The sequence below is a fragment of the Trachypithecus francoisi genome, unplaced genomic scaffold (assembly GCF_009764315.1).
Source record: "Trachypithecus francoisi isolate TF-2019V2 unplaced genomic scaffold, Tfra_2.0 Contig01579, whole genome shotgun sequence".
NCBI classification, from domain to species: domain Eukaryota; kingdom Metazoa; phylum Chordata; class Mammalia; order Primates; family Cercopithecidae; genus Trachypithecus; species Trachypithecus francoisi.
The window spans coordinates 20929016-21000067 of record NW_022681442.1 but is presented as its reverse complement, the minus strand read 5'-3'; the positions used below and the strand labels follow the sequence as shown (position 1 = coordinate 21000067).

At 46.9% G+C, this 71052-nt stretch overlaps 1 protein-coding gene and 2 pseudogenes across 1 annotated transcript; 2 read left to right on the top strand and 1 right to left on the bottom strand.

Moving 5' to 3' along the window:
* Window positions 1-1402: 1402 nt before the first annotated feature.
* On the top strand, window positions 1403-2074 carry LOC117064608 (annotated as a pseudogene).
* Window positions 2075-27938: 25864 nt separating this feature from the next.
* On the bottom strand, window positions 27939-38714 carry LOC117064597 (annotated as a pseudogene).
* Window positions 38715-55589: 16875 nt separating this feature from the next.
* Window positions 55590-69653, top strand: DUSP5 (dual specificity phosphatase 5). The gene is made up of 4 exons (XM_033183113.1): window positions 55590-56238; window positions 60839-60987; window positions 65057-65276; window positions 68120-69653. Exons 1-4 carry the CDS (start codon window positions 55590-55592, stop codon window positions 68524-68526), a joined length of 1425 nt encoding a protein of 474 aa, XP_033039004.1. The 3' UTR covers window positions 68527-69653.
* The last annotated feature ends 1399 nt before the right edge of the window (window positions 69654-71052 follow it).

Genomic DNA, 71052 nt, shown 5'->3' with positions numbered 1-71052 from the left:
AAAAAAAAAAAAAAAAAAAAAAAAAAAAGAAAAATCAGACTTAATCTGCACTATAGACCAAATGAATCTAAGAGATATTTACAGAACATTTTATCCAAGAGCTGCAGAATATACCTTCTTTTCCTCAGCACATGGATCATTCTCAAGGATAGACCATATGTTAGGTCACAAAATAAGTCTTAAAACATTCAAAAAAGTTAAAATAATATCAAGCATCTACTCTGACCACAGTGGAATAAAACCAGAAATGAATAAAAAAAGGAACTTTGGAAACTACACAAATACATGGAAATTAAACAATCTGCTGCTGAATGACCAGCGAGTCAATGAAGAAATTAAGAAGGAAATTGGGCCGGGTATAGTGGCTCACACCTGTAATTCTAGCACTCTGGGAGGCCTACGTGGGCCAATCCCTTGAGCTCAGGAGTTCAAGACCAGCCTGGGCAACATGACAAAACCCTGTCACTACAAAAAATACAAAACTTAGCTGGGTGTGATGGCACGTGCCTGTATTTCCTCCTGTATTCCCAGGAGGCTGAGGTGGGATGTCAAGGTTGCAGTGAGTTGAGATCACACCACCACATTCCAGCCTGGGTGGTAGAGCCAGACCCTATCTCAAAAAAAAAAAAAAAAGAAGAAGAAGAAGAAGAAAGAAGGAAGGAAGGAAGGGAGGAAGGAAGGAAGGAAGGAAGGAAGGAAGGAAGGAAGGAAGGAAAAAAGAAGGAAATGAAAAAACTTCTTGAAGCTAATGATAATGGAAAAACAACATGCCAAAACCTCTGGGATACAGCAAAAGCAGTACCAAGAAGGAAGTTTATAACTAAAAGTGCCTACATCAAAAAAGAGAAAAAAACTTCAAATGAACAATCTAACAATGCAGCTTAAAAAACTAGAAAAGCAAGAGCAAACCAAACCCAAAATTTGTAGAAGAAAAGAAATAACAAAGATCAGAACGCAAATGAATAAAATGGAAACAAAAAAGATACAAAAGATCAATGAAACAAAAAGTTGGTTTTTCAAAAAGTTAAACAGGCCGGGTGCGGTGGCTCAAGCCTGTAATCCCAGCACTTTGGGAGGCCGAGGCGGGCGGATCACGAGGTCAGGAGATCGAGACCATCCTGGCTAACACGGTGAAACCCCGTCTCTACTAAAAATACAAAAAAAACTAGCCGGGCGCGGTGGCGGGCGCCTGTAGTCCCAGCTACTCGGAGGCTGAGGCGGGAGAATGGCGGGAACCCGGGAGGCGGAGCTTGCAGTGAGCCGAGATCCGGCCACTGCACTCCAGCCTAGGCGACACAGCGAGACTCCGTCTCAAAAAAAAAAAAAAAAGTTAAACAAAATTGAGACTGGTGAACAACACAGTCAAGATGGATAAAGGTGACCCCAAGAAACCGAAGAGCAGATGTCTGCTTATGCCTTTTTGTGTAGACGTGCAGAGAAGAACATAAACCGAAGAGCAGATGTCTGCTTATGCCTTTTTGTGTAGACGTGCAGAGAAGAACATAAAAAGAAAAACCTAGAGGTCCCTGTCAATTTTGCAGAATTTTCCAAGAAGTACTCTGAAGGGTGGAAGACAATGTATAGGAAAGAGAAGTCTAAATTTGATGAAATGGCAAAGGTGGATAAAGTTCACTATGATCGGGAAAAGAAGTATTATGGACCAGCTAAGGGAGGCAAGAAGAAAAAGGATCCTAATGCCCCCAAAATGCCACCATCTGGATTCTTCCTTTTCTGTTCAGAATTCTGCTCCAAGATCATATCCACAAACCCTGGCATCTCTATTGGAGACGTGGCAAAAAAAAGGCTGAGTGAGATGTAGAGTAGCTTAAATGACAGTGAAAAGCAGCCTTACATCACTCAGGAGGCAAAGCTGAAGGAGAAGCATGAGAAGGATGTTGCTGACTCTAAGTCGAAAAGAAAGTTTGATGGCGCAAAGTGTCCTGCTAAAGTTGCCCGGAAAAATGTGGAAGAGGAAGGTTAAGAAGACAAGGAGGGAGAAGAGGAAGAGAAGGAGGAGGATGAATTAAAAACAAACCAACAAACAAAAAATACCTGTTTATCTGTCTCCTTGTGAATACCTTAGAGTAGGGGAGGGCCGTGATTGACACATTTCTTATTTGAGAAGTGTCTGTTACCCTCATTAGGTTTAATTACAAAATTTGATCACGATCATATTGTAGTCTCTCAAAGTGCTCTAGAAATTGTCAGTGGTTTACATGAAGTGGCCATGGGTGTCCAGATCACCCTGAAACTGTATCAAAGTTGTACATATTTCCAAACATTTTTAAAATGAAAAGGCATGCTTGTGTTCTCCTCACTCTGTGCACTTTGCAGTTGGTGTGACAAGGCATTTAAAGATGTTTCTGGCATTTTTTTTTTAATTTGTAAGGGGATCTTAACTATATGGTAATTGGCTGGAAAACCTAAGTTATCAACCGTATATATCTATAGTTGGTAAAAAGAACAAAACAACCAGGACAAACTCTTGATGCTCTTTGCTTGGCGTTGAGGCTGTGGGGAAGATGCCTTTTGGAGGGGCCATAGCTCAGGGCGTGCACTGAGGCTGGACCTATTGACTCTGCAGTGGGCATCCATTTAGTTTCAGGTTGTATGGTTTCTATATATTGTGACATAGCATTTTGCTCTCCTCTTAGCTGTGGAAAAAGTGGGGTTCAGCTGGCATGAGAAGCTGTTTGTTTGTTTGTTTTTCCCGAGACAGAGTCTTGCTCTGTCACCCAGCCTGGAATACAGTGGCGCTATCTCTCGGCTCACTGCAACCTCCGCCTCCCAGGTTCAAGTGATTCTCCTGCCTCAGCTTCCAGAGTAGCTGGGACTGCTTTTTAAATAAACTGTAGAACTCTTCATTGTCAGCAAAGTGAAGAGCCACTGCATCAATGAAAGTTCAAGAGCTTTCTGTACTTAAACACGATTTGAAACTTTTTTTGTATGTTTAGAATGCTAAAGTGTTTTTGTAGTTAAATAAACAGTGTTACATTTAAAAAAAAGAAAGAAAGAAAGAGAGAAAAGTTAAACAAAACTGACAAATCTTTTTTTTTTTTTTTTTTGAGACGGAGTCTCGCTCTGTCGCCCAGGCTGGAGTGCAGTGGCCGGATCTCAGCTCACTGCAAGCTCCGCCTCCCGAGTTTATGCCATTCTCCTGCCTCAGCCTCCCAAGTAGCTGGGATTACAGGCGCCCGCCACCTCGCCCGGCTAGTTTTTTGTATTTTTTAGTAGAGACGGGGTTTCACCGTGTTAGCCAGGATGGTCTCGATCTCCTGACCTCGTGATCCGCCCGTCTCGGCCTCCCAAAGTGCTGGGATTACAGGCTTGAGCCACCGCGCCCGGCCAAAACTGACAAATCTTTAACCAGACTAAGAAAAAAAGAGAGAAGATACAAATAAATAAAATCAGAAATGAAAAAGGAGACATTACAACTGATACTTCAGAAATTCAAAGGATCATTAGTGGCTACAATAAGCAAGTATATGCCAATAAATTGGAAAATCTAGAATAAATGGACAAACTCCTAGATACACACAATCTACCAAGATTAAATTGGGAAGAAATTCAAAATCTGAACAGACCAATAACAAGTAACGAAATCAAAGCCATAATAAAAAGTCTCCCATTAACCCATTTATGCCGGAGGTTGCAAATTTTGTGTGTGTGAAAAATCAGACCTTGACGATGACCTTGAGCAGCAGGATATAAATAACTGCCACAAACATAGTGTTCCAATAATGGAACACTAGGCATAAATTGGTTGTTGAAGAAAAGCCTGGGACTTGACAGTTTCACTACTCAATTCTACCAAACACTTAAAGAACTAATACTAATCCTACTCAAAGTATTCATAAAAATAGAGGAGGAGGGAATACCTCCAAACTCATTCTACAAGGCCAGTATTACCCTGATACCAAAACCAGACACAGACACATCAAAAAAGGAAAAGTATAGGCCAATATCTGATGAATATTGATGCAAAACCCTCAGCAAAATACTAGTAAACCTAATTCAACAATACATTAGAAAAAAGTCATTCCTCATGACCAAGTGAGATTATCTCTGGGATGCAAGGATGGTTCAACATATGCAAATCAATCAATGTGATACATCATATCAACAAAATGAAGGATAAAAACCATATGATCAGCCTGCTGTGGTGGCTCATGCCTGTAATCCCTGCACTTTAGGAGGCTGAGGCAGGCAGATCACAAGGTCAGGAGATCGAGACCATCCTAGCTAATATGGTGAAACCCCGTCTCTACTAAAAATACAAAAAAATTAGCTGGGCATGCTGGTGGGCACCTGTAGTCCCAGCTACTCTGGAGGCTGAGTCAGGAGAATGGCATGAACCCGAGAGGTGGAGGTTGTAGTGAGCTGAGATTGCGCCACTGCACTCCAGCCTGGGCAACAGAGCAAGACTCTGTCTCAAAATAAACAAACAAACAAAACCATATGATCATCTCAATTGATGCTGAAAAAGCATTTGATAAAATTCAACATCTCTTCAGGATAAAAGCCCTCAGAAAACTGGGATAGAAGGAACATACCTCAACATAATAACAGCCGTATATGACAGACTCACAGCTAGTCTCATACTGAATGGGGAAAAACTGAAAGTCTTTCCTCTAAGATCTGGAACATGGTGGAGTACTATTCAGCTATTAAATAAGAATAAGATCCAGTCATATGCAACAACATGAATGGAACTGGAGATCATTATGTTAAGTGAAATAAGCTAGGCATAGAAGACAGACATCACATGTTCTCAGTTACTTGTGGAATCTAAAAATCAAACCGTGATGGCATTAGGTGGGGCAAGAAAAAAAAATTTAAATTTAAATCAAAATGATTGAACTCATGGACCCAGAGAGTAGAAAGGTAGTTACTGGAGATTGGGAAGGATAGTGGGAGACTGAGGGAAGTTGGAGATGGTTAATGCTACAAAATGTGAATAAGACCTACAACCTGATAGCACAAGAGGGTGACTATAGTCAATAATAAGTTAATTGTACATTTTAAAATAACTTAAAGAATGTAGCTGGATTGTTTGTAACTCAAAGAGTAAATGCTTGAGGGGATAGACACCCCCATGCCCCATGGTGTGTTTATTTCACATTACATGCCTGTATCAAAAGATCTCATGTACCCCATAAATGTAAACAGCTATTGTGTACCCACAAAAAAGATTTACATTTTTTTAAAAAGAAAACATTTTAAAAAGAACTATTGTAATCCTCTGCTAACAGATGGGGGTCGAACGCGGTGGCTCAGGCCTATAATCCCAGCACTTCGGGAGGCCGAGGCGGGTGGATCACCTGAAGTCAAAAGTTCGAGACCAGCCTGACCAACATGGTCAAACCCCATCTCTACTAAAAATATATAAAATTAGCCAGGCGTGGTGGCAGATGTCTGTAATCTTGGCTACTCGGGAGGCTGAGGCAGGAGAATTGCTTAAACCCAGGATGTGGAGGTTACAGTGAGCCGAGATTGCATCACTGCACTCTAGCCTGAGAAACAAAAGCTAAACTTCATCTCAAAACAAAAACAAACAAAAAAGGGGAAACTGAGTCCAGGCAAAGTGGTTCATGCCTGTAATCCCAGCACTTTGGGAAGCCTAGGCAGGAGGATCACTTGAAGCCAGGAATTTGAGGCCACCCTGGGCAACATAGTGAGACAGCCCTTCAAAAAACAAAAAAAAAATTAACAAGGCTAGTAGCCCTAGCTACTCAGAAGGCTAGGGTAGGAGGATCACTTGAGCCCAGGAGGTTGAGGCTGCAGTAAGCTACGATCATGCCAGTGCACTCCAGCCTGAATGACCGAGCAAGACTCCGTCCATAAAAACAAACAAAAACAGATGGGGAAATGAAGACACAGAGAGGTTAATTATCTTGCCACAGACACACAGCTAGTGAATGAGTGTGGCAGCAGTGATAATTTTCTTTCTATTCCATATGCTTTCCTTCATACCTACCCTCTTCCTGGGAGGCTGGGCTATGACTAGTTCTAGCCAATGAAATATGAACAGAAGTAATGTCTGTCACTTCCAAATTGAGGCAGTGAAAAGTCTCCAGGCACAATTCTCCAGTCTTTTCTTTCCCCTGGCATGGAACCTGTGGAGATGTGCAGGCAGTGCAGTTGCAAGATAATGGTGCCTCCAATCACCTAGATCCCTAAGTGACCGTGTGGAGCAGAGCCCCCACTGTCTTGCATGGGGCATGTGGCATGGGGGAGAAATAAATGGTTACTGTGTTAATCACAATTTTTAGGTTGTCTATCACCACAAGTCTACTAGCTTATCCTGACTAACACATTAGTGGAATTAAGGCTCAAACCCCGCTCTGTCTTAACTGTGGATTCTAAGGTTCAACCTTTAGAGCTTCTGGATATGTATCTCACCTAGTAATGGTCACAAATATCATCAGGACAAATCGGGCCTCTTCTCTCCTTCCCCAGTACCCTCAAGCATGGAAGGGATATATCTCATGGAGCCCTTGGGTATCTTTAAGCCTTTATTAGCATTCCTACTCTCTGTCCATTTGGTTCTGGTGAAGCCCATGACCCAGCATGGCCAATCAGAGAACTGAATCCTTCTAACCTCAGCAACCGGTCCCAAGACTGTAGTTGGTGCAGACAGGGCAAATCCCGGGACTTGTGTAGGATTTACCAGGAAAAGAAGGGCGGTCTCTTCTGCTTATCCTTAAGAAGGTATGAACTGATGGCCATTCTGCCACCCTGTGGGAACTAAACATGAAACCAATATAAGGTGAGCTAAAAGACCAAGAGTAGATAGAACCATTTGAACCACTGGATTTAGCTGTGTCTGAACCTAGCTCTACTCAGAAAAATCTGTTATTGATCAAGGCAGTCTGAATAGGACTTTTCTGTCACTTGCAACCAAAAGAATTCAGAGTGGTCTCCCACTGTACCTTCTGTCTGCTGTGTTCCAGATGGAGGCAGAAGAGAGACAGCTTGGCACCTGGGTAACCAGGAGCAGGGAGCACCATGCATAGTCACAGAGAAGTATGGAAGAGATGGTGGGCTTGGACACAGCAGGGCTGAGGTGCTGGCAGGGTGCCCACGTGGAGCTGCTCAGCAGGCTGGCAGGAAGTGTGTGTGCAAGTCTGGAGGCTGCAGGAGCCTCTGACCCAGACACAGGAGGTGGCAGCTGAGTGTGTGGGAGGACATGATATCATGAAGGGGTGACCAGAAAGAGGACAGAGAATGGAGGTCAGAATCTTGGTGAGCAGGAATCTTGCCACAATGGGAGAGTTAGGAGTGAAGGGCATGCAAGGGGCGGAAGGTGTGTGTGGCCTGGGGAAAGCTCCTGAGCCACTCTCCCTCAGTTTCCTTCTCTGTGAAATGGGTTCACAGTGTATACCTGTGCTGTGTTGTGGTGAAGATGGAGAACACATATCAAGCTCTTATCTGAGTTCCCAGAGCTCAACAAACATAAACTGGTATTAGCTAATGGGAGAAGAAAGAGAGAATGCCCGGGGTGGGTGTGGAAGAGAGGAGTTCTTGGAGTTGCTTCCTTCCTAAAATTCTCCAGCCACTGCACTCATGGTGTGCTGTGCTGAAACTGCTGGTTGCCACCTTGCTCTCTCCACACCCTGGCAGCTCCTTGAATAGGAGCTGGGACTCATTCCCTTTGTATCCAAGAGCCTGGCACAGTGCCTGGCACAGAGCATGCACTGCATAAGTGCCTGTCGATCATTAGAGGAAGGAAAGGACTCCCCCAGTGCAGACATCTGCGGAGGTGGAGGAAGAGAGGCCTGAGAAAGGGTTATTGGATTTGTTCATCAGAAGTCCTTGGGGACTGTTGGCAGTTGGGCATTGAGGGGTTAGCAGGGATTCAGAGCCGCTCCAGGTGTCCCTGTCCCCTCCACAAGTCACTCCCCACCACCACCTGCCCCCCAGCAAGTGAAAGAAATTGGGGGACAGAGAGGATCGGGCTGATTCCTCAATGAGTTTTCTAATGGACAGGCTCCCTCTCTTTCTCTCTCTCAGGCCCAGACTCGCCAACTCTGCCACCCCCTGAATTTGGTAGGGGCTCTTATCTCAGAAGCTGCTGGAAGAATTTGGCATTTTGACCCTCTTTCATCACTCCTAGGGCAGTTTGGCAGACAAAGATGGTGCACACAGCAGCTGAGCTCATTCACAGAAGCACCACACATACAAGGCTCCTCCAAAGTGAGTCCCCCTCCCCCAGGGACCTGCATCTTTATGACACCTGCACAGGCCTAAGGCACATGCTGCAGGGTGGATCTGACATGAGTTGGGGGTGGAGGGCCGGACTAGAACTCTGCCTCTCCTGGATCCTGGCCTTGCACAACTTCACTTGCCCTGAGGCCCGACATTGCATCCTTGGGGTTTAAGTCACCTGCACTGGGAGTCCTCAGTTGAGATGAAAATTCCCCCTGGGTGGAACACAGTTACTGTAGGGAAAAAAAGAGCTAAGTCCCTTTGAACCCACAGAACTGGGATTTGCTGGAGGGCGAGATGTAGAAAGGGAAGGGAGTGGAAAAGTACTGCAGAAACCCTTCCTTCCTTCACACTTTGGAGTTCCACCTTTCTTTTCTTCCGTAAACATTTACTGGGTGCCAATTCCACACCAGTTGCTGAGCCAGGTGCCAGGGGCACCTAGTCTGTTCAATCCAGTCCCTTGAGGTGAGAGTGATGTAAGACTGTGTATTCATGCCTGAGAACTACAGAGGTTGGAAAGGAGTCACGGGGAAGCTGAGGGACTGGAGGGTCCTCCCCCGGCCTTCCTAGCCTCCAGCCCCAGCCTTGCTAGCCCAGCCTCCACCTCAATGGTGAGGAGAAGGGCCGGGCGTGATGGCTCACACCTGTAATCCCAGCACTTTGGGAGGCTGAGGCAGGCAGATTTCTTGAGTCCAGGAGTTCAAGACGAGTCTGGGCCACATGGTAAAACCCTATCTCTAAAAAAGAAAAAAGAAATTGTCTCTACCAAAATTACAAAAAATTAGCCAGACATGGTTGCACACACCTATAGTTCCAGCTATGCAGGAGACTGAGGTGGGAGAATCACCTGAGCCCAGGAAGTTGAGGCTGCAGTGAGCTGTATCACACCACTGCACTCCAGCCTAGGCAACAGAGTGAGACCCTGTCTCTAAGAAAAAAAAAAAATGGTAAGGGGTGAGGAGAGGCTGAGGGGGCACAGCCGATCAGAGCTCAGAGTCCCAGGAAAGTCAACAACTGGTGGGAGGGACTTGGAACGACCTGCTCACACCTCTTAACCCTCCAGTCCCTGAGAAGTGGGAGGTGATGAGGGGTCCCCCGGGTACCTTCTCATTGAGACAATCGCAGTCTTCCAGTGCAAAGCATCTCATCAGCCTCACTCCTAAGAGAAGGATTTTCCCTCTTCCCTATCCCCAGGTGGTTCCCACAGATGCTCCTCTGCTCACCTCCACACACGAGAGGAATGAATCGTGTTCCCAGCTGGAACCCCTCTCCAGAGTCCAGGTGAACCTCGGAAGGCACAGTTAATGCCCTTTACCTAGATCAGCGGTTCTCAAAGTAAGGTGGGAGGATCCATCATATCAGATACTTGGACCCTCATTAGAAAAGCAAATCTTAGAAAAGTAAAGGGGTGGTCCAACATGCCATTCCAACCAGCCCCCAGATGATTCTGATGCCATCCGTCTGGGAACCACTGGTCGGGAGAACAATTCAGCTAGAATTTTCTGGGTGCCTGGATGTGGAGTGGGGAGAGGGGAAAAGGAGCATCCCAGTAGCCTGGCAGGTGGCAGCAGGTGGGCTTCTCCGGAAGAAGGAGCTGGTCTGCTTCAGGGCCAGAGGTCTGCCCCTCCCTCAGGCTGGGGATTCTTGTGGTGAGCAGGTGCACTGGGGAGAGATAGACCGTGGTTTTCAGGAACTTCTTGAAGGGATCTGAAACTCCCAGAACATCAAGAGCCTTCTTTGAAAATATTTTAATTTAACACACAATTATCATTTGAATCCACTTTCACTGGAAACATTCAAGCCACACCAAAGCAGAGGTAGCAACAAAGAAAAGTCCTTCCTTGATGCCCTCAATGCTAGATCCTGTCTAGAAGCAGCCACTGATACCTGATGTTTACCCTTCAGGACCTTTAGGGACATTTATTTGTACACACAGAAGGACAGAGTCTGGGTGCTTTTACATAAAGAGGATAATGGAAAGAGGTTATGTTGGGCAACTCCCTCCTCCCTCCCTTTAATAACACGTCTTAGAACCTCTGCTTTAAATGCCTGGAGATCCAGCATCAGGCTCTCTCTGGGCCTCTTTTCAACAATATCTGGAGGGCGGTGGCTATAGGGGCAAGAAAAAAAACATTTTAACACCACAGCAGAGCACCCCACCCTTTTCCTGAATACCTCCACCATCCGCTGTCCATGCCTACCCTATGACTACACACACACACTGACGCTGGTCTGGTTTAAGGAAACCCTTCCCAGTCCTCGCCCAGCGTGGCAACCCCTGACCTCACAGGCAGCACAGCGCTGAGGCACTGGGGCCTCCTTTTGCTCCAGACAGAAATTCCTTGGCCCGGAGAAGGCCCTCTCTGGAGTCCCAGGACAAACGGTCATTGGAAAGGCTGTGTCACCACTGAGAGTTGTGCGTGTTTGCATGTACATTTACCCCGGGCGGGAGTTCAGAGCTTTCCTTTTGATTCCCAACGGCCTCTGGTACTCTATACAGGATGAAAACCAAGCTGTATGTTGATTGCCTCTTAATGGGTTTTCTAATTTACAGTCGAATGCTTGGGAGTCAGCCAGCTCTTGGGAAAATGGCGGCTCACCCTCCCTGAAAGTTCAGGCCTGGGTACAGGGTGTCCTCTCTCTAAATGGCAGAGCAAGAGGGAGGAAAAGCTGAAGATGAGAGAAAGAGTGAGGCAGATGGGCAACCCAAGTGTCCTGGGTGGAACAGTATCCCCCCAACATTCATGTCCTTCCCCAAACCTCAGAATGTGACCTTATATGGAAATAGGGCAATGCAGATGTGATTAATTTGAGGTTATACTGAGTGGGGTGGGCCTTTAATCCAGTATGACTGGAGTCCTTATAAGAAGAGAGGAGAGACTGGGCGCGGAGGCTCATGCCTGTAATCCCAGCACTTTGCGGGGCAGAGGCAGGCGGATCACGAGGTCAGGAGATGGAGACCATCCTGGCTAACATGGTGAAATCTGGTCTCTACTAAAACTATAAAAAATTAGGCCAGGCGCAGTGGCTCACACCTGTAATCCCACACTTTGGGAGGCTGAGGCAGGCAGATCACGAGGTCAGGAGATCGAGACCATCCTGGCTAATATGGTGAAACCCCATCTCTACTAAAAATACACACACAAAAAATTAGCCAGGCATGGTGGTGGGCACCTGTAGTCCCAGCTACCAGGGAGGCTGAGGCAGGAGAATGGTGTGAATCCGGGAAGCGGAGCTTGCAGTGAGCTGAGTTCATACCACTGCACTCCAGTCTGGGCAACAGAGCAAGACTCCATCTCAAAAAAAAATTAGCTGGGCATGGTGGCGTGTGCCTGTAGTCCCAACTACTTGGGAGGCCGAGTCAGGAGAAGCATTTGAACCTGGGAGGCAGAGGTTGCAGTGAGCTGAGATTTCGCCACTGCACTCCAGCCTGGGCAATGAAGCGAAACTCCATCTTAAAAAAAAAAAAAAAAAGAGAGAGAGAGAGAGAGAGAGGAGAACGGATGCAGACACCGAGGGGAGAACGCCATATGAAGATGGAGGCAGACACAGGAGTGATACCTCTACAAGCAGGGAACGTACAGGGTTGCCGGCAACCACCAGAAGCCAGGAGTGCGGCCTGGAGCAGACCCTCCATCAGGACCTCCGGCGGGAGCCCTGCTGACACCTTGAGTTCAATGCTGGCCCCAGAACTGTGAGAGAAGACACCTCTGTTTTAAGCCACTCACTTGGTTAGTGGCACTTTGTCACAGGAGCTCCAGGAAATGCATATACCAAGGTAGGGGGAGCAAAAAAGCAGAGCTCACTCATGACTTCTGGGGAGACCCTGAAGCCCCCACAGAGTCCCCAGCATTCAGCTCCTGAAAGGGCCAGGCCCCTTCGGGTCAAAGAGTCTGCCCTGTGCTCACTCAGTTGTGCAGGCAGCTCCCAGCCCTGAGAGAGAGTTCCCTAATAAACAGGCAAACCAAACCCATGTTCCCTCCAGGCCCTCGAGTCACCTGCCACTTGGCAATGAGAGGACGTCAGCCCAGTTCCTGGCTGGCGGCTCTGACAGGCGCCCATCTGCTCCGGAAGTGTCCGGCCTGGATAAACAGAGCCAGGCTCTGCCTCCCACGACCGACCCAGCCAGGTCAAGCGGAAGCCCAGGGCCTCAGGCCTCAGGTCTCCCAGGGGTCACTTTCCACCCTGACCTGATCACAGCTGGCTACCCCAGCAGGAACAGGCATCCCTGGAAAATGGCAGTGAAGACACGGGAAAGGAAGAGTTGGGGACCTACCTCCCAGGCCACTTCCCTGGATATCTGCTGGGCCCAGGGTCACTGCCCCTCCCATCTGCCCCCCTCCTCACTCACGCCCACATAAAGCCATCTGCCACCCTCGCCCCCTGGCAGGCACCACAGCCTCATGACTCAGCACCCAGCCCAGAGCTGCTCCGTGGGTGGCCACTCCGGAACCTTGCAGAGAGGGAGGTGCTAGGAAGGGGGTTTGAGCGGGGGTGGGTGGAGGCAGAATACACGTGCAGACCCCAGGTGGCTGCTCACAGAGCACCAAACCCTGACAGCACTGCCTTCATCCGGTTTTGCAGGCAACCACCTCTCCAGCAGAGGTGTTGCCTAAAATATCATGGCCTAATTGTAATGCACCTGATCAGTTCCGCTTTCCCCTCCAGGCTTCCCCACTCGTTCTCGAGGTACTGATCCCAGGCCATGCTGGGACCCTTTCTCCAGTTCCATCCTTGCTTCTTTTTGTGCCTTACCCACCTTCTTGCAGCCCCTGGAACATATCCCTGGAACGGCTAATTCACCCCCACACACCCTTGAGTAGATAAAGGCCCACAAATGTATTAGAGACTTCATGTCATCCTTTGAGCAAGGGGCTTGACCCCAAGTGCCCACCCCAAAACACTTGTGGTAATGGTGACACCGTAGGTGCCATTCTGGGGAAGGGAGAGAGTGAGGGTGGAGGATGTCATCCCCACAGTGGCAGGGCAAGAGACAGGTCCCCGCCCCAGGAATCTTGGGCAGGTGGCTCCAGGTTCCGTTCTGAGTCAGGCATTCTTTATACCTGTTGCTTTCGCTCAAGGTGGCTTGGTCCCTGGAAGATCAGGATTTGAGGCCAAGCCCCAACCCTGAGGGTGAGGATAGGGCCCGAGCAGGAGCTGTGTTTCCTCTGCTGTTGCTGAGACCCATCCACAGGGTCACTGCCCCTCTATAGCCTCTCAGGCCAGAAGGGGGATGTAGCCACTTGGCCTCATAGCTGAAGACAGGTCCTCAGGATTTGGCCCTGGTTCTGTCCCTTCCCAGGTAGCCCCCTGTGGGGTCAGATTCTCCTGGAGAGCCAGGCAAGGGTGCCCCTACTTCTTCCCAGCCCTGTTCCCTCCTAACCAAGTCTGCGGTCTCCTTTCATTTCTTAATGGTTGTTTTAACTGCTGGGAACCTCAAGGAAACAGGCATTGCCTAACAAAAATAAAGAATCCTGGGAAATTTCAAGAAACTTCAAAATTGTAGCAGGAAGAGCCCAACCGCATTTGAATCCCAGTTCTGCAGCTATGTGTGAACCTGAGCAAGACACCCTCTCCGTGGCTGGGTTTCCTCAATTCTATGAAGGGGATAACAAGGGTACCTGCCCCAAAGGACTGTTATGATGCTGAAATGAGGCAGAGAATTGTGAAAAGGCACAATTTGAGACAGTCTGTTTCCTTGGTAGAAATGGACACAGTTCAGTAATAGCAATAATTAATAATAATCACAGCGACTGTTCCTTTACATGTTCTGTGTTGACCTGAGCGTCAAGCATTGTGTGGAGGGTTTCAGCTGCACTAACCTTCCTAAGATCTGTGTGCTTTTTCCAGTCTTTCTTCCCACACTCTTTTTCAGGAGACAGTTCAACTCTCCCAGAGTCACCCCTTTCCCGCATTTACACTCCCCCTTTCCCCCAGGCATTGGGCTATTTTCCAGGCCACCCCCTGCCCCCCACCCCAGGGAGAGTCTCCCAGGAATTCGCCCTGCTTCCCAGAACAGGAAGGTGGGCAGAAAACAGCCTAGCTGGAAAATCAGAGTACATGTTTCCGTACAACTTCTTCAGAATGATAGACTTCTAGAACAAACAAAAAGCTCCATTCAGGAGCCGCTCTCTATTTTGCCCTGGTACTCTCAGCCTGCCCCCACTGCACAGCTGCAGAAAATGTGATTTTCCTGAGGCCACACAGAGAGTAAGCAGCAAAAATTCCAGCAACATGTGGCATTTGCAATGCATGTACTGCATCCATTCACTTAGTAAACACCTGTGGTGCTGACGTCGTGCTCCATGGTGATCAATACCAAAAAGGCCCATGTGCTCAGTGCATTGACATTCAACGAAGAGGGCTCAGAGCCCAAACAAATCAACAAGGCAATTGCCAAGACTAACAAATGCCATGAAGAAAATGCATTCTGGTGGTGTGGGACGGCGGGATAGGTGGATTCAGGGGAGGGAGACTTCTCTTTACCTAGAGTAGTCAGAGAGGCCTCTCTGAAAGGTGACACTGAGCCGAGAACTGAACGATGAGACACAGCTCAGGAAGGTCTTGGGGAACAGGCGTCATACTAGGGGAACAGCGAATGCAAGGGTCCTGGTGTAGGAATGTGTTCGCTCTCTTTCAGGAACAGGACAAGCAGTATAGTTGGAGCAGAGCACATGAGGAGAGGTAGGAGAGGCAAGGAAGACAGATTCATAGCCACTGTAATGGGCTTGGATTGGATCCTAACAGTGACAGGCTGGGAGGGTTTTAAGTAGGGCAATGACCATTATGCCTTATGGCCTAGAAAGATCACTCTGGTGGCTGTGAATGGCTCAAAAAGGGCAAGAAGTTCCAAGGAAGCTGTGGTGGCCTGGACCACAGTGCCAGCTGTGAGGTGCAGGGAGGTGAGAGGCAAAGACCTTCATCCTAATGCACCTGAAGTGCTTAGCACTGAGCCTGGCATCCACTGAATTATGAGTGATGGCCCCTCCAGAGATGGGGGCCTGAGGAGGAGGTGCTGGGGCTAGATGTGGCCACAGGTGGCAGTGACAGGGGCTGGGGAGACTGCCTTTCCTGGGCTTAAGACTACAGGCAGTCTCCAGAGGTAGCAAGTGGCAGCCGACTCTGTGGAGCCCACATCCTACTTTGGTTCTCTGAAGCCTGTGTCATCTTCCCATTCTTCAAAGGTCATTCTCAGAGCTACTATCTGTGACATAGAAGCATTCTAGAAATAAAAACCTGCCAGTAATTAGAATGGAAGTAGCTTACATGTTTTTTATATTCCAAAATTGTGTTTATATTATACAAACGCATAAAAATTTCAAGTGGAAGAGCATACAGTGAAAAATAATTCTCCCTCCACTTCTGTCCTCCCTCCCTGGAAAAAAATTCTCTGTTTTCTACTCATTCTTTTTCCAGAAAAATTCTCAGCACACACACACACACACACACACACACACAATTACATCCTATTTTTAAACATAAAGATAAGATCACATACATACTGTTTTGTACCCTTTTTCACACACACACAAAAATATTTCTTGAAGATCATTTCTTATCAGTCCATGGATCACAATCTCAATCTTTTTAGTGGGTACATAGTATACCATAGAATAGCTGTGTTACAGAGGAAAGTGGAGATTTAGATGGTTTCGGGATTTAACTACTATAAGGAATGTCACAAAAAAAACTCCCCATATGTAGTCTTTGGTATTTTCATTGCACAAATTCCATTTGAACCATGGTTCAAAAGACAAATTACAGTTTTTGTTTTCACAAATACTGACAAATTGCCCTTGGGAACAGTTGGATTAATTCACCCTGACTCCCACTGCCAGCTGACTCTGAGGGCATGCCCTTCACAATGTCAACATAGGCAAGGCCCAAATGTTTCATGACACCTTACAATATAATTTTTTTTTGAGACAGAGTCTTGCTCTGTCACCCAGGCTGAAGTACAGTGGCTTGATCTTAGCTCACTGCAATCTCCCACTCCTGGGTTCAAGTGATACTCCTGCCTTAGCCTCCCGAGTAGCTGGAACTATAGGCACACGTCCCCATGCCTTGTTAATTTTTTTATTTTTATTTTTATTTTTGGTAGAGACGGGATTTCACCATGTTGCCCAGGTTGGTCTCAAACTCCTGAGCTCAAGCAGTCCTCCCACCTTAGCCTCCCAAGGGATTGCAGGCATTAGACACTACACCTGGCCTGTAACTGTACTTTTTAAGGGTAAGCACACCTGTATAGCTGTTGTGGGTGTTATCACCCCCATTTTGTAGACCAGGAAGCACATGACACCCACCCCAGGGCACAAAGCAAGTGGGGTGGAAAGCAGGGTCCAGGTGGGGGAGTGGCTGCCTCCACAGATACTAGGACTCTGGCAGTCAAGACACAGTACACAGGTCAGAAGCCAAGAGACAGAGCAATGATCAGGTCCGTAAAGCCACTCCACCAGGACCAGGGACACAGAACTGTCTATTCTGTACCCCTGCCTGTGCCAGCCTGAGGCCTGGATGTGGGTGTCAAGTAGCCATACTAGGGCAATGGGAAGTAGGCCACTTGCTGGAGGAGTAGGGAGTTTAGGAGTAGAGATAAGAAGCTTCCTTTCTTCCCACCATGAACAGGTTGGCGGCTGCAAAACAGGAAAATGCAGGCTCCATTAAAAGGAGAGAGAGAAAAAGAGAGGCCCCTGTCAATAAACCACAGTAGCCAAATGAACCTAAGTTTAGCATCACTCTCTAACCCTGTATGAGAGCCTCTTGACTGCTGATTCTTCTAATGGGCTCCACTTCCGTGAACTCAAAGGTAATGGAATGAGTTTCAGCAAAAACTATGTTCTAAATAAAGCAATACAATCAGAGCTGCTGACCTTCGACAGAAAACTCTTCTTACAGGCTTTGGACTTGAAAAGAAGTAAAGAATGTGCTCTTTGTGAGGGTGCATTTGTGTGTGTGTGTGTGTGTGTAGACTAAATTTCAGGCATGGATGAAAACAGTGGAAAAAAAAATTCTATCATGTTACTAGGACTTGCTTGTTTGAAAAAAACAAAACAAAACAAAAAAAAGAAAAATGTTAGTGTAAAGAGGGCAGGGAAACATGGCTGTTTGAAACCAACATCAGGGCCCATATGGGTGTAGGACTTATTATTCATCGATAGGATTTCCGTGGGTTTTCAAGGCTGACCTCCAAGGCTCATGCAACCTCCCCTTTCTGGGTTCAAGTGATCCTCCTACCTCAGCCTCCCGAGTAGCTGGAACTACAGGCACAAGTCCCCATGCCTGGTTCTTTCTTTTTCTTTTTTTTTTTCTTCTTCTTCCTCCTTCTCCTTCTCCTTCTCCTTCTTCTTCTTCTTCTTCTTCCTCCTCTTCTTCTTCTTCTTCTTCCCCTTCCCCTCCCCCTCCCCCTCCTCCCTCCTCCCTCCTCCCTCCTTCCTTTCTTTCTTCTTCTTCTTCCTCTCCCTCTCCCTCTCCCTCCCTCTCCCTCTCCCTCTCCCTCTCCCTCTCCTTCTTCTTCTTCTTCTTTGTTTTTGGTAGAGACGGGGTTTCGCCATATTGCCAGAGATGGTCTCAAAATCCTGATTTCCTGACTTTGGTAATCAAGAAAGTCTCCTACAGAATGCTCCAGCAGAGCTAGGCATGACACCCCTAAAACAGGCACATACTAGAAACTTGTGTCCAGACAGGGCTTGCTGAGCACTGTGGGTCACAACCAAGGGGCCATGAAGGCCCCCAGGGGTCCCAGATGATTGGATCAAAGAAGCCCAGAGCCTATGGCCATCACTGCCAGTCTGAGATGCTGGAGTTTCAGTCATTCATCTTTCTGAGTGAAGATGGTCTGTGCTCTCCAACTTTCTGATTGTCTTACATGCCACCTACACACTCCATCCATTCCACTGTCTCAGGCAGTCAATAAATAAATTATCTTTCAGCCCATTACAAATCAGGGGCACTAGTGGTGGTGAGAGATTGGTGATGGGGACTTTTACAGGGATGGTGGGGAGTATAAGTGGCTTTGGAAAACAACTGGGCATTATCTTGTAACACTGAAGTTGCACACACCAATGACCCAGCAATTACTTCCACTCCTAAAATGATGCCCTGGAAACTCTTGCACATGTATGAAAAGACTTCACAAGGATCTTCAAAGAAGCATTGTTCATAATCGTAAAATTATGAAAATTCCAGATGTCCTCTGACTGGAGAAGGAATGAATTGAGATCTCTTCCCACAATGTAATATTATGCAGTAGTGAGAAATGAATGCACTAGAGTTACAATGAATCGGATGGATGACGGCGGGGCGTGGTGGCTCATGCCTGTAATCCCAACACTTTGGGAGGCCAAGGCGGGCAGATCACTTGAGGTTAGGAATTCAAGACCAGCCTGACCAACATGGTGAAACCTCGTCTCTACTAAAAATACAAAAATTAGCCAGGCATGGCGGCGGGCACCTGTAATCCTAGCTACTCAGGAGGTTGAGGCAAGAGAATCGCTTGAATCCAGGAGGTGGAGGTTGCAGTGAGCCGAGATCGCACCACTGCACTCCAGCCTGGGTGACAGGGCAAGACTCTGTTTCAAAAAAGCAAACAAACAAACAACAACAGCAGCAACAACAACAACAAACAAATAACACCAAAAAACCCCAGAAACTTAGAAGTGCTGGATCTTTGGGTTTTTTTATAATTAAAAAAAAATTTTTTTAAAGATGAATGAATCTTGAAACAAATGATGTATAAAAAAATGAGTTTCAGAAGACTACAATACACTATAAAATAAAAATACACTTTATTTTTCTAAAGCTTAAAAATAAGCAAAGATAAACCTTTTCTAAATAAATCATATAAATACCTTAAAACTTTTTTACAGCAAGAGATTTTGAGCATCAAATTTAGGACAGTTGTTACCCCAGAGGGGCAAACAGATACGGCATGAGGAGGTACCCACAGGTAGGGTCAATGGTTTCAGTCACATTCTAGTTGTGCCACATAGTAGGTTACAAGTTTTTGTTTCATTATGTTTTATTAATTACAAGTATTCTTTTATTAAAAAAAAAATCTTTTTTTTTTTTTTTTTTTTTGAGACGGAGTCTCACTCCTTCACCCAGGCTGGAGTACAGTGGCGCGGTCTCAGCTCACTGCAAGCTCTGCCTCCCGGGTTCATGCCATTCTCTTGCCTCAGTCTCCCTAGTAGCTGGGACTACAGGAGCCCGCCACCACGTCTGGCTAATTTTTTATATTTTTAGTAGAGACAGGGTTTCACCATGTTAGCTAGGATGGTCTCAATCTCCTGACCTCGTGATCCACCTGCCTCGACCTCCCAAAGTGCTGGGATTACAGGCGTGAGGCACCTGACCAAAAAACAACATTATAAAAGAAAGAAATACTGCATTACTCCTGCTATGAAGGAGAATGCTATCTATTTGAGAAGCCAGATGCACAAACCAACAAAAAGCATTTTGCCTGTCAAAATACAAGACAAGATCTCTATGAATGTCGATACATGTTTGGACTCTGGTTTTTTTAGACATTTGCAACATTTAATGTGAAATTATAATTGTTTCATATTGTTTCCTGAAGATATTGATACAGTATAGGTCAAATGAAACACCAAAAGTAGAATAGAAGAGGCAGTATATGTATATCCTTTAGTATAGCCTATATCTTTAGAAGTTTTTTTAATTTTTTTTTTTGAGACGGAGTCTCTGTCACCCAGGCTGGAGTGTGGTGGTGTGATCTCAGCTCACTGCAAGCTCTGCCTCCCGGGTTCACGCCATTCTGCCTCAGCCTCCCGAGTAGCTGGGACTACAGGCGCCCACCACCATGCCCTGCTAATTTTTTGTATTTTTACTAGAGACAAGGTTTCACCATGTTAGCCAGGATGGTCTCGATCTCCGGACCTCGTGATCCGCCCACCTCGGCCTCCCAAAGTGCTGGGATTACAGGCGTGAGCCACCGCACCCAGTCTTTTCTTTTTCTTTTCCCTTCTCTTCTCTTCTCTTCTCTTCTCTTCTCTTCTCTTCTCCTTTCTTTCTTTCTTTCTTTCTTTTCTTTCTTTCTTTCTTTCTTCTTTCTTTTTCTTTCTTCCTTTTCTTTCTTTCTTTCCCTCCCTCCCTCCCTCCTTCCTTCCTTCCTTCCTTCCTTCTTTCCTTCTTTTTAATATACTTGAAGTTCTAGGGTACATGTGCACAGTGTGCAGCTTTGATACATAGGTATACATGTGCCATGTTGGTTTGCTGCACCCATTAACTCATCATTTACATTTGGTATTTCTCCTAATGCTATCCCTCCCCCAGACTCCCACCCCCTGACAGGCCCTGGTGTGTGATCTTCCCTGGCCTGTGTCCAAGTGATCTCATCGTTCTATTCCCACCTATGAGTGAGAACATGCAGTGTTTGGTTTTCTGTCCTTGTGATAGTTTGCTCAGAATGATGGTTTCCAGCTTTATCCATGTCCCTGCAAAGGACATGAATTCATCCTTTTTTATGGCTGCATAGTATTCCATGGTGTATATGTGCCACATTTTCTTAATCCAGTCTATCATTGACGGACATTTGAGTTGGTTCCAAGTCTTTGCTATTGTGAATAGTAAATATACGTGTGCATGTGACTTTATGGTAGCATGATTTATAATCCTTTGGGTATATACCCAGTAATGGGATGGCTGGGTCAAATGGTAATTCTAGTTCTAGATCCTTGAGGAATCGCCACACTGTCTTCCATAATGGTTGAACTAATTTACACTCCCACACACAGTGTAAAAGCATTCCTATTTCTCCACATCCTCTCCAGCATCTGTTGTTTCCTGACTTTTTAATGATTGCCATTCTAACTGGTGTGAGATGGTATCTCATTGGTGGTTTTGATTTACATTTCTCTGATGACCAGTGATGATGAGCATTTTTTTATGTGTCTGTTGGCTGCATATATGTCTTCTTTTGAGAAGCGTCTGTTCATATCCTTTGCCTACTTTTTGATGGGGTTGTTTTTTTCTTGTAAATTTGTTTGAGTTCTTTGTGGATTCTGGATATTAGCTCCTTGTCAGATGGGTAGATTGCAAAAATTTTCTCCCATTCTGTAGGTTGCCTGTTCACTCTGATGGTAGTTTCTTTTGCTGTGCAGAAGCTCTTTAGTTTCATTAGATCCCATTTGTCTATGTTGGCCTTTGTTGCCATTGCTTTTGGTGTTTTAGTCATGAAGTCCTTGCCCATGCCTATGGCCCGAATGGCATTGCTTAGGGATTTTTTAGGGTTTTTATGGTTTTAGGTCTAACATTTATTTATTTATTTTTATTTTATTTTTTATTTTTTTTTGAGATGGAGTCTCACCCTGTCACTCAGGCTGGAGTGCAGTGGCGCAGTGGCGTAATCTCAGCTCACCGCAACCTCCACCTCCCAGATTCAAGCAATTCCCCTGCCTCAGCCTCCCAAGTAGCTGGGATTACAGGCGCCTGCCACCATGCCAGGCTAATTTTTTTTTTTTTTAATGGAGTCTCGCTCTATCGCCCAGGCTGGAGTGGCACGATCTCGGCTCACTGGCTCACTGCAAGCTCCACCTCCCAGGTTCACGCCATTCTCCTGCCTCAGCCTCCTGAGTGGCCGGGACTACAGGCACCTGCCACCACGTCTGGCTAATTTTTTGTATTTTTAGTAGAGACGGGGTTTCACTGTGTTAGCCAGGAAAGTCTCCATCTCCTGACCTCATGATCCACCTGCAGCCTACCAAAGTGCTGGGATTACAGCCGTGAGCTATGGTGCCTGGTCAGGTCTAACATTTAAGTCTTTAATCCATCTTGAATTAATTTTTGTATAAGGTGTAAGGAAGGGATCCAGTTTCAGCTTTCTACATATGGCTAGCCAGTTTTTCCAGCACCATTTATTAAAAAGGAATCCTTTCCCCATTTCTTGTTTTTGTCAGGTTTGTCAAAGATCAGATGGTTGTAGATGCGTGGTGTTATTTCTGAGGCCTCTGTTCTGTTTCATTGGTCTATATCTCTGTTTTGGTACCAGTACCATGCTGTTTTGGTTACTGTAGCCTTGTAGTATAGTTTGAAGTCAGGAAGTGCGATGCCTCCCGCTTTGTTCTTTTGGCTTAGGATTGTCTTGGCAATGCGGGCTCTTTTCTGGTTCCATATGAACTTTAAAGTAGTTTTTTCCAATTCTGTGAAGAAAGTCATTGGTAGCTTGATGGGGATGGCATTGAATCTATAAATTACTTTGGGCAGTATGGCCATTTTCACAATATTGATTCTTCCTGTCCATGAGCATGAAATATTCTCCCATTTTTCTTCCTATCCATGAGCATGAAATATTCTTCCATTTGTGTCCTCTTTTATTTTGTTGAGCAGCGGTTTGTAGTTCTCCTTGAAGAGGTCCTTCACATCCCTTGTAAGTTGGAGTCCTAGGTATTTTATTCTTTTTGTAGCAATTGTGAATGGGAGTTCACTCATGATTTGGCTCTCTGTTTGTCTGTTAATGATGTATAGGAATGCTTGTGATTTTTGAACATTGATTTTGTATGCTGAGACTTTGATGAAGTTGCTTATCAGCTTAGGGAGATTTTGGGCTGAGACGATGGGGTTTTCTAAATATACAATCATATCATCTGCAAACAGGGACAATTTGACTTCTTCATTTCCTAATTGAATACGCTTTATTTCTTTATCTTGCCTGATTGCCCTGACCAGAACTTCCAACACTATGTTAAATAGGAGTGGTGGGAGAGGGCATCCTTGTCTTGTGCTGGTTTTCAAAGGGAATGCTTCCAGGTTTTGCCCATTCAGTATGATATTGGCTGTGGGTTTGTCATAAATAGCTTTTATTATTTTGAGATACGTTCCATCAGTACCTAGTTTATTGAGAGTTTTTAGCATGAAGGGCTGTTGAATTTTGTCAAAGGCCTTTTCTGCATCTATTGAGATAATCATGCGGTTTTCGTCGTTGGTTCTGTTTATGTGATGGATTATGTTTATTGATTTGCGTATGTTGAACCAGCCTTGCATCCCAGGGATGAACCGACTTGATCATGGTGGATAAGCTTTTTGATGTGCTGTTGGATTTGGTTTGCCAGTATTTTATTGAGGATTTTTGCATCAATGTTCTTCAGGGATATTGGTCTAAAATTCTCTTTTTATGTTGCGTCTCTGCCAGGCTTTGGTATCAGGATGCTGCTGGCCTCATAAAACGAGTTAGGGAGGATTCCTTTTTTTCTATTGATTGGAATCGCTTCAGAAGGAATAGTATCAGCTCCTCTTTGTACTTCTGGTAGAACTCGGCTGTGAATCCATCTGGCCCTGGACTTTTTTTGGTTGGCAGGCTGTTAATTATTACCTCAATTTCAGAGTCTGTTATTGGTCTATTCAGAGATTCAACTTCTTCCTGGTTTAGTCTTGGGAGGGTGTATGTGTCCAGAAATGTATCCATTTCTTCTAGATTTTCTAGTTTATTTGCTTAGAGGTGTTTATAGTGTTCTCTGATGGTAATTTGTATTTCTGTGGGATTGTTGGTGATATTCCCTTTATCATTTTTTATTGCGTCTATTTGATTCTTCTCTCTTTTCTTCTTTATTAGTCTTGCTAGCGGTCTATTTTGTTGATCTTTTCAAAAAACCAGCTCCTGGATTCACTGATTTTTTTGAAGGGTGTTTGTGTCTCTATCTCTTTCAGTTCTGCTCTGATCTTAGTTATTTCTTGCCTTCTGCTAACTTTTGAATGTGTTTGCTTTTGCTTCTCTAGTTCTTTTAATTGTGATGTTAGGGTGTGCATTTTAGATCTTTCTTGCTTTCTCTTGTGGGCATTTAGTGCTATAAATTTCCCTCTACACACTGCTTTTAATGTGTCCCAGAGATTCTGTACTTTGTGTCTTCGTTCTCACTGGTTTCTTTTTTTTTTTTTTTTTTGAGACGGAGTCTTGCTCTGCCACCCAGGCTGGAGTGCAGTGGCCGGCTCTCAGCTCACTGCAAGCTCCGCCTCCCGGGTTCACGCCATTCTCCTGCCTCAGCCTCCCGAGTAGCTGGGACTACAGGCGCCCGCCTCGTCACCCGGCTAGTTTTTTGTATTTTTTTAGTAGAGACGGGGTTTCACCGTATTAGCCAGGATAGTCTCGATCTCCTGACCTCATGATCCGCCCGTCTCGGCCTCCCAAAGTGCTGGGATTACAGGCTTGAGCCACCGCGCCCGGCCCTCACTGGTTTCAAAGAATATCTTTATTTCTGCCTTCATTTCGTTATTTATCCAGTAGTCATTCAGGAGCAAGTTGTTCAGTTTCCATGTAGTTGTGTGGTTTTGAGTGAGTTTTTAAATCCTGAGTTCTAATTTGATTGCACTGTGGTCTGAGAGACAGTTTGTTGTGATTTCTGTTCTTTTACATTTGCTGAGGAGTGTTTTACTTCCAATTATGTGGTCAATTTTAGAATAAGTGTGATGTGGTGCTGAGAAGAATGTATATTCTGTTGACTTGGGGTGGAGAGTTCTGTAGATGTCTATTAGGTCTGCTTGTTGCAGAGCTGAGTTTAGGTCCTGGATATCCTTGTTAACCTTCTGTCTCGTTGATCTGTCTAATATTGATAGTGGGATGTTGAAGTCTCCCATTATTACTGTGTGGGAGTCTAAGTCTCTTTGCAGGTCTCTAAGGACTTGCTTTATGAATCTGGGTGCTCCTGTATTGGGTGCATATATATTTAGGATAGTTAGCTCTTCTTGTTGAATTGATCCCTTTACCATTATGTAATGGCCTTCTTTGTCTCTTTTGATCTTTGTTGGTTTAAAGTCTGTTTTATTGGAGACCAGGATTGCAATCCCTGCTTTTTTTTGCTTTCCATTTGCTTGGTAGATCTTCCTCTATCCCTTTATTTTGAGCCTATGTGCGTCTTTGTATGTGAGATGGGTTTACTGAATACAGCACACTGATGGGTCTTGACTGTATCCAATTTTCCAGTCTGTGTCTTTTAATTGGGGCATTTAGCCCATTTACATTTAAGGTTAATATTATGTGTGAATTTGATCCTGTCATTATGATGTTTGCTGGTTATTTTGCCCATTAATTGATGCAGTTTCTTCATAGCATCGATTGTCTTTACCATTTGGGATGTTTTTGCAGTGGTTGGTACTAGTTGTTTCTTTCCATATTTAGTGTTTCCTTCAGGAGCTCTTGTAAGGCAGGCCTGGTGGTGACCAGCAAGCAAATCTCTCAGCATTTGCTTGTCTGTAAAGGATTTCATTTCTCCTTCACTTATGAAGCTTAGTTTAGCTGGCTATGAAATTCTGGGTTGAATATTATTTTCTTTAAGAATGTTGACTGTTGGCCCCCACTCTCTTCTGGTTTGTAGTTTCTGCCGAGAGATCTGCTGTTAGTCTGATGGGTTTCCCTTTGTGGGTTTGACCTTTGTGGGTTTCCCTTTGTGGGTTTGACCTTTGTGGGCTTCCCTTTGTGGGTTTGACCTTTCTCTCTGGCTGCCCTTAACACTTTTTCCTTCATTTCAACCTTGGTGAATCTGACAATTAAGTGTCTTTGGGTTGCTCTTCTCGAGGAGTATCTTTATGGTGTTCTCTGTATTTCCTGAATTTGAATGTTGGCCTGCCTTGCTAGGTTGGGGAAGTTCTCCTGGATAGTATCCTGAAAAGTGTTTTCCAACTTGATTCCAGTCTCCCCATCACTTTCAGGTACACCAATCAAACGTAGATTTGGTCTTTTCACATAGTCCCGTATTTCTTGGAGACTTTGTTTGTTTCTTTTATTCTTTTTCTCTAACCTTGTCTTCTCACTTTATTTCATTAATTTGATCTTCAATCACTGATACCCTTTCTTCCACTTGATTGAATCAGCTATTGAAGCTTTTGTATGTATCACGAAATTCTCATGCCATGGTTTTCAGCTCCATCAGGTCATTTAAGGTCTTCTGTATACTGTTTATTCTACTTAGCCATTTGTCTAATCTTTTTTCAAGGTTTTTAGCTTCCTTGTTATGGGTTTGAACATCCTCCTTTAGCTCAGGGAAGTTTGTTATTACCAACCTTCTGAAGCCTACTTCTGTCAACTCGTTAAAGTCATTCTCTATCCAGCTTTGCTCCGTTGCTGGGGGAGGAGCTGCAATCCTTTGGAGGAGAAGAGACACTCTGATTTTTAGAATTTTCAGCTTTTCTGCTCTAGTTTCTCACCATCTTTGTGGTTTTATCTACCTCTGGTCTTTGATATTAGTGACCTACAGATGGGGTTTTGGTGTAGATGACCTTTTTGTTGATGTTGATGCTATTCCTTTCTGTTTATTAGTTTTCCTTCTAACGGTCAGGTCCCTCAGCTGCAGGTCTGTTGCAGTTTGCTGGAGGTCCGCTTCAGACACTGGATCACCAGCAGAGGCTGCAGAACAGCAAATATTGCTGCCTGATCCTTCCTCTGGAAGCTTTGTCCCAGAGGGGCAGCCACACATATGAGGTGTCTGTCAGCCCCTACTGGGAAGTGTCTCCCAGTTAGGCTACACGGGGGTCAGAGACCCACTTGCGGAGACAGTCTGTCCATTCTCAGATCTCAAATGCCGTGCTGGGAGAACCACTGCTCTCTTCAGAGCTGTCAGACAGGGACATTTAAGTCTGCAGAAGTTGTCTACTGCCTTTTGTTTGGCTATATCCTGCCCACAGAGGTGGAGTCTAGAGGCAGTAGGCCTTGTTGAGCTGTGGTGGGCTCTGCCCAGTTTGAGCTTCCCAGCTGCTTTGTTTACCTACGCAAGTCTCAGCAATGGCTGTTGCCCTTCCTGCAGCCAGGCTTCCCCCTCGCAGATCGATCTCAGACTTCTGTGCTGGCAGTGAGCAAGGCTCCGCAGGTGTGTGACCTGCTGAGCCAGGCACAGGAGAGAATCACCTTGTCTGCCAGCTGCTAAGACCTTGGGAAAAGTGCAGTATTTGGGCAGGAGTGCCCCATTTTTCCAGGTACAGTCTGTCACGGCTTTCCTTGGCTGGGAAAGGGAAATCCCCTGACTCCTTGTGCTTCCTGGGTGAGGCAACGCCCTGCCCTGCTTCAGCTCACCCTCTGTGGGCTGCACCCACTGTCCAACCAGTCCCAAAGAGATTAACCAGGTACCTCAGTTGGAAATGCAGAAGTCACCCATCTTCTGCGTTGATCATGCTGGGAGCTGCAGACTGGAGCTGTTCCTATTCGGCTATCTTGGAGCACCTCATTTTTTTTTTTTTAGAGACAGAGTCTCACTCTGTCACTCAGGCTGGAGTGCAGTGGCACAATCTCAGCTCACTGCAACCTCCGCCTCCCAGGTTCAAGCAATTCTCGTGCCAGTGTCTCCCAAGTAGCTGGGATTACAGTGCACCACCATGCCTGACTAATTTTTGTATTTTTAGTAGATATGGGGTTTCTTTATGTTGGCCAGGCTGATCTTGAACTCCTGGCCCCAAGTAATCCACCTGCCTCGGCCGCCCAAAATGCTGGGATTACAGGCATGAGCCACCGTGCCCAGACTAGAAAGATTTTTTTTTTTAATATTAACTGTAATTTAAAGACTAAAGTTTGCAGTTTGCTCCAGTGTACCTCAAAGTCAAACTGGCAAGAACAGACTTATACAAACCTAATACACATACCTAACTTGGAAGGCTTATATTCTTATGCCATATTTTATCATCTGACTACTTAAAAAAGGGACTGAATTAGATCCATCTCAGCATGCTTCTCCAATACATCAGTAGTGACATAATGCAAACATCAGAATGTTTAATAAAGTAACAAGCCAAATCAATTTCGTTCAATAAATTAACCCATTTATTATAGGCCAGTGATGTCTCAAAGAGTAGAGGAGCCTTTACTGGTCTTGCAATTCCTTCAGTCTTCTGATGGCAGACTTTACTCCGGCTTTGGAAGTGGTATTGTAGGTCCAGGCACTGCTAGGTACTGTCTTCATGCAGGAACCACAGTGCCAGATCTTCACAACTCAATTCTTCATCTTGTTTTTGCCAGAGAAAGAGCAAGTGTACTTGGTGTGCTGGCTGATTTCAATTTTCTTCACCATTTTCTGGAGGGAGGCCCCATAGTGGGTCCCATATTTACTGATGATTCCAACTTTCTTGGTGCGTTTAGCCAGGTTGCTGTGAACTAGGTCCAAGCCCAGGAAGACATGTTTGGACTCTTAATTGCAAGTGATCGAAACCAAATTCAAGCTAGTTCGAGTAAAAGTAGCCAGTAAGTAAATAATAAGTAAGTAAATAAATAAACTGACTCATTAGTTGAGGTGGGGCTGGTGTCAAGGTCTCTAAAAACTGAAATAATGAGCAGATCACTTCCTTATTCTCTCTGCTTCTCTCTGTGTATTGGCTTCACTTTCTCCCACTTCAGATAGGTAGCCTCTATCTAGAAAGGGGAAGAGAAGCAGGAATGCAGGTAGCTCCAGCCTGGCTTCCATCAAGCCAGCTTAGCAAACCCAAACCAAAGAGTTTTTCTTTTTTTTTTTTCCATATGCTCCATATAAAAAAAAAATCCCAGGGAAGGATTGTGATTGGCCTGCTTTGGGTCACATGCCTAACCCTGGACCAACCACCCTGGCCAGGAGAAAAGGTACTGTGTGAGTGGCAGCCCCAACTAGTCTCAGAAAGTGGAGGAGGGGTTATACCCAGAAGAAAAGGAGTGCAGTTCACAGAGGAAGGAGGGGAAGGGATGCTGGAAGACAAACATGTCGGATGTCCCCTCCAGTGGCTCAGTCAGCACGAGGAAACAGGAGCTCAGGGAAGTGGGGACAGCAGTGAGACTCTTTGGAAGAGAAGATCTTGCCAGTGTGAACTGAAGGAGGAGCAGAACTTGGAGTCTTTCAGGAGAGAGAAAGAAATGCAGCTCCTGCCAGACCCTGGAGACTGGAGATTGTGTAATGCAGGAATGACTCCAGGAGCCTCTGAGGGAGCCATTGCAATTGTTCTGTGGGCGGGTCCAGAGTGTAAAAACCAACCCTGATGGGAGGGATTCCCTGGAAATGGAAAATAGGTATGCAGAAGGCAGAACACAGGATGTTGCGGGAGCCCACGGGCCGCCCCCACACAGGCCCAGGGCTGACTCAAGCAGACGTCTGGGGTCATGGAGCAGGCAGACTGGAGGCAAGTTGGGAACAGAACACAGTTCTGGACCAGGAACTCTTCCTTCTAGAAGGAGTTACCTAGAAGGATGGTTTCCATCTGTGATCTGTGCTGATCTGGCTCACCACCCCCAGACTGTAGCTCTCAGCAATCCCATGCTCAGAGGATATGCCAGAGGGGCGCCCTCAGCATGGGACCAGTGCCCAGCAGGCACTGTTTTACAGTCTAAGGGGAGGCTGTGACCTACAGATCCAAGAGTTCCTGCATTAGAGAAAAGTAGGATGGGGGATACAGGGTACCAAACTCCATTAGATCAATAACGCCATGTGTCATTTAAGAGTCCAGCACTCTAGAGTTCGCCCTGGATTAGAATCCCTGTTCTGCCGCCTAACAAATAAGTGAGTTGAGCAACTTGCCTCAACTCTCTAAGTCTCAGCATCCCAATTAGTAAAATGCCCCTAATACAGTAGGAGCACCTACCTGAGAAGTGATTGTGCAGCTCAGGTGAGACAAGGTTATGGTTAGCATGACATTCTCCATTGAGGTTTGCCATAGTTATGGCCATGATTTCATCATTTAAAGAGTCTCTGAGGTCACAGTCATGAGCTCTCAGACAGTGCAGACGGCCACCCAGAGGCTAGATGATCTCTTGTTAAGAACACTGTAGAGCAGGGGTGTCTAATCTTTTGGCTTCCCTGAACCACACTGGAAGAAGAATTGCCTTCGGCCACACATAAAATACGCTAACACTAATGATAGCTGATGAACTAAAAAAAAAAAAAGAAGAAGAAAGAAAATCACAAGAAACTTTTTTTTTTTTTTTTTTTTTTTGAGATGGAGTTTCGCTCTTGTTGCCTAGGCTGGAGTGCAATGGCATGATCTTGGCTCACTGCAACCTCTGCCTCCCAGGTTCAAGTGATTCTCCTGCCTCAGTTTCCCTAGTAACTGGGATTATAGGCATGCACCACCATGCCACCTAATTTTGTATTTTTAGTAGAGATGGGATTTCACCATGCTGGTCAGGCTGGTCTTGAACTCCTGACCTCAAGTGATCCGCCTGCCTCAGCCTCCCAAAGTGCTGGGATTACAGGCGTTAGCCACTGTGCCTGGCAAAAATCTCATAATTTTTAAGAAAGTTTATGAATTTGTGTTGGGCCATGTTCAAAGCTGTCCTGGGCTTCATGCAGCCCATGGGCCATGGGTTGGATAAGTAGCTGGGACTGTAAGCATGAGCCACCATGACCAGCTCCATTACCCTTTTATGTTCTTCCTCTCTCTCTCTTTTTTTTCCCCTCGAGATAGAGTCTCACTCTGTCACCCAAGCTGGAATGCAGGGATGTGATCTTGGCTCACTGTAGCCTTGACCCTCTGGGCTCAATCAGTCCTCCTACCTCAGCCTCCTGAGTAGCTGGGACTAAAGGAGTGTGTCACCATGCCTGGCTAATTTTGTGTGTGTGTGTGTGTGTGTGTGTGTGTGTGTGAGAGAGAGAGATAGGGTTTCACCATATTGCCCAGGCTGGTCTCAAACCCTTGGACTCAGCGATCTACCTGCTTTGGCCTCCCAAAGTGTTGGGATTACAGCCATGAGCCATAGCTGCTCCTGGACTATGGTCTTCCTCTCATTACTCTCTGATATTAATTAACCTATATTACCTTATTGTCTGATCCCTCTCTGGAGTATAAGCTCACTGAGTACAGAGACCTGTGTCACCATGGTCTCCCTAGCCTAGCCTGGCACATGACAGAGGCTGAAATGTTAATGGAATGAACAAATGAAGAACCATCTGTAACACTTAGGCCTTGCATTTCATCTGAGGCTCAAAGAGATGGAGTTTGTCCAGAGATTACAGGCTCTGAGCCCTCACATCTCCCATGACCTTCTTTCCATCTGGTTTCTCTGGGGTCCTGGGTGTGAAGTCCTAGCTCAAGTCAAGACATGAAGACATCAGAGCTGGGTACCACCTCTTGTGCCCTCATTGTAATCTAGCCCTCTCTGGGGTTCCTGCAGTCCTTCCAGAACCTCTGCGGGGGACTGAGGCTAGGCAGCTGGTGCTTGGCTAGAAAAGTTATCAGTTGATTAATGAATATTTGCAGAGAGCCTCCTGCAGGTTCACCCCAGGCCTAAAGTGAAGGCAGAATGCCTTGAAATCTGCTGCTGGTGAGTGTCCTGGGAGGACCTGGTAGAGACCAGGCCTGTTGAATTCCCCAGCTGTCCTGAAACCTCCTCCATGACACTTACTGGGTAGTATAAAGTCTAACCCTGAATGACAGTTTGTGATTTCACACTGAAAAATGTCAATGACACACAGTGTGACATTCCAGTTTGCTGGTTAGCACGACCCTTTCTCCCTGATGGCCAGGGTTTTTCAAGGCATGGTCTATAGACCCTCTGCAATAAACCATGACATGTTTGTAAAACAACAAAGCAGATTCGTAGCCAGCCCAGACTTGCAGTTTGGAATCTCTGCAGTGAGTCTGGAAATACGCGTTTATCTCAACAGTATATCACCGCTGCTACATCACACAACCAGTAATTGGTAGAGAAAGATTCAGCCCAGACAGCTGGGCTCCAAAGCCTGTCCTCTTAACTTTTACTCAGTGGTGCCTCTCAGCTCATCACAGGCTCACAGCCACCTGTCCCACTGGGAATGTCTGAAGCAATCACCTCTCTAGTTTCCATTTGCACCCTTCCAACAAGCAGGTCCAATCCCCTTCTGGTGGCCACCTTTTTACTTTGGTTATGTGTTATGAAATCTGTTGTGAATATGCAGGTATGCATGTCTCCCCCATAAGCTCAGGAAGTTATTCGGTTCACTTCCGCATCCCTGGAAGCCAGGGCAGGGCCTGGCCTAGACCAACGTCAGTCCCTGTGGGTTGCAAGAAGTATATATTCATCCAACCAATACTTCTTGTGCTTACGACCTGCCAGGTCCTTCCTAGGCACTTGGAATTCAGCATTGTAAAACCAGACAAAAATCTCTTCCCTTAAGGAGCTTATATTCTATGGGGGAAACATATCATATGAAATAATGGTTTCTGCGAGGTCTGCTAGGAAGTAAGTGAAACAGATTGTAAGTGTACAGAGAAAGGTAAGAGCGCTGTGGACTGAAGCAATCAGGGAGGGATTCCTGCAAGATGCTTCACTGGCATTGCCTTACCTTGTTGAAATCAACTACAAAGGCTCTTAAATTATTTTCTCCCTCTCACTCCCATGGCCAATGCCAAGGCCCTAGTATATCAGGCACTATTTGTATGTTCACAGCACGTTGACCAGGGTCAGCAGGGAAGGTGTGGGAGTAGAGAAACAAGCCAGGAGGTGCAGAGAAATAAGCCAGGAGGTGCAGAGAGACAATTATTAGTAGTGGTGTTATTTCAAGCAAAATCGTTGTTCTGGTATTCGGTCCTGATCTGCTTTTCTCATGTTGCATTATCTTAAGCAAATTAATTAATCCTTTGAGCCACAGCATCTACATCTGTAAAATGAAAAAAAAAACCCAAAAAACTAACAATGAGGTTGGTATGAAGATTAAATGTGCAGCTCAGGTAAAGCGGGAAAGGTCAATGAATGGAAGGCATTGTTGCTATTTTGGTTAAAAAACAAACAAACAAACAAACCAAAAAACACTCTCAAATAGTCCTCAGCCAAGATGAGGGGCATGGCAGAAAGAGCAGCATGCTGGGGACATCTAAAGCTCATTCAAACTTGGTGGACTCCTGGATCTTCAGTTCTCTGCAGGCGTTATTTCGTTATTTTTATTTTTTACTTTTTGTTTTTTATTTGAGACAAGGTCTGGCTCTATCGCCCAGGCTCTAGTGCAGTGGTGTAGTCTCGGCTCACTGCAACCTCCACCTCCTGGGCTCAAGCCATCCTCCCACCTCAGCCTCTTTGAGTAGCTGGAACTACAAGCGCACACCACCATGCCCAGCTAATTTTTGTATTTTTTGTAAAGACGGGATTTTGCCATGTTGCCCAGGCTGGTCTTGAACTCGTGAGCTCAGGCAATCTGCCTGACTTAACCTCCCAAAGTGCTGGGATTACAGGCATGAGCCACTGTGCCAGCCATCCTGCTGGTGTTATCGTAAAGAAGTAATCGGATCCCTCTGACCCTCAGTTTACCTATTCATAAATGGGGCTTACAGCTCCCTGCTAGGGTTATTGCAAGGTTTAAAACCACAGATAAAAAGTCTCCTTTTTGGTGCTTGGGACTTAATAGGAGCTAAACAAACATAATAAACATTTCCAGTCCCTCTCCCATTTTCCTTCCCACCTAGCCTGGAGGCATCTGAGCTAGCCTGATGGGAGTGTCCTTCAGGGTGACAGGGTCTTTGGACTTTCACTCAGGAGCAGGCCTGTCCAGCTCAGGCCCCACCCAAGTGCCTTGGGCCAAGCTAAAGATTCTCTACTTAGGAGAGAAAGGCCGGCTGCCAAAGTTTGCCTGTATCAGGCAGAGAGGACAGGAATTAATCACCGGCCCTGCAGCTCACTCTGGGCCCTGAGGTGATTCGAAACCTCTCAGATTTAAGTTCCAACTGTAGGCTGAATGCTCCAAGGGTTCCAGTGCCAGCCTCTACCCTGGGATCTGGCCAGTACAGCCTGCCTGCTGCCCACCTGTCTTTCCACCTGGATATCCTTAAGGCCAATGTGTCCATTTCCTATTGCTTCCGTAACAAATGACCACAAACTTATTGGCTTAAAACCACACAAATGCATGAGTTCACAGTTCTGGAGGTAAGAAGTCCTAATTGGGTTTTATCTGGGCTAAAAGCAAGGTATCAGCAAGATTGTGTCCCTTTCAGAGTCTCGATGGGAGAAACCATTTCCTTACCTTTCCCAGTTCCTAGAGGATGTCTTAATTCCTCACCTCGGGGTTCCCTTCCTTCACCTTCAAAGCCAGTTCAAAGTGATGGTGGGTTGATTCCTTCTTACACAGAAGCACACTGACTCTCCTGCCTCCCTTTTTCATTTATAAGGCCCCTTGTGTTTACATTGAGCCCTCCAGGATAATTTCCTATCTCAAAATTCTTGACTTAATCAGATTTGCCGTGTGAGGTCATATATTCACACGTGCCGTCTTTCGAGGACATTATTTGACCCAGGGGTACACCAGAATGCTTGATTTTGCCACCCAAACCTGTTCTTCCTCTACCTTCCCCATCTCAAAAAATGACACCCCCATCTACCTAATCCAAACCAGGGTGTCCTTCGTGATTCCTCTTTCCCTCATGCCCCACCCCTGCCACATCCACTACATCTGAAGGTCTTGTCTGTCTACATCTCTCAGCTTCCTTTTCTATGATCTTTGTCCAAGACCCCATCACCTGTCACCATGACCATGGCAGTGATTTCCTAACTGGTCTCTCCTTCCACTCTGTCCTCCCTACAGTCCATTCTCCAAGCAGCTGGGGATCTTTCATCATCATCCTGCATAAAACCCTCCACTGATTTCCCATCTTGGTTAGAACCAACTCTAATCTCTTCACCATGGTCTGTGAGGAAGGCCCTGCATGATCTGGCCTTGCCAACATCTCCCAGCTCATCTCTGACCTCTCTCTCTTGCCCGCTAAGTTCCAGCCATAGTAGCATCTGTGAATCCTCAAACAGGCCACAGTGGTCCTGGTCTCAGGATTGGAATGCCCTTTCCCTGATTCAGACACAGCTGGCTCATTTTGATCAATCCGTTGTCAGTTCAGATGACGCCTTCTCAGAGAGGCCCCTCTGGCCTCCAGTTCTAATTGTTCTCCATCTTCCCCAGCCACCACAGAAGCTGGCTTTGCTAAGAGTTTGTATGTCTTCCCCACTAGAAGGAAGCCCTAGAGAGCAGAGAACTCATTTACCTTATTTACCACAGAATTCCTAGTACCTGCACCAGTGCCTGGCACACAGTAGATGCTCAATAAATTAAACACCAATGAATGTAATGTAGAGAAAAAAATTATGGTCCTTGGTTTATATTCACAGAAGTCTGAGATCTGAATGCATATAAATCAGCCCTCCTTGAATTTATTGAGCCTACTATGTGCTGCTTTAGGGAAGACAGATGGTAAGAAGCCAGCCTTACTACTTCCAGGACCTCACAGTCTGGGAAGAAAGAACATGTCAAAAAGAAGGTAAAGTTGAGAACTCAAATACAAGGCCTTTCTAATAAGCTCCACAGGGCAGGGGGCTTAGAACCCTGGGTGCTAGCAGGGTGCAGTGGTTCATGCCTGTAATCTCAGCACTTTGCAAGGCTAAGACGGGAGGACTGCTTGAGGCCAGGAGTTCAAGACCAGATTGAGTAATGTCTGGTCCACAGTGAGACCTTGTCTCTAAAAAAAAAATAAAAAAATAACTTAGCTGGGCATGGTGGTGCACACCTGTGGTCCCAGTTACTCGGGGAGATGGCCTAAGTCTGGGAATTCGAGGCTGTGGTGAGCTATGATCATGCCACTGCACTTCAGCCTGGGTGAATGCAAGACCCCATCTCTTTAAAGAAAGTCCTTGATTGCCTAGTGGGTTAGGAAATAAATAAATAAATAAAAGAAGAATGCCAGGCACAGTGGCTCACACCTGTAACCCCAGCACTTTGGGTGGATTACTTGAGCCCAGGACTTTGAGACCAGCCTGGGCAACATGGTGAAACACCATCTCTACTGAAAAAGAAAAAAAGAAAATTAGCTGGGCATGGTGGTGGCAGGCACCTCTAATCCCAGCTATTCAAGAGGCCAAGGCATGAGAATTGCTTGAACCTGGGAGGCGGAGGTTGCAATGAGCCAAGATCGCACCACTGCACTCCAGCCTGGGTGACAGACAGAAACTCTGCCTCAAACAAACAAACAAACAAACAACTACAACAACAAAACAAAACAAAAAAACCCTGGGAGCTCATTGAGCTCCCCTCTGGAAGAGAAAGATATTGTTTAAGGGAGTTGGGAATCCACACACCAGGGAGAAGGGTCCATAAAGAGCTCTCATGACTGAGAAGAAACCCCAGTTATTTCAACAAAATTCTGTCTGAGGAACACAAGCAGCCTAAGATCCAACTTTTGCCCCAAGTAGTTTGTAATCTAGCTGTAGGGACTAGCAGCAGAAAGCACAGCAGGGCGTCCGAAGGGAGGTGGTGCCGAAAACTGCTGAAGAGCTTGAGTTTGGGGTCAGGCAAGCCTAGGTCTGTGTCCCAGCTCTACCAATAACTGCTGTGTCTCAGTTTCCTTGTAAAACTCTTCCTCTTTGATGGGGCGCGGTGGCTTATGCCTGTAATCCCAACACTTTGGGAGGCTGAGCGGGGCAAATCACGAGGTCAGGAGTTCAAGACCATCCTGGCCAACATGGTGAAACCCCGTCTCTACTAAAAATACAAAAGTTAGCTGGGCATGGTGGCGCATGCCTGTAATCCCAGCTACTTGGGAGGCTGAGGCAGGAGAATCGCTTGAACCAGGGAGTCGGAGGTTGCAGTGGGCCAAGATCATGCCACAGCACTCCAGCCTGGCAACAGAGAGAGACCCCATCTCAAAACAACAACAACAACAACAACAACAAACCTTCCTCCTTTGCCAGGTTGTTGTGAGACTTTTTCTTTTGTTTTTGTTGTTCTTTTTTGTAGAGATGGGGGTCTTGCTTTGCTGCCCAGGATGGTCTCAAACTCCTGGCTTCAAGTGATCCTCCCACCTCAGCCTCAAAGTGTTGGGATTACAGGCATGAGCTACTACACCCAGCCTGTTGTGAGACTTATAAATGTAAAGTGTTCAGCACAGAGTTTAGGACTCAGTAAATGCTCAATAAAAAGCAGCTATTGTGATTAAAATAAATAGATGGGACACTGCGTGGGGCTCTTAGTGTTTTTAAGATTCTAGGGGCTGAAGGGGAGCTCAGTGTGGTCAAAATGTGTCTCAGTTATAGATAGGCCACAGGGCCAGTGAGTCACCTGGTGGGGTCCCAAACAGATCACCCCAGGAGACTGAGGCAGAGAGTCTATTGTGTGACCCAGATATATGTTTAACAAGCTTCCCCAGTGATAGGCCACTCAAGTCAGAGAACCACTGACTTCATGTGGCCATGCCTGGCAGGCCAGCCACCCCTAGTTTTTGCCTTTCAAAGCAGCAGCATTTGGACACCTTTCTCTTGGAAGCACCACACCAGGATAGATGCCTGAACCCTGCCTTCCATTTCCTGGAGCAGGGCTTTGCAAGGTGCAGAGAAACACCTGGTTTGCAGGTCCCAGGAGCTGTGTAATATGCAGATTTTTGGATGGGATCTAGGTCTTCTGAATGATAATCTACAAGAATGTAAGGCTGGGTGCAGTGGATCATATCTGTAATCCCAGCACTTTGGGAGGCTAAGGCCAGGGGATTGCTTAAGCCCAGGAGTTCGAGATCAGCCTGGTCAACATGGTGAAACCCCATCTCTACCAAAAAAATACAAAAATTAGCCAGGCATGGTGGCACGTGCCTGTAGTCCCAGCTACCCGGGAGGCTGAGGTGGGAGGATCACTTGAGCCCAGGAGCCAAGTTAGTACTATTACACTCCAGCCTAGGCGACAGAGCCAGACCACACATATATATATACACACACACACACGCAGTGTATATAAATATATATACATATATAAAAACTATATGTACATATACACAAAGAAAACATATACATACATAAATGTGTGTGTGTGTGTGTGTGTATAAAAGAATCTAGAGGATGTGGTCCAGAAATCTGCAGAGGTGAGCTCCTGAGAACACTGGCTGTCTGCCCTTTGCTTGGATGCCTTTCCCTCATAATTTCACTACCTGCACTCTTTTATCCTCCAAAGCCTAAACGCCACCTCTTCTGTGCCACTGGCTGCCATGGCTGAACCAGTCCTTTTGCCCAGTGGCCCCCTCTGTAACTGCACTTATGTCACCAAATGGTGGGATGTGTGCATATGCCATCTCCTCCCAGCACGTCCTCTCTTCCTTACCTGCTTACATTCATTCCCCCTCTAATCTCAGCAGGTGTTCCATGAATGTTGGCGGTATCAATCTGGGGGTTAATCTTTCTCTCCTCTCCTGTCCTTCATTACATCAAAAATTATTAGAAGGCGACTCTCATCTGTAATCCCAGCACTTTGGGAGGCTGAGGCAGGTAGATGACTTGAGGTCAGGAGTTTGAGATCAGCCTGGCTAACATGATGAAATGAAACCCCATCTCCACTTAAAATATAAAAATTAGCTGGGCGTGGTGGCAACCGCCTGTAGTTGCATATACCTGGGAAGCTGAGACAGGAGAATTGCTTGAACCCAGGAGGCAGAGGTTACAATGAGCCGAGATTGTGCCATTGTACTCCAGCCTGGGTGACACAGTGAGACTCCGTCTAAAAAAAAAAAAAAAATTCCTAGAAGGCAAAGTTTACATCCAAACACTAACCTTGCACTTCAACCAGCCTTAAGGAAACACTGGTGAAATGCAACGTTGACTCCTCTGTTGTGATCAAGTCCAGATTATGCATTGTTCCTAGTAATTAAGGGAGGCTGGGTTGGTTATTCTCACAGAATCAAGATTAACGATCTCCTAGCAAAGCTGTGATTTTGCCTGCTGATGAAGTCCTGCTTAATGACTAAAAATCATCTGTCTTATACTTTCCAGCCCCTGAAGTGAGGCCCCTCCCAGAGGAAGTCAGAGGGAGTCAGGGCCTGGGACCAAGATCAATGACCACCTGGTATTCCTCTCCCTATGACTTGGAATTTCTACTAGCTAAACACTGCCAACAACCAGTGGCTTCCCATCAGGCCTACAGTAAAAAGCTAAGATCCTTAGGATGCCTACAGGGCTCTTGGTGATCTCCCTCTCCATACCCCCTCATCCATTCCCCACACTTCTTGTTATCTCTCTGACATCATTTCCTACAACTCTTCCTAAGTCTAGATTTGAGCTTCTCAACCTTGGCACTCTTGACATTTTGGGAAGGATCATTCATTGGAGAATGTGGAGACTGTCCCGTGCATTGTCGGATGTTGAACAGCATCCCTGACCCTCATAGAGCACACTCCCATCCCAGTTGTGACAACGCAAAATGTTTCCAGACATGGCCAGATGTACCCTGTGGGGAGCAAAATGGCCATGAGGACCACTAGTCTAGACCACTCCCACCAGCCCTGCTGCCCTCCGTGCTGTTCACACTACTACTTCCGGGTCCTTGCACTTGCTCTTCCTTCTACGGGGGTCTCTTCTGCACTTCTTTCTGGTCTTTACTCAAATGTCACCTGCTCAGTGAGACCTTACCCAACCATCCTATTTAAAATTGCAACCCATCCTAATCATCCCTAAAACATTTCCCTCCTTCATTTTTCTCCGTAGCATTTATCACTGTTAGGCATTCCACAAGTCTTACTCATTTTTAGTGTCTATTTACTTCCATCCAGTAGGATGTAGCTCTATGAGGGGATGAGATTTTGTTTGTTCGATGTTTTGTTTTGGTCTTCTCTGTCCACTGCTGTATCTCTGGACTTAGAACAATGACTGGCACACAAAAGGCACCTAATACATATTCAGTGGATGAGTGGATGGCTGGGACAGCTCAAATTCCTTTCTACCTCAGAAGCTGATGAGTCAAGAGAGAAGATAAGCCTGTGTCACTTCTCCAGTGAATCCATGGTGTCATGGATTCGCTGAAGCCACGTGTGGGGGTGGACTCTCTATTGGGCCTTTAAGCATTTTACCTCCTCCCACACCAGAGTTTTCTCTCTCTCTCTCTCTCCTCTTTCTTCCTGTCTTTGTTTCTTTTCTTTTTCTTCTCTTTCTTTTCCTTCTCTCCTCTCCTCTTTTTTATTTTCCTTCACATCGTCTTGCTCTGTCACCCAAGCTGGAATACAGTGGCATAATCATGGCTCACTGCAGCCTCAAACTCCTGGGCTCAAATGATCCTCCAGCCTCAGCCTCCCAAGTAGCTGGGACTACAGGTGTACACCACCACGTTCAGCTAATTTTTTTTTCCATCTTTTTAGAGACAGGGTCTCCTATATTGCCCAGGCCAGTCTTGAACTCCTAGCCTCAAGTGGTCCTCCCACCTCAGCCTCTCAAGTAGCTGGAATTACAGGTGAGAGCCACTGTACCTGGCAAGAGTTTTATTTAATTGCCCTTCTTGAGAGAATAGTGGAAAATTATGTGGGACAGGGGCTTTCAGAGCTGGCTATGAAAAGCAGTCATTCCTTCTTTTCTTTCTTTCTTTCCCCTCACATTCTTTTTATAGCTGTATGTATCATGTATGTGCAACCTCATGTTACCACTGTCCTTTGGTAAGAAGCCTATGTTTTTATATATATATAACTTATGTAAGTAATAATAATAGTTTATCTTTTCTGAGTACTTCCTGAATGCCAAGTATTGTGGTAAGTATAGGGACCCCTTCATTTAACCCTCCAAACAACCCTAATTTTATTGTTATTGTAAAGTCTAATTTTATTGTTATTGGCAACCTGCTTCTACAGATAAACTGCCACAGCTTCAGTATCTGATGCAGAAACACATAGACACATATCTGAATTTGAAGCCAAACAAGACTGGGCATGGTGACTCATGCCTGTAATCCCAACACTTTAGGAGGCTGAGGCAGGAGGACTGCTTGAGCTCAGGAGTTTGAGACCAGCCTGGCTATGCAGTGAAATCTCATCTCTGCTTTAAAAAAAAAAAAAAAAAAAAAAAACTAGCCAGCTGTGGTGGTATGTGCCTCTGGTCCCAGCTGCTCTGGAGGGTGAGGTGGAAAAGATGGCTCGAGCCTCGGAGATAGGGACTATGTGAACTATGATCACACCACTGCACTCCAGCCTGGGCGACAGAGCAAGACCTTATCTGAAACAAACAAACGAACAACAAAAAAGAAGCGGAACAAGATGGTTTGACTCTGGAATTCCTCTCATTCTTAACCACTACAGTAACCGCCTCTCTTGAAAGATAAGCTCATATCAGAAAGTCAGACGCTAAAGAAGGTAAACAGGTAGAGCTCACCACACTCCCCCAAAGGAACAGCTGTTAGCTGATAACAATTATACCAGCAGAATTTGTATACCAGTAAAATGTATACAAGTATATAAAAAGATATGAACACATATACCCATGTAGTTAAGTGGGTTTTTAAAATAAATTTTAAAATGTACTTATTTATTTATTTATTTTAGAGACAAGGTCTCGTTCTGTTGCTTAGGCTGGAGTGCAGTGGAGCAATCATAGCTTACTGCAGCCTTGAATTCCTAGGCTCAAGCAATCCTCCCACCTCAGCCTCCCAAGTAGCCAGGACTATGCCTAGCTAATTGTTTTTATTTTTATTTTTGTTGAGACGGGGTCTCACTGTGTTGACCAGGTTGGTCTCAAAATCCTGGCCTCAAGCAGTCCTCTTACCTCGGCCTCCCAAAGTGTTGGCATTACAGGAGTGAGCCACAGCACCCAACTTAAGTGAGTTTTTTCTTTTTCCTACAATAGTAGTGTCAGACATTTTGTCTCACTTAGTTTTCTCACTCTCCAATAATACATTTTGAACCAGATCTTTAAACTCCATTAAGTTGTTGCCTCCCTTCTTCTTCTTTTTTTTTTTTTTTTGTGAGATGGAGATTTATTTTTGTTGCCCAGGCTGGAGTGCAATGGTGCTATCTCAGTTTACCGCATCCTCCGCCTCCCAGGTTCAAGCGATTTTCCTGCCTAAGTCTCCCAAGTAGCTGGGAATACAGGCATGTGCCACCACGCCCGGCTAATTTTGTATTTTTAGTAGAGACTGGGTTTCACTGTGTTGCCCAGGCTGATCTCGAACTCCTGACCTCAGGTGATCCACCCGCCTCGGCCTCCCAAAGTGCTGGGATTACAGGCGTGAGCCACTGCACCTGGCGTTGCCTCCCTTCTTAAAAGCCTTATGTGGATGTTCTGGCTGCTGGAGCTAAGGATGAAGGTAAACCTTGGGATGAACTGCCATTTTGCATAATGTGCTGGCTAAAACAGTGGCTGGACGGGTTAGGACACTCACTTGTTCAGGAGCTACCTTCAGATGGGGTGTTTGTTTATTGTTTTTGTGCTTTAGCTTAGGTAGCTTCAAGGTACCAACCCACTGGGTGAGAAATGAATAGGTTCATTTCTCTAATAAGTCAGAGGTCTTCAAAGAAATGCTTTCCCGGCAGCCCCAGGTAATCCTGGAGATGGGGCTGAAGGAGTCCAGGGGCTCCTTAGGTGCCTTACGGATTGGATCCAGGATGCGTCACTCATTTTCCAGGTATGGCCACTGTCTTAAATGCCAAACTCCTTGTAGCAGTTCATTTAATCTATACAACCGTACCAGGTAGGTCTCACCGCCTGGTATTACAGATGAGAAACTGATGCTCAGAGATGTTAATAACTCACCCCGAATCACACAGTTCATAAGGCGTAGAGCTGTATCTTTCTTATTTAGCTCTCATGGAATCACAGCAGAAGGTTGGAGCTGTTTGAAGTCTTCTAACTCTAGCCCCTTATTCCATATAAATGAAGCACAGCAGCCTAGGGCTCTCACAAAGTTGGCTGCAGGCCACGCAGCAGGTGTGAGGAATTGGCTGAGGTTCCCCAGTTTTTCAAACGACATTTGCTATAAAAGACCTCCAGGAAAGGGGTGGAATTGAATGGAGGAGATTCTGCACTCTGAAGCACCACAGGCATTAGAATAACTGTTTTCCTGAAGAGGATTTGCCCACAGCTCAACCGAATTAAGCTGTATGTCAATGTCAATATGAATCAAGGGCAGGAACCATAATCTATAACTTCCCCCAAAGAGAAAAGCCCTAGCCTGCTGATAGAGCTGGCCCTGGTGGGAAGTGGGAGGAATGAGGGATACTGTTAGAGAACTGAGACTTCAAATACTCCCACTCACACCAGCCCTCTGTTTTTTACCAACAGGGACGTCTTTGATTCTAGAGCCTCTAATTAAATCCCTCCATTCGCAATCTCCCAAAGCCAAAAATATAGTCACCCATAAGTGCACTTTTTCGCTAGTCCAGTCTTTTTGGTTATAAACAAACATCAAGGCTGAGCGTGGTGGCTCACGCCTGTAATCTCAGCACTTTGGGAGACCGAGGCGGGCAGATCACAAGGTCAGGAGTTCAAGACCAGCCTGGCCAACATGGTGAAACCCCATCTCTACTAAAAATACAAAAATTAGCTGGGCATGGTCATGGGCACCTATAATCCCAGCTACTCGGGAAGCTGAGGAAGGAGAATTGCTTGAACCCGGGAGGTGGGGGTTGCAGTGAGCCGAGACTGCGCCATTGCACTCCAGCCTGGGCAACAAGAGCGAAACTCCATCTCAAAAACAAAACAAAACAAAACAAAACCATCAAAACCCTCTGCCCAAAGGGGTGTAATCAAGGATGCTCCTGGCAGGATTGGCTGTATTCGTGAAAAGTTAGAAACTTGCTAAATGTCCTTCAAGGGGAGAGCCAAGTAAATAAATTGTGCCAAATCTGAACTGTGGTGTAGTCTGAGCACCCCCCACCCCCAGAAAAGAATAAAACGCATCCAAAGATAAGGTCACTAAGACCTACTAGTAACTGCATCAAACCAAGTTGCAGAATAAGCACAATAAATAACCAAAACTTAGGAAAGAATACAGAAAGGGTATCACAACTTCATAAGGAAAAATTTGAAAAACACAGAAAAATTGGAAGTAGAATCCATCCTCCCTCCAAGACCCATTTCTGAAAAAGAACCATTGTTAATATTTGATGTATTTCTCTCAGTTTCCTGGCTGGATGTGGTCCTGTCACAGAAAGTGGTGGTCAGAACACACTGGAGTGTGACCAGGGCTGAATCACACGCAGTTTTTTCATCCCCTACCCAGGCGAGCCTCAGTCTCCAAATCTGTTACATGGAAGTTATTCCACACTCTAGGGTTGTTGTATGGATTAAATGAAACCAAGTATGTAAAGCACCCACCTCGGTCCCTAGGAAATAAAATTAATATATGACAGTTATTGTTCCATTTCCCTTTTTTTTTTTTTTTTTTGAGACGGAGTCTCGCTCTGTCGCCCAGGCTGGAGTGCAGTGGCCGGATCTCAGCTCACTGCAAGCTCCGCTTCCCGGGTTTACGCCATTCTCCTGCCTCAGCCTCCCGAGTAGCTGGGACTACAAGCGCCCGCCACCTCGCCCGGCTAGTTTTTTATATTTTTTAGTAGAGACGGGGTTTCACCGGGTTAGCCAGGATGGTCTCGATCTCCTGACCTTGTGATCCGCCCATCTCGGCCTCCCAAAGTGCTGGGATTACAGGCTTGAGCCACCGCGCCTGGCCTCCATTTCCCTTAACGTTTTAACATAATTGATTCTGAATGTTCTTCGGAGTCTCACCTCGAATGGCCAGTTTTGAATGGCTAGATTCTAGTTTCTTTGCCATTCTCTTAGGAGAAATGTTTGGGCTGCTTCCATTTTTACTTTCCTATAAATAGCTCTGTGATGAACACTGTTGTGAATATAGCTTTACCTCCCCCGCATTTTGGAGACTTTCCTTAAGATCATTTCCCAGAAGTGGAATTACTAGGTCAAAGGGTAATAAACATTTTTAGACTTCATATGCATAATGCCCGATTGCACAAAGCAGGTGTTACTTCCTACACTTACCTCCGCCCTGCCCCCACCTTTTTACCATTCCCAAAACCTCCCTGCCCCCTCATCCTCCCTGGAAATGACACCTGGCTGCTTCCTACCTCCCACTTCCTGTGCTTCCGCCTCCCCTGTCTCCTTCAGCTACAGAGCCTTTCCCTCTCCCTCTGCCTGAGTAAATCCTCCCTGGTTTTCAACCCTTACACACCTTTCCCCAGCCCTTCCTGAGGTCAGGAATGAAATCTTGGGCTTCTCTCCCTTCCCTACTCCACCCAGGAATTTCATGTATTCATTGGGCAAAACATCCTACTAGGACAGGCTAGGGAATGTGGCTGCGGGGGCTTTAGGAGCTGACTCTTTGGTCGGGGGAGAGAGGGAAACATAATCAAATGTAAACATGAAAGAAAGGGGCATTGACAAGCTCATAACAGAGAAGAGAGAAGGGAGGGTCAGCTCAACCTCATGAGTGATACTTGTTGGTGCTGTGTGACTCTGAGCAAGTCACTTAGCCGCTATGAACCTGGGTGCCCCATCTGTACTCATCTCTTCACCGGGAAGCAGAGGTTAAGTAAGTTATTCAGGTGAACTTGCTTAGCCAGAAGTATGCAGCAGGTGCTCAATAAATGTTTGTTCATGGTGAGGACTTAGTATAGACTTGTGGGTTAATACACAGGCTGGGGCTGGACTGGGAGGGTGCTTGTGGCCAGGGGCTCACTTATCTCAGGGGCCTGTTCTTCCCGTTTGGGCACTAGGCTGCTGTATGCTCATTTCTTCCACCAAGAGGCAGGTTTCCTGCAGGGTCTGGTTGCTTGGGTCTCAAGTCCCTAGAGTCCAGAGAGACATGCCAAAGGAATGGAATTGGGGGTGAGGGGGAGGTGACATGTGCTTACAAGGAAGTGAGTTTACTCATGAATCATCTTTGCCTCTGTGTGTTGAAGTGGTGGGATAGAATGTGCACAATGCCTCCTTTTAACATCACTTTTCTGGGCATGCCACAAACTTACTCCTGTTCAGGCTGTAAATCACTCTGCCTTAACAAGGAGAACTTTGCACGAGGCCCAGAGAACAGAGGCTTCTGGGAGTGATGTCACCTGAGGTTCGAGGAATGCCAAGGGCACCAGGCTGGGCGGTTCAGTTATTCATCCTCCCCATGGTCAAGGCAGGCTCAGAGAGCCCCATCCCTGCAACAGATGAAGTTCAAGGCTATGGCCAAAGTCAGGCTTGCTAAGTGTCTTTTGGTGGGGGGGATGGAGCAGGGACTAAAACCCTCAAATTTCAGCAATTTAAAGCTGAGAGAAACTTTAGTCACCATGTAATTCAAACCTCTCCCCTCTTTTTGTAGAGGGGAAACAGGCTCAGAAAGGTTGAGAGACTTGCCCAAGCTTACACAGCTCATGGCACAAATTATAAAGCTAGGACTTGAACCTTGGTCTCCTGATTCCTAGCACCTTGCTCTTTCCAAATCCCACAGGTATCATCGATCGTTAGCTCCATGTAGGGTTACCTCTCAACCCACCTCACATCCTATAAACCCATAACTCACTATAATATTGACAATGAGCTACTATCTACAATAAGTACCTGACATAAGCACCAGGCTAAATGCTTAGGATGTATTGTCTAATTCAAGCCTTTCAACACCTCCAGGAAGTTAAGCACTAGAACCCTCTGCTACTCACTATGTGGTCTACGGACCAGTAGAATCGGCATGACCAGGGAGCTAGTTGGAAATACAGTCTCAGTCCCAGAATAGGAACCTGCATTGCAAAGGCTCCTTGAGATTTTATGCACAATAAAGTTTGAGAAGCACTGCTATAACAATCCCACTTTAGAAGACAGGAAACTGATGCATAGAGAGGGGAAATAACTCCCACCGCAGATCAAGTGGTAAAACTCCAGTGGGACCTTGGGCAAAGCCCTTGCTCTGAACTCTTGAGATTTCGGAAATTTCCCCCCACCAGTTCTAGACCAGGAAGAATAGGATTTCAGACCCCCAGGAGCAAGGAAGTTACTGATGAAAAAGACTATTATGAGCATTTTACAAGGTATTTTCCCGTCTATTATTTTGTTTCTACTTTACAACTGAATAATTATCCTAACTTAAGAAGAAACTGTAATTCGGAAGCATTTAAGCCATATCTCCAAGGCTGGCTGCACTGTTGTTCATTTCTAGAGCCTTCTCCTTTACTCTAGAACCCACTTACTGTTTTCCCAGGCAGCCTTGGAGGCAGGAGAGGCAACTGCAGGTGGTGCATAGATAAAAAAGTCTCCCATTTGAATTGTCATATATTTTACTTTCCACTACAAAGCAAACAATAACAAAAACAAAAAACTGGACTAGCTTATCAAACCACAGGTATTAGTGCCTAAGACAGAATAAGGGGTTTGGGGCTTTTTTCTTTTTTTTTTTGAGATGGAGTTTCGTTCTTGTTACCCAGGCTGGAGTGCAATGGCGTGATCTCTGCTCAATGCAACCTCCGCCTCCCAGGTTCAAGTGATTCTCCTGCCTCAGCCTCCCCAGTAGCTGGGATTACAGGCATGCGCTACCACACCCAGCTAATTTTGTATTTTTTAGTAGAGACAGGGTTTCTGCATGTCGGTCAGGCTGGTCTCGAACTCCTGACCTCAGGTGATTCGCCCGCCTCGGTCTCCCAAAGTGCTGGGATTACAGGTGTGAGCCATGCCTGGCGGATGATTTTTTTTTTTTTCTTTTAATGAGTCTCTATAAAGTCAATTTGGGGAATGATAAAGGAGGCCATAATACAATAGCAAAATCCGTGAGGGTGGTGAGAAACTGGAGTCTGGGAAATGCTTCCAGACACCATAGTAGAGAAAAGGAGAGAAATGAAAGGAAACCAGCCAGGGGCTTTCTACCCAGAGGCTATTTACATTTAATGTATAGTTTTCTCCCAGTGGCCCACCCAGGCTCTTACTATGGAGTAAATACAATGCTCACTTGATGGTACAGACTTCCCACTTAACAAATAAAGACCTTAAAAAAAAGAAAAAAAGAAAAAAAAAAAGAGGCCGCAACAGTGGCTCACACCTGTAATCCCAGCATTTCCAGAGGCCAAGACAGGAGGACCGCTTGAGGTCAGGAGTTTGAGACCAGCCTGGGCAACATAGGGAGACCTCATGTCTACAAAAAAACTTAAAAATTAGTGAAGCTGTGGTCCAAGCTACTCAGGAGGCTGAGGTGAGAGGACTGCTTGAGCCTGGGAGGCTGCAGTGAGCCGTGATCATGCCACTGCACTCCAGCCTGGGCAACAGAACAAGACCCTGTCTCAAAAGAAGAAAAGAAAAAGCCAAAGTTGTATCAGCCATTTGTCTTTCTGGCCAGAATCTCTAGGGCAAAACAGGAGAGAAGACAAATATTCCCCTAAACTCCTCCCACCCCAGCCTACTTCCTGTAAGCTTTCAAGGTTGCCTGAGCACCATCCAAATTGGAGTCAACCCACAGAAAGGAAGTGCTGCCTGGGGAGGCCGAAGTTGGGGGATAAAATCCTACTCCTATGCTCCAGGGATAGCCGGTGGCTACTCAAGGGAGAGGGAAGACCCGCATCTCTTTCCTTTCAGGTGTTTGCACTCTTCCATCTCTTCCTTTCTCTAATGCTGTCCAGGACACTTAGCAGCCCCACTATTTTATATTTAATTTAATTTAATTTAATTTATTTTGAGATGTGGTCTTGCTTTGTCATCCAGGCCGGAGAGCAGTGGCGTGATCATGGCTCGCTGCAGCCTCAAACTCCTGAGCTCAAGCAATCCTCCTGGCTCAGCCTCCCAGGTAGCTGGGACTACAGGCTCATACCATCGTGCCAGGCTAACAACTCTTTTTTGTAGGACCTTTGAACTTTAAGTAAATGGACATTCTCCGCTATATCCTGGTGTCATTCAGGGATTACAAGTAAAGAGTTATGGAAAATAAGCAAAAAGTCTTCTAAGAATCTGGAAAACAGACATTGTAAGGAACAAGGACTGTTGTTTTAGAAAACAGAAAGTGAGGAAGGGATAAGATCACCATCTTCAATATTTCAAAGAGGGTCTAGATTTACACTGCATTTTTCCAGACCTGAAAGCAAAAGGTAGAAGACACACGGAAGTCTGTTTCAGCTATGTGACCTTGGCCAACTGTAAAATAGGGACAAAAGATAGCACTTACATCATAGGGTAGTCGTGAGGATTAAGTCCTAAGGACATATCTAGCATCTCGTAAAATGCCAGGATACACTTGTTTCCTTTTTTGGCCTCATTCAAAAATGTCTCATGAGGCAGTCAGTTCCCCTTCTGGCAAATTTCAAGGCAGAATGATAATTCCTTACTGCCAAAATTCTGAGCTTTGGTGCTGCCCATGACTTTTCATTAAAAAACAAACAAACAAAAAGCAAAAAAATAGTGGCTCACATGGAGTCTTTGCCGTGCTCCAGGAGCGCAGAGAAGGGCTTTATGTAGGTCCTTTTTGATCTTCTCATCAGCCCTATGAGGTAGGTATTATTATTACCCTCGTTGATTTGTTTTGTTTTGTTTTGTTTTCCAGATGAGAGAATCATTGCTCACAGAGCTGAAGTAACTTTTCCAAGGTCACACAATCAGTAAGTGGCAGGCAAGGACTGAAATCCAAGTTGTTACCCTCCAAAGTCCCTGCTCTGAGAACTGGAGGAATTCTTTATCAAATCTAAAATCCTCTTTTAGGCCTGTCTGCTCTAATATTCCAGTCTTTATTGATCCTTCTCTTCTCTAAAACTTCAGCTGTCAGTATAAAAAGAAAGGAATTTAGCACTTATTATTGTGTGAACAGCTTCTTGTCTCTCCTGTACTGTAAGTGGGTCTAGGGATTTTTATTCTTTAAATATTCCCCCTGTATTCAGTAGATCTTTGGGAGAACAAACTCATAGGCTTCTAATAATTCTTTCTCTGACTGCCAGCTGAATTAGACAGAAGGTAAGTCCTGCTGCCGTGTCGTGCCTAACCCCATCTTTATTTCCTGTGCTGTTAGAGAACAGTCTTTTCTTGGCTGGAACAAACACTACAGCCTGCTCAACTAGCTAATATGTACTGAGTTCTTAATATGTTCCAAGGACTGCTCTAAGTATTTTATATGTATTAACTCACTGAATTTTAAGTACCCTATGAGCTAAGTCCTATTTTTATCCCCATTTTACAAAAGAGGAAACTGAATGTACCAGTGCATCAGTATTTGATTGAGTAAATGAATGACTGCTTTGCTGATGGATAGTATTATTAGCAACAACCCTACAAATATGATGCTATGTTTGCATCATGCAATACAGCTTTATGTACCTTATGTCATTGTCACTCATCATTAGCTAATAGGGACGAACATCCTTATTTTATAGAAGAGGAAACCATGCCTCTAAGAGGGTGAGTGATTCTCAACAGTCACATGGCATGTGCTATCTGTACCCTTCAGTAAACAAGGTATTTGTTAAATTCTAGGATCGGGGGCAAGAGAGATGGGAGGGTCTCAGTGAGAAACACTCATATTCACAAAAGGTACTAGATAGACAGATAAATAAATAAATAAACAGAGATAAAAGCTAGTAATAGCAGAGATTTGATGGGAATCCAGATCTTTGATTCCTAGTCCAGTGCTCTTTCCTTTATGTAAGGTGGTGGGAAGCAAGTCTTAGGTCCAGATCTGGCAGCTGCTTTGATTTAGGATCTTAAGCCAGAAGCAGCAGCACCCTAAACAAAAAGCATCATTTTAACTTCTCTGCATTTCCCACATTTTCAACAATGAGCATGCCCTACTTTCATAATCAAAAACAAACAGACGGGGGCAAAATGCATCCTTCTGAGTGGGCTGGGGCTCGCAGAGGGATCCTTGGGTTTGCTCTGGGATGTCTTTGGGCCCCTGCACTTGTGGACACTCTGATTCATCCCCACAGGCCACCTGGTCCACCTTATGGGCTGGGGAGGGCTTGATGGGTGGAGGGAAGCAGAGCTGAGGAGCTGGGGAGGAGCTGGAGAGGACTGCTGGAAGGTTCCACTGAGGTTATAATGAGTAGAACCAGACATGGGAGTTTCCAGGATTCTGCAGACCCGTGAACTCCCTGAATTGTAAGCTGTATGGTGTGTGTGCAGTTTCCAAGGAGAGGGCCCATAACTTTTGCAAAAGGGCACCCCATGACCTTCCAAAAGGTAGCCCCGGATTATAACGATGACCCAAGACATGAGGGTTAGGATGACTGGTCAAACGAGGGCCAAGAACCCTAAAACACTTACTGCCCCTCTGAAAATAACTGGTGGGGGGCAAGATTAATGAATAGGACAAGGTCCTGCCTCATGGACTCACAATATTAATTTAGATTTTGCTTTTTTCCCTGAGCCCATTCTCACCCCCATTCCAAAGTATTTGGGAGACAGGCAAGAGATTAGTTGCTCCATTAAGCCCTTCCATTCTCAGACACTCTCCTCTTCCTCCTAGACCTGTGGCCGATGGACTCCAGGTCCTTAATCTATGGACTGTGCACCCCCAGTTTTCTATTTTGCCTTTTACCCAGTGTCTAGGGCCCTGATTTGTGCTGTTACCAACTTTCTCCCCAGGTGCCTCCTAAAAAGCTGGCCACTCTCATGTCTCAACAAGCACTGAATTCCATTCCACCAACACTGATTCAGCCCTCACCATGTGAGGGTGTTGTGAAGGAGACACAGATGGTTGGATAAGGCCCCTAAGTCTAGCCTGGGAGACTGCAGGCTAATGGCAGGACAGATAACACTCACGTGCCAGGCTGGGGGGAAGGGAAGTGAGAACCCCTAAGAGGGTGACAGCTAACAGGCTGGGGGATTAAGGGGTGGTGTCCTGAACGTGCTCCAGAGCTCTGTGAAGGTGGAGAAGGATTGCTTTACAAAGGATGGGGGTTGTTGGGGGAGGGGTGATGAGAAGGAAGGTGAGAAACGTTAGAGGTGGGTTGTGACCAATTGGCCAGACCAAGGACCTTAGTATTCCACTAAGGAATTTGGATTTTATCAAGACAGTGCATAGGTGGCATTGAAATTTTTTTAGCAGAGGAGGTGGGCTCTGTGCTTAGATGTAAGCTTAAGACCACATTGTAGAGGATGAGAGAGCAAGGAGAGGACTTTGAGACTGGGATATGTGATGCTAACGTAGGGTCCAGTGGGGATGGTGGATAATGGGGCCCTTTCACTACAGCAATGGGCAGCACCAGCTACAGAGTTTGTGGGGCCCAGGGTCTCCTGTACAAAATTAACAATTTAGTAACAACAGAGCATTAAAACAAGTGGGGGTCCCTTCTAAGTATGGGTCCGTTTGGCTGCACAGGTCACATACCTGCAAAGCTGGCCTTGGCCATGGGACTAGACAGGATGAGTCAGATGAGAGCTCTGGGAAGCCGGGCCCCAGAATTTAGTAATCTGTTGGACATGGGACGTGAGGAAGCAATCCAGCTGACAGATAACCCTCCTACACCGGGTGCCAGGCCACCCTTCTGCTTTCTAGGCACCCTCCTTGGTGTGACCAACTCTAGCTTATTAACATGAATAAACTTCACCTACTCCTCCTTTTCCTGCTACCCTCACCCCAGACCTGCTCCTGTAGAGTCCCTATCTAAAGGTTAAAAACTACAGTGGCCGGGCGCGGTGGCTCAAGCCTGTAATCCCAGCACTTTGGGAGGCCGAGACGGGCGGATCACGAGGTCAGGAGATCGAGACCATCCTGGCTAACACGGTGAAACCCCGTCTCTACTAAAAAATACAAAAAACTAGCCGGGCGAGGTGGCGGGCGCCTGTAGTCCCAGCTACTCGGGAGGCTGAGGCAGGAGAATGGCGTGAACCCGGGAGGCGGAGCATGCAGTGAGCTGAGATCCGGCCATTGCACTCCAGCCTGGGCGACAGAGCGAGACTCGTCTCAAAAAAAAAAAAAAAAAAAAAAAAACTACAGTGTCAGCCGGGCATGGTGGCTGACGGGTCACACCTATAATCCCAGCACGTTGGGGGCAGGCGGATCACAAGGTCAGGAGTTTGAGACCAGCCTGACCAACATGGTGAAACCCTGTCTCTACTAAAAAAACAAAAATTAGCCTGGCGTGGTGGCGTGCACCTGCAATCCCAGCTACTCGGGAGGCTGAGGCAGAAGAATTGCTTGAATCTGGGAGCCGAGATAGCACCACTGCACTCCCACCTGGGCAACAGAGCGAAACTCTGTCTCAAAAAAAAAAAGAGGCCGGGCGCGGTGGCTCAAGCCTGTAATCCCAGCACTTTGGGAGGCCGAGACGGGCGGATCACAAGGTCAGGAGATCGAGACCATCCTGGCTAATACGGTGAAACCCCATCTCTACTAAAAAAATATAAAAAACTAGCCGGGCAAAGTGGCGGGTGCCTGTAGTCCCAGCTACTCTGGAGGCTGAGGCAGGAGAATGGCCTGAACCCAGGAGGCGGAGCTTGCAGTGAGCTGAGATCCGGCCACTGCACTCCAGCCTGGGCGGCAGAGCGAGACTCTGTCTCAAAAAAAAAAAAAAAAAAAAAGAAAGAAAGAAAAAAGAAAAGAAAAATGCTAACTGGGTGTTGGGTGTGGTGGCTCATGTCTATAATCCCAGCACTTTAGGAGGCTGAGGTGGGAGGATTACTTGAGGCCAGGAGTTTGAGACCACCCTGGCCGACATAGTGAGAACATATCTTAAAAAAAAAAAAAATCCTTTGTGTTAGTCTCCAGTTCTCTCTTCCCATCTCACCCCTCCCAGCATCTTACTTCCTCAATGTGCTCCCGTTCTTATGGCCTCCCCATAGCTGCTTTTCTGGCAGGCCCATATCAGCTCAGGTCCAGATTACCCATGAAATCCCCCATCCATCCCCCAGACTCCGGACTCCTCCCCCACTCTCAAATAAAACACTCATCCCGCACAGAGCCGCCTCAGCGATGTTCCCAAATGCTATCCGGATCTGGTCACTGAGTAAGATCTCTCATTGGGGACTGTCCGGCCAAAGACTAAGACCCAATTGAGTCAAACAGCACAAGGCCCTTTGTTGCCTGACCCTGCTTAATCTGCTAACAAATACCAGAAGGGCCTTAGTCTCCCACATACCTCCAGTATGCACCATGCTGGGTTTTGCGTTTTTTTGTTTTCTTTACCTCAAGCAGTTTCCTCTGCCTGGAATCTCCCTTCCTGCTTCGCAGTCTGGCTTACAATTAATTCCTCGGAGTTGGCCTCAGCCCTCATCTCCTCTAGGAGGACTTCTCCAGCCCACGCCCCACCCTGCCACACCCCTGCTGGGCGCTCTTCCCCACGGACGACAGGCCCTCCCCTCCCCTCTGGACTGGGGGCAACTGGGGCTGAGTACAAGTCTTACGTTGGTGCCGCCAACCCCAAAACAAAGCCTGGCCCACGTGGGTGCTCCACGTACGTGTGTGGCTCTGGGCTGAGACATCGGGGGTGGAAAGAACCGGTAACAGAAACAGAACGTGCTGGAGGAAGAGCAGGTTGCAGGGAAGGCTGGCACAGATAACCACAAACAGAAAGAAGGCCCCCGCATCACGTCTTCACCAAGACCCCACTGGCAAGGCGAGGACAGCGCCTTTTGGTGAATGCAGCCGTGACCCAGAGGCAATGCCGGCTGTTCTGGTGTCTGATTTAATTGCATCTGATTTCAGAATTTGATCTCTGCTTCCTTCTGAAAACCTCCTTCCCTTATGTCAGTTGTCAACAAGCCCTTGTCTAGTGCGGGCAGACTGTTTTCCATCAAGCAGTCCCAGCCAGGCTAACAATAAAATGGTTGGCAGTGAGCTTGGGGGCAGAAACCTGTTTCCATCCACGTGTCCCCACAGCTAGCGGAGCCCTGGCACACAGCTGACCCTCAATAAATGCTTGCTGAATGGGTGAGTTGTGTCTGCTTCCCCAGGAATAGGGGTGGAAGGCCTGAAGCCCCTGGGGACCGGTGGGGGCAGACAGCCTGAGATTAAACTTAATCCACAGATAATCCCCCAAATCCAGAAGCCACCTGGACCAACAGTTGGCTGAACTGAGCTCCATCGTGGGATACATGCTGATGCTACTGATGAGTTCACCACGGGTTTCCCTGGGACCAGAAAACAGCTCCTCAAAATACAACTTATTATTCTAATCATTATTGGAGAGTGACAGAGAAAAGAGCGTCAATCCTTTGAGGGCAGAATCCTTTTACGGAGATTAAATGGCTTTTCTCACCGCCGACCCCCAACCCCCTTTTTTACTTTTAGAAACTTTATTATGAAAAATTTCCAACATACAGAAAAGTGGAGAAAACAATATAACGAATTCGGCCATCCATCACCCAGCCTCAGCGATGACCAACCCCCGCCCGACCCCGCCAGTCATCCATACCCCATCCCTCGAGGCAAATCTCCCACGTCCTCCCCCCTTACACGCGCAGACCTCAGTAGCGACAGGAATCCGTTCCGGACTCCTCTGCGGCCCTGGCCGGCTCCCTCGGCCCTGCTCAGCGCGGCGCGGGCGGGTTCTCGGCCCACGTCCGTGAAGCTGAAGGCCGGATCGTGCGGCGCCGCCCCGCCTCCCAAGCGCTTCCTCCTCGGTCCGCACAGCGGGGATCACTGTGGCCCCGGAGCGCCCCGACACACGGCCGGCAGCCGCGGGTGATGCGCGAGTGAGTTCCTCAGCGCAGCGCGGAGGAGAAAACGAGGAGGCGCCTTCCACTTCCTCTTGCTCTAATGCCGGCACCCGCCGCGCGAGTCCCTCGCCCCCGCTGCCCCGCCCCCGGTAAGGCGTGGCCACGGCCCGAGGGGCGGGGAAACACCCATATTTGGCCTTATATGGGCAGCCGCGTCACGGGCGGCACTCATTCACATAAAACGCTGCGCGGCCGACGGAATCCCCGGCTTCTGTGGCGGCGAGCGGCCGGTCTGGGTATCGAGCGCGCGGGGCGAGAACGCGGAGTTGCGCCGCCGCTCGGGCGCCGGGCTCCGTCGCGGCTGCAGCCCCGCGGGTCGCCCTCCCGTGCCTCGCCCGCAGGCATCCTGGCCGTGGGCACCCGCGGGGCGCGCGGCGCGGGGCCGCTGGCCGGCGGCGGCGGCGGCAGCGGCATGAAGGTCACGTCGCTCGACGGGCGCCAGCTGCGCAAGATGCTCCGCAAGGAGGCGGCGGCGCGCTGCGTGGTGCTCGACTGCCGGCCCTACCTGGCTTTCGCCGCCTCGAACGTGCGCGGCTCGCTCAACGTCAACCTCAACTCGGTGGTGCTGCGGCGGGCCCGGGGCGGCGCGGTGTCGGCGCGCTACGTGCTGCCCGACGAGGCGGCGCGCGCGCGGCTCCTGCAGGAGGGCGGCGGCGGCGTGGCGGCCGTGGTGGTGCTGGACCAGGGCAGCCGCCACTGGCAGAAGCTGCGGGAGGAGAGCGCCGCCCGTGTCGTGCTCACCTCGCTGCTCGCCTGTCTGCCGGCCGGCCCGCGGGTCTACTTCCTCAAAGGTGAGCGCGCGGGGTCCCTGCCACGCTCGCCCCTCCGGCGTCCCTGGGTCCCCTCCCTGTGCCGGGGCGCCATCCTACACCCTGGGACGGGGAGAGTCACCACCTGCCGGAGTCTGCACTCTGGGACTTGTTCTGCGCTTGGGAGGGCACTGCGAATGTCAACACTCAGAGCTCCCCCTCTTCCCCACCCGAGTTCCTCGAAAGCGCCTGGCAGCCGGTCTGTCCGCCGGGCTGGGTGGAGTTGGTTATGCTGCGGGGGCTGCTGCTGCTTAGCAGTTTGGGGGCCGTCGGCCCGTGCTGGGCACGAGCCCCCTTTCAAGACCCGAGCTTGGCCGCTTGGGGCCTTCCTGATAGACTGATCTGGTGGGATCAGCAGGTCGCGACCCCTTCCCCCATGGTGTGGCGCCATGGTGCCCCCCTTCCTCCCGCCTAGCCAGCTGTGTCTTCACCGACCCCTCTTGCCTTTTTGACCTGGCGAGTCCCTTCCCTTTCCATTTCATTTTATTGCTTTTTATTGTTTTCCTCCGGCCTCTTCTCTCCTAGATCTTTCTCTAGCTCAGTTTGGAGCTCACATCCTTCCCACCCTTTTCACCTCCTCCCTCCTCCGCCCCAGGATTATCCCTGGGACCCATCCTGAGCCGAGCCTACAGCCAGCCAGCCAGGAAATAGAGGTGCGCGGGGGCAGGGTGGTGTGGAGATTCTGCGGCCTTTGATTTGACACCTCCCGGAGCTACCGCCACAGGCCTGCCCATTTCACCTGCCGGGAAGATAACTTTGGCTTCTAGTGGTGGGTGGGTGATTGACTCTCAAAGTCCAAAGCACTGGTTTTTTCTGGGTCACTTCCTATGACTGCTCCTGCTTTGTATTTGAGTCCTTTGTAACCTCAAATGACACCCGGGGTGACCTGACCCACATGAAGAGATGAGGGCTTAGCCCCAGCAGGGCCCCAAGGCCGTGCCAGCCCTGGCGCAGGCACCTTGGAATGTAACAGTGATGGGGATCAGAGCTCCGTGCAGGGAGCCGGCGCCGAGAGTTAGGAGCCTGTTTTAAAGCCATGCAAGTTGAGTTTCACACACTCCGGGCCAGGAAGATTCTGGAGACAGTTTACCTCTCTGCTAGCACCTCCTGCTGACTGGTCCCCTGTTGATTTCCTGTTGAAGAGATAACAGAAGTAGATGGTAATCGTCCTTCTTCTGGCAGCCTAGCCCCCAGGGGATAGAGGGATGGTAATCGTCCTTCTTCTGGCAGCCTAGCCCCCAGGGAATAGAGGGATGGCTTTCTGGCTCTGCAGAGGTTTCAGCGTGGCTCCTGATTTCTTTCTCTTCCCTATATGGTTTTCGTCTCCTGTTCTTAGGAAAAGTTTATGCCTCCTCAGTAGCATGAAAGACGTTCCAGGAGACTCCCCCCTCTGTTCCCCATGCTTCTCTAAGCGGGCCCTGCTGACAGTTTAGAAGTTATCGCCACAAAGTAGGCAACTCTGTAGACTCACATCTCAGGAAAACTGTTAAAATGTTGTTTAAAAGAAGGTAACATATACACAGGTACAAATTTGAACAGCGTGAAGGCCGTATGACGAGAAGCGGGTCTTCTGCGTATCTTAGAACCCAGTTCCACTCCCCAGAGACAGTCGTCAACTATTTCTTGTTTACCTTTAGATAATTTTTCATAAGAATCTTAGAAATAGATTGATTGTGTATAGTTCCTGTCTTGCCTCTTGTATCCATCTAGATCTGGGAGACTTGTCCATATCTGACCATACATGTCTGTTTCACATTGAACCGGTCTCCTGTAATGGCCATTAGGTTGTGTCCGGCCTCACTGTTCCCAAGCAGTGGGGTAGATCTCCTTCTCCATGTGCTCTTGTGTGTGCAGTGCCTTTCAGTAAATCATGAGAATTGCCAGGTCAAGAATTATACGCACGTTAAATTTCAGTAGAAATTGCTTCATGCCTGCCCTTATAACACTACTACTAAACTTTAAATTGTTGCCAGAGAAAATTTTTATTTCTTTACTTAACTCATATGCAGATAGGAGTTCAGGTTTTATTCTGGTGGCATCTGAGATCTTGGCAGGGGCAATGCCTTTTTATACTTTCTATAATCCCCTGTCTCCCAAACAACCACTAAAATGAAATGGTGATGACTGAATTGCGTGGTCAGTGCTTATTTATATATAGTATCTGTGCTCTTTCTGTTCCCTGGTAATGTGGTGGTGATTGAAAGCAGACTCATTCCAAAAGAAGGCTGAAGTAGCTCTGAGAATTGCCATGGCTTTTGCAACTTAAGTGAGGCACCAGAGAGGAATGTTCTGTCTCTCCACACCTCTGATGGGAGTGGGTGAAAGACTGAGACCATTTAATCTGTAGGATTCTTCTGAATCCCAGCTTGAAGAGGCAGGACCCTGTTTATCTGTCCCTGAACTAAATTTTGTCAACAGCAGGCAGGATCCAACCCATACCCGAACCTCCTATCTGTCCTCCTGATAGCCAACTCTGAAGTAATCTATTTAAAGCCAGAAGATGGGGTAGCCTGAAGATTTCCTCTTCCCCAACCTTCATTCTGAAGTTTGGGAGGGCCCAGGTCATTCTTAACTCCAAATTCCCATCCAAATCCTTGTTTGTCTCCTGGAACCCATCATGTTGAGGTCTAGGCACAGGAAGTGATCAGGTGGTTTACTGACTAGGGATACCTCTTCCGAGGAAGCTGTGGGTCAGTGTGAGCCTGCGTCTTTCTCTCTTGACTCCTGGAAGGTAAGGGGCCCAGGGGCTATGGCAGACCATGGGAAGCTAAACTGCCTATAGCACCATCTTGCACCTCCGCAGTGGCCTCCTGTTATGGTGGGGAGCATGGTCATTGGGGAGGACCAGGAGCTCATGGGCAGGCGCAGTGGGCTGCTAGTGAGGTGACCACAGGGGAGATCTGGGTGTACTAAGTGGGGGCGGGGCAGTTCCAGCAAGCTGAGAGGAAGCAGTAATGGCAGGATGACTCATTCTAGGAGTTGGCTGCAGCTTCTGGGAGGGAATTGGAGACTGCCTTGTAATCCATTAACCATTTGTCTACTGCAGGGCTTTAAAAAAGCCAACATCACAACACCCAAAGTCAGAAAAGAAAAAGGGGGTTCTTTGAAAAATTCGTGGTCTCAGAATGCATGTTTAATGGATCTGACTCCAAGTAAATTCTCTGGGCCAGAAAAAGACAAGTGGGCTTTCTGGAGGCCCTGGGAAATGCCTCAGGTTGCTCTCTGGGTTACCAGCAAAGGAGTTTCCCTAGCAAGGGTGGCCTGTTGCACCTGGCAGCCCTCAGCATTCTGAGGGTTCTTCCCCACTCAGATGGGCGCAAGAAGGCTTACTTATATTTGCAAGTTTCTATGACTTGCTCAGAGGGTTGTTTTTTTTTTTTTTTTGGTTGTTCGTTCATTTGTTTTTTTGTTTTGTTTTCTCTTGTTTTGTTTTTGTTTTGTTTTTTTTGAGACAGAGTCTCGCTCTGTTGCCCAGGCTGGAGTGCAGTGGCGTGATCTCGGCTCACTGCAAGCTCCACCTCCCGGGCTCACGCCATTCTCCTGCCTCAGCCTCCTGAGTAGCTGGGACCACAGGTGCCCGCCACCATGCCCGGCTAATTTTTTTGTATTTTTAGTAGAGACAGGGTTTCGCCGTGTTAGCCAGGATGGTCTCCATCTCCTGACCTCATGATCCACCCGCCTCGGCCTCCCAAAGTGCTGGGATTACAGGCGTGAGCCACCGCGCCCCGCCTCAGAGGGTCGTTTTTACCTTAAATCCATTTGGAGAGGTGTAAATGTAATATTAAGGATTCTGAGAGTCATACATGCTATATAAGTTGACTTATTGATTGGTTGGGGGGGGCGTGCAGGAGGAGTAGAGGAGAAGTAAGAAAAGTGGGGATAAGAAGATAGGGTGGTCACGAAGGGGCAGAGACCGTTTTTGCTCAGGAGGGATGAGAATTAAATTCAGAAGTCCTTATTCTTTCAGTTGATTTAGAAGGTAATTAACTGGATTGATGACTTCAAATTGGACCTAGAAAGGATTGTCAGCAGTGTTCTTAGCACCTTGGAAGTGAGAAGCCAGGCTGTTTTACTGCCCTGAGTTGAAACCTCCTATCAGCCCCCATTTCCTTATGAATGGAGGAGGTACCAGCTAGAATCCTGCTTAGAGCAGATGGGCTGGGGAAGAAGCCACTTTAGGAGCCTATCTACTCGCCAATTAATGAAATTTTGCATAATCACACCTTCCTTTTAGATAAACAAGAGAGAAAATAGCCTTTGTTTTCTGGAAGGGTTTGGTTAATATTTGCCAGATGCTAGATATTTTCTTTCACAGTTTAAGCTGCTTCTGATGGACACAAAAAGTTAATCATTGCCTCTGAAGGAGTTCTTTTTAGAGGTTTGTGTGTGTGTAGAGTCCCTTTCTGTTCGAAATCTGTTTGCTGGTTTTGCTCAATTTTAATGACCACAATCTGTATTGGCTTTTTTTTTTTTTTTTTTTAAACTGTGTAACCCTCAGAGTACTGATTAACTATGGGTATTTTCTGACAGGGTGAGAAATTGATGCTAACCATCTGTCTCACCTTTTCGTTTGTTTTTGTAGGGGGATATGAGACCTTCTACTCGGAATATCCCGAGTGTTGTGTGGATGTAAAACCCATTTCACAAGAGAAGATTGAGAATGAGAGAGCCCTCATCAGCCAGTGTGGAAAACCAGTGGTAAACGTCAGCTACAGGCCAGCTTATGACCAGGTACATGATGGGGAAGAGGTATCCTGCGTGGTATTCTGGGCTCCTGTCTGCCTTCTTTCCTCAGCACCTGACTGTTCTCGCCCCACTCTGCAACGATGGTTAGTTCTTTTGTGGATCAGGGTGTTGGCAAAATCCCCTGGCTTTAGGGAGCCTCTGTTGCTTGCCAGCTTGAGTTTCCATCCAAGAGTAAATGGGCCTCCTTCCAGCAAACAAGCTGACAAGAGCAAACCAGCCACAGGATGCTTGGCAGCTTCTGCAGAAAAGGGGAAGTGAAAGATATATTATTGTCATCTGGCTTCGGAGGTTCAGAGAAACTTTGAAATACTGGTCTAGGTTTCCCTGAAGACATTTCAGAGTTGACTTTCAGGCTTCCTGTGTTGCTTTTCTCTGTAATTGTCCATGCTCTGCAGTTTCTGCAAACCATCCTGGTGCCTGTCAAGCTGTGTCTTGTTGGTATGTTTAACTGAAACTGGTGTTGGTGGGGATTCTATAGAGAAAGTCCTGTTTGGGTGGCTAAGTAGCCTCCTCTAAGGGGTTCTTATGCTTACAGTTCCACAGATACTGAAACCAGAGGAAATCAAAAGATACTAGAGGGCTTCACGTTTCTGTAAACTAGGGAGTTTTTATGTTTTTTCTAAAAATGAGTGCTTTGTGATAACTCATTAAAGGGAAAAATAAAGTGGAAGGGGGTTACGTAGTACCATCCAGGAAAATGAAAAAGCAGGTGAGAATCCAAATCTGGCAGAAACCAGAGATAAAAACCTGCCTACTCATTTTATGGAAGGGAAGAGAAGTGTTCTGTGACAAGTGAGATTATTGATTTTGCAGAGTCCTGCAGCTGGTTCAAGGCAGCATCAGGCTCAGAACTCCTTTCTCTCAGCTCCCTGTTCTGATTATTTCAGGACCTTGTTCTGTTTTCCGCATGGCCTCTAATCTAGACACCTGACCTAGTGGGAGTAACATTTCAAACTTTTCACATAAACCAGGAACATATCCAAATCATAAGAAGAAAGAGTGCTAGATGCTAAAATGCCAGCTCCCTGCCATGAGCAAAACCCTGTCCCTGGGGATAAACTTCGAAGTAAAGCCAAGTGACCTTTTCTTGAACGGGCTCCTTGGTCAGGAAGCCTATTAGCTTGTCCAGATGCCAGGGTTAGGATTTGTTTGTTTTCCTTTATTAAACACCCTTACAGTATATGACGAACCCATGGCTTTCAAGCTGTGGACATCTGGCCTCACTAGATTTCTACTTTTGTTTGTTTGTTTGTGTTATGTTTTCCCTCCATTTCTCAGAAAGTGAAAGAGAAATAAGAATTGGCAGAATGTTGTGAAAGCACAGCACATCTTTGGCCAAGCGAGGGGTGAGAAGGCCCTGATGTGTCTTCAAGATTCATCTGGGGAACCCCCTAATGCTACTTCTTAGAAACGCTTCTGCATTTAGAGCAGCCAGGCGAGGTCATGTTAACTTGTGGGGTTTCTGAAGGCCTTTGGCTTCTTCCCTCTTGGTCTAAACAGAAGTTCAAAAAGGGAAAGAAATGTAGTTTCAGGGGTGTGTTGGGCTGAGCTCCAAAAGAAATTGGATAGATCCCAGGTCTGGTGTATCAGCAATTTCCAGGCACTCAGGAGAGGAGGAGATCTTGAGTCAACCATCCAGCCTGCTCCTTAAAGGGCGAGCCTGTTAGTGTCCATTGCTGGGGACCCATAAGTCATCAGTGGCCACATGAATCTGGACTTGGAACTCTGACTCCTTTCCAAAGAACTTTGTACCACCTCTGCTGTTTTCCGGATTTCTAGCTGGTGGGGATGCTGTGCCCAGGGAGTGGGTCCAGCTCAGGTCAGGACTAGACCTGCTTGGATTGCCTAATACGCTGTGTCTTCCCCATGGAGAGAAGCCACGTTCTGTTCATTCTTCAGTCTCGGTGACAGTGGCAGCTATGTAACGTGCCGGGTTTTAATGCATTCATTATCCCATTTACACCTTACCAGTTATCCAGAGAGGATAGGTATTATCCCCTGTTTAGAGACAAAGGGTCATAGGTTAAAGAAACTGTCCAAGATCACATCAGGTAGTAAGCATGGAGCTCTGGAACTTAACCCAAGAGCTCTGCTGTCTGACACCCAAGCCCAGGTTCTTAACCATTGCACCATTTTGCCACCAGGAAGGCTGCTCTGTATGCATGGAAGTTTGGAGAGGTTTTGAAGAGGGGATGCAGATGGACATTTTATCTCTAGAAAAAGAGAGGAAAGAAGGGAATGTTTTCCTTCCTGTCTTTACCTGAAATACTTTCTCATATTGATCACTGTTGAAGTGGAGTCAGACAAGGCCTTGCATCTCATGCTACACTATCAGTTTTGGGTTTCAGCCCAGCTCTATCACTGACTAGCTCTGACTTGGACAAGTTATTAAATGCATCTGAGTCTCAAGTTGCCCATCTGTAAAATGGGAATAATGTTACCTACCTCACAGATTTTGTGAAATTGGTATGATGTAGGCACATCTAAAGGGTTAAGCTCCCAGAAGCCAGCCATAGTAGATGCTGATAAAAATACCAGTTATTACCTTATGTAAAATCCTCTGTAATTTTCTTCCAAGTGACTGAACTGGATTTTGCTTAAACACTTGAGTTCTTAGGAAACAAAAAGCTAACGCCGGGTGCGGGGTAAATTGAGAATTGCCTGTGGCTGGCCCCTGTCCCATGCACCCTTCCCTGTTATGGATCTGGCTGAGAGTTTCCATTCCGCTCTTATTCCAGGACAGGAAATGGAAACACAGGAAGCAGATGGTTGGCATGGGAAAGGTTCCCAAAGACAGAGCCACTGTCACCCAGCCCTGTGTTTCCCTCTCAGTCTCTAAGGGCTCCCATTTTTCCAACCATCACTGACTTTTCTGCAACCTTTAGAGCCCTGTAAATGCTGAGACTGCCATAGTCTAACCGGTGGTTCATTTTAGTTTTGCTTCAAGGTGGATGGTCTCTGGTTCCCCCTTGACTAGAAACCTGGGGTGTGGGTAGCCTCCCAAAAGGATGGCTCTGTAAGCAGGTCTCACCAGCACCCCAACAAACCTCCGTGTGAAGAAGGTCAGAGGCGAGGAAGCCCCTCTGTTTGTGACCTGACAGCATTTTTTATCTAAAGATTCTGAGTAGGTAGTGGTTATTTTCATTTCTAAAAAGCGTACTTTTTTGTTGGGGGTGGAGGTGCATTTTAACATCTCTAAAACCTGGATGCATCTTAGGATCAACAGTGTCTTAGGTTTGATGAAATACACTATATAGGCTAGGCTTGGTAGCTCACGCCTGTAATCCCAGCATTTTGGGAGGCTGAGGTAGGAGGATCGCTTGAAGCCAGGAGTTTAAGACCATTCTGGGCAACATAGCAAGAACTCAGCTCTACAAAAAAAATTATAAAATTAGCCATACATGGTGGTGCATGCCTGTAGGCCCAGCTACTTGGGAGGCTGAGACAGTAGGATCTCTTGAGCCTAGGAATTCAAGATTACAGTGAGCTATGATTGTGCCACTGCACTCCAGCCTGGGTGATAGAGCAAGACTCCCTCTTTCCAAAAAGGGAAAATAAAAACAAACAAAAAAAACGCTATATAAAATGCCAAGGCTGTAAAGGAGGACACACACCATGTTGAGTCCTGGTCCATTTTAGCTGTAAAGAAAGTGAGACTGTCCCAAGGCAAAGAGGCTTGCCCCGGTACTCTCAGGACAGCTGTAACTTCAACACAGCCCCGTCGATATTTCCCATGATACCACATGGCTTCTCATCCTTGTCAGCATGGGAAGACTGCCATCATATCCTACCTCCTTGATATGTGCAAAAATGTGAACTCTTTGCTGTGTGGATTTTGCTGTCATTGAGTCACAAGGCAGCCACGTAAGGTAGAGTTGGCCAGGATGGAGATACCACCCACACTCAGTTGAACTGCCCTGGCTCTGAACTCTACTGGGAAACCAGAAAGGGAACCACCCATCTTAAGAAGCAAATAGGTCAGAGTTGTTTTTTCCTCTCTCAAATGAACAAGCTAATCCAATATTTCCTGATTGTCCTTTGTCCCTGCTTCCAGGGTGGCCCAGTTGAAATCCTTCCCTTCCTCTACCTTGGAAGTGCCTACCATGCGTCCAAGTGCGAGTTCCTCGCCAACCTGCACATCACAGCCCTGCTGAATGTCTCCCGACGGACCTCTGAGGCCTGCACAACCCACCTACACTACAAATGGATCCCTGTGGAAGACAGCCACACGGCTGACATTAGCTCCCACTTTCAAGAAGCAATAGACTTCATTGGTAGGTTTAGCCATTCCCCCTCAGTTATTTTGGGAGCCCCTTTGGGGCATGTGTGCTTGACTTTTGATGCCCTGATGGAAGCTACCTTCACTGAAAGAAAAGTCTTGTATATGCTGCTGCTAGGAGTTGGAGCCAACATGGGATGCAGCTACCAAAAAGGTGGAAGGGAGGATTTAAGTTGCTATTAATAGGAGCTTTAATTTGCAAGATAAATGAATTAATATAATTTTATGGCAGTACTCACTGCCGATTTTGTTATTGTTTCTAGCTGGGCAGAAGCTGAGTGCATCCCTGCGTAATGCTCCACACGAGGAAAGCAGGGGAACGAACCTCCCTAACTGTGCTTCTACGTAGATTGGGTTTATTTTTAAAAGCAAACAGAAGGATTCAGAGAGCACTACTTACGCACTGAGCCCCAAGGGCCCCCAGGAGCTTTCCATACTTTTGGCGAATGGCTTGGGGCAATTTGTTTTGCATTTTCAGCTAATTTTGGATTAAAGATAGCACTTGACTCAAGCTCCATGCTGTATGCACAGAAAAGTTGGCATCTTTTGCCTTCTTTCTGCATTCTTGTTAGGCATTTATTTATTCCATTGCATAGACCTGAAAACCGAGGCCTTGGCCTCTGGTCCTTCTGGCAGGAAGGGGCTATGGCCTTAGGGTTTCCAGGTACTCTGTGCTGCCTGGGTTGTTCTCCCATTTGGCATCTTCTCCCCCATCCATCTTGGTAGGAGGCAGCCCTGACTTTTTTCTGTTTCAGATTTGCAAGTACCACTCTCTGACCTTGTGGTCATGCCCCGCTTTCCAGCGCCCATCTTCCTCTTTAACATATGTAGTTGTTGAAACTGACGCATGATTTTTCTGTATCTTGTTCCAAGGGATGTTGGAGGAGGAAAGGCAGGTGTTAGCACAGCAATAATTACTTAGTGCAGGTAGCAATTAAAGGCCCCCCTTGAGCCACATGGTGGCTCTCTGTTCACCACACAATTTCTGCTCCCCAGGAAACCCTGACGAGAAACTCATCAGAGGCAAAAGGCCGAGCCTGTCCTGCTTGTCCCCTGAGCCTCTGGGCTAAGATCATTCCTTTGGAGTCTGAAAGGCAGCCAAAATGATGTGTTCAGGGTGGGAAACCCTTGACTTGTTCTCCCTGTTCCTGGGAATGCCTTGCCCTTCTCAGCCTGTTGTTTAATTACCTGGGTAGCTACTTCATGAGGTCATGAAACACGCCCCCATCCAGTTCTCAGAACCCTCCCTCCCCATCCTGTGTGTGTATTGTGTCTGTGTACACACAATCCACAAACCCACAGCATTTTGAAAGCACAGGATGCTTTTTCTTTTTGCCCTTCCATTGCCCTGCTAATGGAAGAGAGACTGGGCCTCCCCAGTGAGACGTGCTGAATATACACTGACCCCTTCCAAGGGAAGAGGGCCATGTGGAAGGCAGGCCCCGAGGTGTCGAGCGGGCTCCAGAGGCAATGCACTCTGGACCCTTTGCATTCTTGGATGTGGCAGTAGGCCAGTTAAAAGCTAAACTTCGAAGGAGGCCAACAGAGGAGCGAAGGGAAATAGGAGTCCTCCGACCCTGTAATTCCAGGGACTTGGAGGTCGTCTCCCCTTTGAACTAATTTGGAGAGACTGTTTTGTTTCTTTTGAGTCAGACTGAATGGGAGGATACCCCTATTGAACTGCTTTGGGTTATCCTGTGGGGTTTTTGTTCAGATGGGGAAACTCTAGGATTCCTCCTCCCTGATGCCTCAGAAATTTTATCTTTGAGATTTTGCAGGTTGATTTGCATCCTTTGACCTTGGGGCAGGGAAGTGGAGGGTGGTAAGGGGAATGACTTTTTTTTTCTTTTGGCCCTTCAAAATCTTAAATGTTTTTGCGTACTGTAGCCTGCGTAGTGCCAGCTACATCTAACTTCCTGTGATGTAATTGTTTCCTCGCTAGCAAGAGAGGGAATTGGAAAGACTGTATTTTTTGTGGATTTGATGTGTATGTATCTTTAACCTTTCATCCCTTCCCATTTTTAATAGTTGTAGCTGGTTTTCTGGGGGCGGGGGCTGGGGGGTAGAGCAGGAAGGGAGGCTTCCTCCCCTTTTTGTCATATTGAGCTAAAGAATGCTAACTGACGGTGGTAGCTTTATAGCAGCAACTCCCATTGTTGAGCAAGATGGAATTTGTGAAAGCCATTTATATCCTCCGTCTAGTAGGCGTCACTTAGCCAGGGCTATAATTAGTGGCCATGTGCTATTTATTGTGTGTTTGGTGGTGAGAACCCTGGGAGCTGAGCCAAGCATCCTGCCCTGGCACAGCAGGACAGGGTGCCCGGAGAGGCCGGAAGACCTCTACCAGGATCGGGGTTAGGTTATTACCCTTAGAATCAGAGCTGGAGAGGTAAGAGTTGCTTCTCCAAGTCAGTCTTTGAGCCTGGGATGCTCTCCTTAGAAAAATGTGCATGCCCAATAAAAATGTGCACAATTTCAAGGATGTTCTAATGCCCTCTTGGAACCATCAGTGGAACCTAGGTTAAGATGGCATCCCCAGGAAGGGACTTCTCCAGGGCCATCGCCTCCAGAGGCAGAATCTGCAAGTATCCTGGGGAACTATAAAGCTGTTGTAAGGAATATAAAGATCCTACGTGGGGATAGTCTTTGCTGGGATCCCAAAAGCTCTGTCCTCACCAGTGGGGGTTAAAGACTGGCAGAAGTGTAGTGTAGGGCCACGGCTCTTACGCAGGCACAACAGTTTCATATCTAGGTTACTCCAGTATTTGATTCTTATGTTTTGCCATTGCCCTTAGATTCTAATCCCAACTGACTCCCACCATCTTTTTTTCCTTCCAGACTGTGTCAGGGAAAAGGGAGGCAAGGTCCTGGTCCACTGTGAGGCTGGGATCTCCCGTTCACCCACCATCTGCATGGCTTACCTCATGAAGACCAAGCAGTTCCGCCTGAAGGAGGCCTTCGATTACATCAAGCAGAGGAGGAGTATGGTCTCACCCAACTTTGGCTTCATGGGCCAGCTCCTGCAGTACGAATCTGAGATCCTGCCCTCCACGCCCAACCCCCAGCCTCCCTCCTGCCAAGGGGAGGCAGCAGGCTCTTCACTGATAGGCCATTTGCAGACACTGAGCCCTGACATGCAGGGTGCTTACTGCACATTCCCTGCCTCGGTGCTGGCACCGGTGCCTACCCACTCAACAGTCTCAGAGCTCAGCAGAAGCCCTGTGGCAACGGCCACATCCTGCTAAAACTGGGATGGAGGAATCGGCCCGGCCCCAAGAGCAACTGTGATTTTTGGTTTTAAGACTCATGGACATTTCATACCTGTGCAATACTGAAGACCTCACTCTGTCATGCTGCTCCAGTGAGATAGTGAGTGGTCACCAGGCTTGCAAATGAACTTCAGACGGACCTCGGGGTAGGTTCTCGGGACTGAAGGAAGGCCAAGCCATTACGGGAGCACAGCATGTGCTGACTACTGTACTTCCAGACCCCTGCCCTCTCGGGACTGCCCAGTCCTTGCACCTCAAAGTTCGCCTTTTCATTTCAAGCATAAGGCAATAAATACCTGCAGCAACGTGGGAGAAAGAAGTTGCTGGACCAGGAGAAAAGGCAGTTATAAAGCCAATTGATTTTGAAGGAAGCACAATTTCCACCTTATTTTTTGAACTTTGGCAGTTTCAGTGTCTGTCTCTATTGCTTCAGGGCATAAGCTGATCACCGTCTGTTGGGAAAGTAACCCCACAGGGTTTGTGGGGACATGATCAGCATCCTGATTTGAACCCTGAAATGTTTTGTAGATACCCTCTTGGGTCCCATGAGGCAGTTGGTTGAAGTAGCAAGATGTTGGCTTTTCTGGATTTTTTTTTTTTTTTTTTGCCGTGGGTTCTTCACTGACCTTGGACTTTGGCATGATTCTTATTCATACTTGAACTTGTCTCATTCCACCTCTTCTCAGAGCAACTCTTCATTTGTGAAAAGAGTTTTTCAGATCATAGACCAAAAAAAAGTCATACCTGCGAGGTGGTGGCAGTAAATTCCAGGAGGAAAAGGGTACTTGCTGGGTATCCTGGGTCAGTGGTGTTGAAAACTGGTTTCCTCAGCTTCCTGTCCTTCTGTGTGCTTATGTCTCTTGTGACAGTTGTTTTCCTCCCTGCCCCTGGAGTTGTCTTCAAGCTGTGGACTTCTGGGATTTGCAGATTTTGCAAAGTGGTACTACTTTTTTTTCTTTCTGTCTGTTGGTTATTTCTCCAGGGGAAAAGGCAATAATTTTCTAAGACCCATGTGAATGTGAAGAAAAACAGTATGTTACTGGTTGTTGTTGTTGTTGTTGTTTTTTATAGTGTAAAATAAAAATAGGAAAAGGAAAAAAGCACTTCTTCTTGGTGAATTGGGATAAGGTAGGAATACCCTTGGGTGGGGACCCAGCCTGCTTCACTGGGATTTATTTCTAAATGAACAACAGGGTGATGGTGGTGGAGGTGCAACTATAGGTATGATGATACAGAATGTTGATTTCCAACTGAGGGGTTTCCCTAAGTTAACTTGTAAGAGGATTCCTTAGTGCAGGCCTCATAGGGAGGTGGTGAGAGTATCTGCCCAGTGAGGGCCCTTCACTCCTGTTCCACTAGGCAAAAAGCTCTACTTGAACCTCAGATTTCTCACCTGTGAAAAGTGAGCTGAGTTAGATGATCCGAAGAGTCCCTTAAAGCATAAGGCCCTTGGTTCCAGTAAGCCTGAGTGCCAAGCTTGTGGCCAGCCTCCTCCCTCCAGTGCTTGGCATATGGCAGACTCAGGCTGGGTAAGTGGCCAAGGGATGGAGAAGTGAATGAGGTGAAAATTTGCCCTGCCTGCCTACCTGACCCCTCCTTCCACTCTTACAACTAATTCTTCTAGATAATTCCCCAGGAGTTCCAAGGTAAATCCCTCAATGAGTAGGTTTAATTGACTTGCTTTGTGAGTAACTTCCTCTACATAGGTGGAGGAAGGAAGGGGCAGTTGTCAGCTTCTCCCCATGATTGGCTCTGCCTGGGCTCCAGCCTAACTCCTGGGGCCTATTCCTAATCTGAGGGAATAGGGAGCTGGTTGGGGTTTATGCCATCCCAGTCACCTGATAAACACGGGGATTCCAGCCTTACTTCTCAATGCTGGAGGGTTCAAAGGGTGTCTAGTTCTCCCGACATACACTGTGTCAAGAAATAGCAAGATGGTGGCGGAGCACAGGCAGCCCAGTTCTCTAAATTCCTCACCTCAAAGGCTTTGTGTGAGGTCTTTATCTCCACCTGCCTTTCCTTTCCCCACCTCTCCATTTAGAGGTTCCTTGGAAAGTCCACAGATGAGAAGGTCACCCAGGGTTAGGATGCTGAATTTTTTTTTTTTTTTTTTTTTTTTTTGAGATGGAGTCTCACTCTCGCCCAGGCTGGAGTGCAATGGCGCCATCTCGGCTCACTGCAAGCTCCGCCTCCTGGGTTCACGCCATTCTCCTGCCTCAGCCTCCCTAGTAGCTGAGACTATAGGCGCCCGCCACCACCCCCGGCTAATTTTTTTTTTTTTTTTGTATTTTTAGTAGAGATGGGTTTTCACCGTGTTGACCAGGATGGTCTTGATGTCCTGACGTTGTGGTCCGCCTGCCTTGGCCTCCCAAAGTGCTGGGATTACAGGTGAGAGCCACCGTGCCCAGCCAGGATGTTGAATTTCTTTCGGCCCACTCCCCTCATCTATGTAACCAGCGGCCTCCACAGTGAAGAGCACTAGACCAGAGGGTGAGAAGTTCT

What these genes read in the sequence shown, in the direction of transcription:
- DUSP5 (XM_033183113.1), top strand. Translation starts at nt 55,590, where the DNA reads ATGGGCAGCCGCGTCACGGGCGGCACTCATTCACATAAAACGCTGCGC. An exon ending in GCGGGTCTACTTCCTCAAAG is followed by an intron (nt 56,239 to 60,838) that starts GTGAGCGCGCGG and finishes TTGTTTTTGTAG; the next exon opens with GGGGATATGAGACCTTCTAC. An exon ending in ACAGGCCAGCTTATGACCAG is followed by an intron (nt 60,988 to 65,056) that starts GTACATGATGGG and finishes CCCTGCTTCCAG; the next exon opens with GGTGGCCCAGTTGAAATCCT.